The sequence below is a fragment of the Aulostomus chinensis genome, chromosome 7 (assembly GCF_037954235.1).
Source record: "Aulostomus chinensis isolate RoL2024-O1b breed Wild chromosome 7, RoL_Achi_v1.0, whole genome shotgun sequence".
NCBI classification, from domain to species: Eukaryota; Metazoa; Chordata; class Actinopteri; order Syngnathiformes; family Aulostomidae; genus Aulostomus; species Aulostomus chinensis.
Genome location: NC_141326.1, coordinates 2,250,875 through 2,322,963, shown reverse-complemented (window position 1 = coordinate 2,322,963; position 72,089 = coordinate 2,250,875). Strand labels below are relative to the sequence as shown.

At 47.2% G+C, this 72,089-nt stretch overlaps 1 protein-coding gene and 1 long non-coding RNA gene across 4 annotated transcripts; one reads left to right on the top strand and one right to left on the bottom strand.

The window, feature by feature from the left end:
- Positions 1 to 25,490: 25,490 nt before the first annotated feature.
- Positions 25,491 to 43,815, bottom strand: tshz3a (teashirt zinc finger homeobox 3a). Of its 3 annotated transcripts, none has more exons than XM_086208117.1 (2): positions 43,426 to 43,815; positions 25,491 to 29,942 (listed from the first exon to the last, which is right to left on the bottom strand). In XM_086208117.1, exons 1-2 carry the CDS (start codon positions 43,463 to 43,465, stop codon positions 26,629 to 26,631), a joined length of 3,354 nt encoding a protein of 1,117 aa, XP_086064243.1. In that variant the 5' UTR covers positions 43,466 to 43,815; the 3' UTR covers positions 25,491 to 26,628. The 3 variants fall into 3 exon arrangements, with proteins under 3 accessions (XP_086064243.1, XP_086064245.1, XP_086064244.1); XM_086208119.1 differs by lacking the exon at positions 43,426 to 43,815 and adding an exon at positions 40,404 to 40,460; XM_086208118.1 differs by lacking the exon at positions 43,426 to 43,815 and adding an exon at positions 35,154 to 35,265.
- On the top strand, positions 43,095 to 51,707 carry LOC147258183 (uncharacterized). Its single transcript, XR_015116916.1, has 3 exons — positions 43,095 to 43,661; positions 51,055 to 51,073; positions 51,196 to 51,707. It is a non-coding gene; the product is annotated as an uncharacterized LOC147258183 (long non-coding RNA).
- Positions 51,708 to 72,089: the final 20,382 nt, after the last annotated feature.

Here is a 72,089-nt window from a genome sequence, read left to right as displayed (position 1 = left end):
CAATAATCTTCGGCACATTCATCGGCTATCAGCCAGAGATGGAACGAAGGTCGCACATGAGTCGCACACGTGTGACTCGAGAGCTGACGAAGACTCATTTGTCAAAACCTCTGGTGATGAAAACTTGATGAAAAGTGCAAACAAAAGAACTACATGCAATGTTTTCTAACTTTAGAGGCATCAGCTACATGTTAGCATGCTGATAGCTTTGGGAGACATAAAGGGATATGTCGCCCAAAGGGTTTTGCCTCAAAGGTACTTACACGTTGGTGTCTTGACTCAGTCACTCTCTTGTGATTCAAGCATATAGGAAGAGGAAGTGATGCAGCAGGGGAAGAAAAAGAGATCAAGACATGTATTTGTGAGCGCTTGAAAAGGTAAAATACACTCTTGGGGTCAAGTATCACTTTAACTCAATTAGATTTGTGTTTGAGGACTATTTTTTTTCGTGTTTTCAAAGGTTGGCCCTTCCACGATGATCACAAGCCCTCCACCTGCTCCCACCTGCTGGCTAACGGTTGAGTAAAAGACACAATTGCTGCCGTAGATTTGGAGAAAGTTGGGGAAAAGTGTGAGAGACTTGAGACTGGACTTGGACTTGCAAGGAAAGGCTGCTATCAACACGCGTGTTAATCCTACACGTCTTCCTGTCTGTTTTAACTTTCCCCTCATCTTCATCACTATTTGCTTACCCGCAGACCGCGTTTGAGGTCCTCATCGAGAAAGGCGGGCCATGTTGGGCTAATCAGCCTGAATAAGGAAAGGAAACACTTTGACAGGCCAGGTAATGAGAAGTAATGAATCACTAATCACACTCTCTTACAATCCTCGGAGCACAGATGAAAAATTAAAGGTAATTAGCTCACACGGTTGTGAAAACAATATTTAAGACTGCTGGCATCACATGGCGCCGACTTAACAGATTTTCTGTGGCGACAACATACATCAACACGGTGCTGAAGTCTGAATATCAAGCTGTTATTGGAACATTTTCTCCGTGAAGCTTCAGTGACTGATCTGATCAGGGGGTGCAAGTTTCTGATGGGCAATTTTGCCAAAACATATCGTTTTTTTTCCTCCTAGGACTTAGAATACAAAAAAAAAACCATGCCAGCAACGTGCTTTTAAAACTCATTTGACAGTCACACAGAGGAACAGCAGATTGTAAGATCCATTCATCCCTTCGCACACACACACACACACACACACACACACACACTGGTGTGGAAGGTGATTCAGAGTCGGGTGGTCTGCTGACCGGCGTGGTTCCTGCTCAACAGCAGAGTGAAGGATGCTTTGACAGAGCCTGTGTTTGACAAGTCCGCGTGAGGCTCAAAGTACAGGATCCAGACATGGGCTGTCAGTCAAAGCCAGCACATCTCCCAGCTGAGACGTGCCAGTTTAGTCACAGTTACAATGGAACTAATATGCGTTAACTGGAGCAAGGCACACATATGGGCCTGCTAGAGCCCTGTGTCCCGAGGCTGGGATTGAATGAATGCCAAAGAACATAAGCCCAAGATATAAAAAGAATTACAAGGGGACAAATAAAACATGGGGATTATGTCAGTGTGAGAAATGGAGGCATTGTAATTCTGCATGTGTGCTGGCTTGCCTCTCCTGTTTCAGCTTCCAGGGCCTGTAGGCTGCAGCCCCGCAGTCCTGCACCTGTGCTCCGAGGATCCAGGAGCTTTAGCGACAGAATGGAGGCGAGCTGTTACACCACTCGTATCAGTATCAGGGAGGAGCAAAAGAGAGCGAGAGGGACTCAGAGGAGAAATTGGGACAGGACGGACTGATTGGGCCCAGAATGATGTATCTGCTAAATCACACGCCCCACCCCCACCCCACGACTCCGTGTTTGAGTTTCAGGCATACATGCACGAGAGCAACCCTCGTCCTCCCGCCTCTCCGCTCGTATCGTACTATACACATGTTCAGCTAAATACCAGTGACAGGATGTGACAGAATTTAAGCTCCTGCTCAGCCGTTCGTGTCGTGTTATCGCCCAAAGTTCATTTGAGTCTCGAGTCTTCTCTCTTTCTACTGGAAAGACCTGTCTCGCATAACAAACAATTGCACCAAAGTCCATTAAAATCGCTTCATGGGGATGTGATAGTGCCTCGAGTTAAAGGCTATAATTGAAAAGCATTTGACAAACCACGAGGCGCAGAGCGACAGTAGACAAGCTGTGATTCTCACTTGAGTTATTCAGTGGAAATGATTATCATCGTTTATACCCTCAGCCTCATAGTTGAATATCTAAAACAGTGACTCCCACGCTGCTAACACGCCCTGATACTCATTTTCATCACCGCACGGGTCAGCGTAGGGTGACCCCCGGAGCGTGTCCACATGACCGATCCCATTAAATGAAAGCCAAAATGAGCTACTTTAGATTTTTTGGGATCTGGTGACACCTCAGCAGCATCCATCCAGCACTGAAGAGTCTCCCCGGGAAGAAGCTCGCGTCCATTGATTTGAAGTGACAGCCGCATCCCTGACAAACACACCTGTCACTGTTCAAGTCACATCACATTTACACTTTCATACACACGACACAATGGAGGTGTGCAGGTGTGTGTCTTTGCGTGTTTATGCGCACGCAAGCACGAGCGCCCGTAAGAAACTTTCTCCCCCGCACTCCCTCCATTTTTTTTTTCAGCAACACCCACTCTGCTCCAGATGTTGGGCAGCCACCGCTGGATTCTTTCACCGGCTTCTTCAGCCGACGTTTATGAAACAAGACATCTGGGCGTTTATTCTCAAACACGAGTCAAAAATGGATTTAATGTGCCAGAACCTGCTGACCATCACCCCGGATGGATAAGTTAGCATCGCTGGGCTGGTCAGAGTGTGTGTGTGTGTGTGTGTGTGTGTGTGTGTGTGTGTGTGTGTGTGTGTCCTGCAGTTGTTGGCCAAGTTGGGTGGTGGTGTGTTGGAGAGGGTGTGTGTGTGTGTGTGTGTGTGTGGAGGGGGGTTGCAGGGACAGAGGGAGGGGGAGGGTGATGAGCTGCTGCAATAATAAGCAGATTTTAATGATTTACTATAAATCAGCAGCCGAGGCCTCAGCTTGGGGAGACTGAGGGGGATGACAGCTCCTGACTCACACACCTCACAAATGCCTCGCTGATGATGTGTGTGCACTTTAGATCGTCAATCACTGACGCGCGCACGCACACACACACACACACACACTTTTACAAAAACATGCTTTCAACACACGTACGCAGGTGCACGCACGCGCACGCACGCACACGCACACACACACACACACGCGCAGCAGCCACACATGTTTCTCGTCTCTAATGTCTCCTCTGCTGTGGCAGGGGACAAATCAATCACGGGTACAGAAGTTCAAGGGGGTAAGAGATTGTCTGGTCCGTTTTTCCCTATGCTATTGATCCCATTTTACTGGCATCATCGCCAAGCTGTCTCGCAAACCCCGGGACGGCGATGGATTGAAAGTGGATGATTGAGAGAGGAGGTAGGGTGACATTCACTGTAATCTCAGCCCCCACCCACCCACACCTCCACCCCGCCCTTCTCCTATCACACCCAATGACATTGAAAGTTACTATGATAGTTTGAGGAGCGCGTCGAACCAGGCTTAAATCAAGGAAGGACATTTGATCAGAGATTAAAAAGAGTAATTTTTTTGTTTTCCAGTCTCCCCTGCCGTAACTGTCTGAAGGTGATGAGGCGTCGCGTCTTCCCCGGTTTTGATGAGGGAGACGACGGAGGGAAAACCTCCTGACAGCACGTCTCAGAGAGCAGAGAACCAGAGCAGTGACACAGAAGATTTCTCGGGAATTTCAAAGCGAGGCTCTCAAAAGATCCTGACGATTTTCCTCAGATGTACTCACCATGTTTCCTTATCTCTCGTTTGTGTGTACAAATACGAGGAATTTTTCCCAGCAACGATGTCGCTCGGTGAAACAAATGTTGGCATCTGGTGGATCGTGAGCCTCACACATTGCAAACAGACTTTCCCAGAACCGTCTGTTTCTGTTGAGTCCCACTGGACGTCCATTTAAAAACTGAATAAACTTTATAGATCGGATCGTTTTATTTGTTTACTCTAATGGATGCTGTACTCTTTCATTTTATTTTACAATGAAAATTAGAATCCAAACACTGCATTGGACTTGAGCAAAGATGTACAGTCATTTATATCATTCAGCAAGTTTTATAACATAAAACCCGTAGCGACAATATCGTTCAAATTATTTACCCTCACCATTACAAAGCAAGCTTCAAGCAGCCATGTAGCTGAAATCATTCACGGCACTATTAGTCTCAGTAAATCTGCGGCTGCCTGTCAGGCTGTTTATCACATTACATCCACATTATGATGATGCACACATTTAATTACAGGTAGATGGATGCTTCATTCATCTTTCTCCGTTGCTGATGTTTTGATTAAAATCTTTAAATGATTACACATGGGGATCCTATTCGTGTCCTTGTGTTTGTCTTTTCAACTTTCATCTACTCATCTGATTTATTCCCCTTGTCTATAAATAAGTAGACGGGGTCCGTGTGATGGATTGGTCTGTTGACATTGTACCAACTGCAGGTAAACAATTACTATTCATGCTTCATCGTCGCAGGATCTATACCAGGATGCTGCCACTTAGCGCCGGGACAAAAGGTTACACTGCATGCTATTGTTCTGGATTTGGTCAAAATATCATTGGATTCATACTCGAGTGCATTAAGAGGTGTTTTGGAATTGCAGGAGGTTTGCCACTTTCCTGGGATTGGTTGACTCTGATCAGCTGGGTAATCGAACGCAGGCCTGGTTGACATCTGCGAAGCATCTTAAGATGTTGTGAAACTCGTCCAGTCACCCCTCGTACGTCCTCCGCTGTTTATTTAGAACCCAGTGTTGCTCCAAACCCTGGGCCCCTGTGGGCTGGATCAGTCTGTGGTCATTATTCTGATATGAGCAATGAGTCATCAGGAAAAGAAAGAGGGGGTTAAATTTGTGTGTGTGTGTGTGTGTGTGTGTGTGTGCGCGCGCACGCGCGTTTTAGTGTGCGCGTGCGTGTGTGTAGCAGGCCTACATCTGTCAGAGTGTGATTACAGTGTTGGGGAGTTTATGAAACAGCCTCTGTAGCAACAATTATTCATGTCCCTCAGGCCACGAGAGTGAAAGGCCTTTCTCAGACAAGACAGTGGAAAAGAGGATTAGGGAGAATACTATGAAGATGTGTGGCACAGGCAAACATGCCGTACAATAGCCACATTCAACCGGTCTTTTCTCTCAAAGAATTAGGATAGCCCATAAAGGATAAATACAATTTGACTTTTTTTTTTCTCCATGTTTTCTGACAGATTTAGCTCGTCAATTAAGAGTATTACTTCAATCTGGACACATGGAAACAAGCTGTGACCGGATGAGTCGTCAGAAAAACAGCAGCATTTGAAGGTAACATGGAAACCAAGAAGCACATGATGTTAATAAGCAGTGTCAAGTACTCACGGAGGTATTTTGATCTCCAGGATGCAGCAAGAGGCAGCCACGCGTTTATTGAGCTGGAAGCTAATGGTGACTGACTGCTCACGACAGTAAAACTGACCAAATACATCTGTTTAGAATGGTCCAGTATAACCCACCTTCATCCAGACGTTTGATCAGGAATCACCAAACACCACCTCTGTGCTCATGTGAACAGGCTGCTTTGTCTGTCCGGCCACGCCCCTCTTAGGAAGCCTGACCGAACCCACAATTGCAAATGATTTCGTTTGGCTAAACCGGGGTTTTGGCTTCCAAAATCATTTCATCGTAAACTGAGTGATAAAAATAAGAATCGACATCCTGTAGCGCAGGAATGATCATTTGTCACGAATACTAATATTACTGACACCCAAAAGTATGATTTGTGATTCAACATAAGGGAGGAGAATCAGGTCTGAAATCAGAACCCAACGTGAGCTGAAGCAGTGCGAGCAGGTCACGTGACGGAGCGGCATTGACACAGCCGAGGCAGGTGTTGATGTGGAGCCACATTAGCCGATAGTGACAGCAGCAGGCAGCTGTTTGGACTCAGACGTGATGGAGGGACAAAGCTGCGGCCCGTGGTTCATCGGCTGAGACATTACTGGGACATTTCAGTCGGAGGCGGCGTGATTCCTTGTCACCTGACACTGGGCTGCGTTGACAAGCTGCAGCACCTTGTCAAAGTGTCCTGAAGACCTCGCGTCCACACACCATCAGCTTGTCTTACTCATGTGATCTCCTCGAATCGGGGAGTGTGTCACCGTTAAAATACATTTTTAAGTCACTGATTTGGAGCAGAGGGAGGGGAGCGTGCTCACGGCAGACTGTTTCAACTCTACAACGTGGCAAACACACATTCTGATATGTCACGGTGTTAGGAAAGCATGAGTGGACGTAGCGGTGACGTTCATGTAGGACGTCTTGAATAATAACATGAGTACTTTCATTGAAAATATCCTGTTTCCATTTGTGAGTGGGATACATTTTACATTGCCAGGTAACAAACGGACAGTTCTTGACCTGCACATACCCCCGTCATGCAGACGCTGTAGAACATCTAGCTTCAGTGTTACTTGCTCCGTCCACGCGTGAGTAGCTTCGTTGAGAATTCTGCAAATATGAAACTTTTACACGCTTGAAAAACCTGCCATATTAATAATATGCATGAATCTATATTTTCACGTTAAAAAAAAGACAAACACACAAAGCAAGAACTAAAAACAGCAGTTAGTTGTGAACTGCGACTGAAAGCTCGAGAGCACAGCAGGAATTTAGCGTTCGCTCTTCTTTTTCTCAGGCGATTTTTCTCGATTAGAATTCCTTTTTAGCACGTTTGCCGTTGATTCACGAGCTCTCCGCGTTCTGGGCAGCGTAGTTCTTCCACCGAGCTTCCTCCCGTTGCAGAATTCAACAAACAGACAAACAGGAGAGAACAGTTCCTTTCCAAAATGTTCAAGTGTTCGTTTGATGAGCTCCAACAGCAGTGTTGGGATACTCTGACTCCTTCGTACCTGGATTGCTGTTCCTCCTTCAAGATGTTGGTGTGGACTCAGGATAACGGGAATGTCTGAACCGGGATGTGGAGACGACTGCTTCGTAGTAAATATTGATTGGACTGTAGTGGGCCGTGGGGAAAACACTGAAATTGTTAAAGTGAGCAGTAAAGTGCGATGTTTGCTTAAACATTAACCTCTAACTGTCTGCTGAATATGTAGTGTTCGCCACTTCCTGGTATTGTGCATCTGTTTCCTGTCATTATTACAGATGAGCTACCAGATGCATGTACATTTATTGTCTCATTTGTCTCATTGTACATTTATTTTCTGCATGTTTTTGTGTGTCACAGGACAACGTGTGTGTATCGACACATGTCCAGGAAGTCTCAGAGGGGATCAGTTTCACCGCCCTCCCCTTCTTCCTCCTCTGACCCTCTGGACTGGAAGACATTTCTTATAGGAACAAACCTTTAATTATCTGCCCTGTTGACATGTAAAGGAAGTGATGCGTTATATTATGTCATCACTCACCCAGACGTCCCCTGAATGACCCCAGAATCAACCAGATAAATGGACCCATTGTTGCTCAATCTTAACCTTTCAGGCATCTGATAAAATATGTTTGACTTTAAAAATGTTCAGATCGCTGCCTGCGTCTATGTTAGCGACATCACCCATGAAGCGGATTGACGCGGGCGCCAGCAGCCATCTACTCCTGAGGGCCACGGTCGATGGACTTAAACTGTTACTGCTTTATCTCCTTTGTTCTTCCCTCTTTGCTGCAGCACCAGAGGGGAGAGCCGAGGCTGGGCTGCATCTGAGTGACGACAGTGACTGAATCAGCCCTCGCCCTGCGAGGGTGCAAGTTTGGGTCAGTTACTATTGACAAGCTTCCGTCGAGATGTGCAGTAGCTGGAGGGAAGAAGGGCGGTATTGGTTTTTGTTGTTGTTTTCTCTCTGCTGTTATTGGAGGAAATGTTTTGGACAAAACAGTCAAAACTTTTACTGAGTGGCAAAGAAAGTAAAGTGAGCATACAAATGTCCCCCCAACACAATGTCTGCATCGGCCATTTCCTCTGGTGGTGGTGGTGGGGGGGGGGGGGGGGGGTGCAACATTATTTCCAGTGACTGACAACTAAATCAGCTGTGGAATTACAGAGCTGCTTCTCCCTTTGTACATGTTGCCTTACACAAACCAGCTGCTATTGGATAACTAATTAGGCAAAGAAAGTAAAGTGTGAAATCCTGTACTGCTGATAGGTTTGAGAGGGGAAACGGCAATGCATTCTCAGACAAGAGACTGTTTGGTGGACGTTATTGATTCAGAGGCAGAGGCAGAGATCAATGAAAAGAAACAGACTGAGACAAAGAGTGGCATTTAAGGGTGGAAAAAGCTGACATTTTCTCCATCACTGTCACAGCCGCGGCCATAAAGCAGCAGAAAATATTAAAACATTTCTCATCTGCACGGGAGTATTGGCAGCAGAAATTGTTTTCTCCGCGGTGTGATACTCAGGCTGAACTCCCAGTAGAATCCCTGGGGACTGCAGATTGGTGCCGGTGACATATTGGCACCAGCATTTACACACACCTGCCACTCATTCCCAAACAGCCCAGGAGCAGGGCTGGAGAGGCCAGATAGCAGCCGAGGAGACTGACGCTTGGACTGCTGTCAAGGTGGGTAGGTGTGGTGGAATTCATCACTGATAACGTGCTTATATGTTTGCACAGACTGCTTCTATTAGTCAGCATTGCCCTCAATGCCACACGGCGCTTATGCATATGTAATGTGCAAGTGTGGGATTCCTATCCGTGTCTGTGTGTCCATGCGGAGCGCAGGCATGTGTGTGTTTGTGCGAGTGCACCAACCGCACTGTGTGTAATTATGAGTGTGCGCCGTGTCCTTTGAGTGCACTCGGCGAGTCTTGAACTCTAAGTGACACGGTTATTGCAGGGTCATATGTCTATTTGTTGGATAAATGACATTATGCTACACTAAGAGAATTACACAGAGGATGTCCCTCGGAGACACCGGCCTCCTCCATCACTCATAGTTACTTTGTGTGTCTCTGAAGCCGCTGTATCTGTACCCATCCACCCGTCTGGAACCGGTGTTGAATGGCTCCTCCACCACATCCCGTCATGACGACATCATTATGTGAGCCTGATAACTGAGAGCGGAGGAGAAGTTAAAAAAAATCCTTGATACAGCACATTTAATTTTGCAGTGCTCCTTTTTCTTTTACATCGCCTGCGTGTGCAGAATCTCATCTCTCTGTTTCCACCTTTTCTTTATCCATCTCTCCGATGTGTCCCTCTGCCTCTGAAATCCTCCACCCTCTCCCGTCGCTGCATCTGCACCTATTCGTTCCCTCCCTCCCTCCCTCGCTCCCTCGCTCGCTCTCCCTGGGTGGTATTTGATAGCAGTAAAGCAAGAAGCAGGAGAGCAAACAGCAGGTGAACCCACTCTGATACTCAGCTGTGCCATCTGCTGCAGTCACATGACTTGTGCTGCAAACCTGCCGGAGCGCCATGATGCCCCATCATACCTGACACATCAATCAATCACCAGCAAAGAGCGCCGGCGAGAGGCAAAGACGGGAGTCCTAGTCAGTAATGAGCCGATACGTTACAGCGCTTTGACTTGCAGTTTGGCGATAACAAGATATTTTCACGCTGCAACACAACGTTCTTGTAGCAAGATACTTTTTTTGTTGCGAGAAAAGTTTCAAATTGCAAAAAGATCTTGTCACATGATGACATGACATTTTCACATTGTATGAGGCCGTTTTCAAGTTTTAACAAAATCTGTTCATAAGACAACAAGATGGGTTTCACGTGATGGCAGGATGGTGAACATGACAACAAGGTATGGTTGCATGACAGACGTTTGCCCCATCACAACAGGATACTTTCACAGTACAACCAGACATGTGACATCACAACCAGGCGTTTTCATGTTGTAACAACTTAAAGAAGTCTTGTTGTGAGGCAACTGTCACATCACTGCAAGACTTCTTGACATTACAAAAATATATTTGACAAGATTCACGTTCAAACTCCATATTTTCACATAATTTTATAGAAACATATTTTCATGTAAAAACAAGGCTTTTTTTTTTTTTACCTCACATCAAGATGGTTTAGTGTTAAAACAGAAAAGTTCTTTGTTGTTATTTATTGTGATAATGTGAAAATATTGTAGCTGTCATGAAAACCACCTCATTACAATGATAAACCTTTCATGTTATAATGCGATGCTCACCAGTTTTTCCTTTTCTGGCAGCAGTTTGCCTCTGGTTTTCAGAGTTTCCTCCGCAGCACTCGGTTCAGTTCCAGATGTTTCTGGACGGCACGGATTTACGTGGTTTCCCTAAATTCGGTCGGATGAATGAATTTCACAAGGACAAACGAAACATGGGAAATTGATGAAACAGTGATTTGAGTATGTCACATCACCCGAACATCTATTAAGGTCTGATTGCAGCGCGTGAATGTGACAACGAAAAGATAAATGGAAAGTGAAACCACACGACCTCTTAGTTCACACAAACACAGAAGCGCAACACGGAGCAGTGAAGGTCTGCGGGAACCCAAGGGTCCTGACTGGGTGTGAAATACACACATTCAGCTGTGGCTACAGGAAATGATTTCACTCAAAACTGTCTCTAGCACAATTAAGCTGTGTTAATTATGTATTTCATTAACTAAGTGGATTAGAAGCAGTGCTGATGAAATCACAGCGGGGTTCGCCGGCGGCCAGGCTGCAGAGAACAGACAGGAAGCGACTGATATCTCTCCCTCTTACTTACACTTCTCTGTTATACCCTGAAATAACCCTATAAATACTTAACACCTTCACGGGCCTATCGAGCCCGCCTCCATTCCCCCACAATCACCTGCTACCTCTGTATCTGCATACGGCTCCGGTGTAGGATCATATCGTGTAATTGTGCCATAGATACTGTTGACATCCACATGCTGTTTGTGGGTCTTCAGTCTCTCCATTTCATCTCAGTCACTTCATTACCATTCAGGTGCAAAAAGAAGATAAAGCAAAATGCAGATCACTCTTCCCGTCTCCCCCTCTTTCAAACCCCTACTCACTCACATGCATTCTTTCGCTCTATCTCTTTCTCCCATTCTCTGTGTTCTCTGATGTTTTATTTGATATCCCACAATAAAGCCTCTCTTTGAACCGCCATCAATTGTGTATGGATTTTTCCTCTGAGGAGAAACAGAGAGCTGTCTGAAAGGGCTCCAGTCCCGCAGGCTGCCTTCATATTGATGCAGAGGAGTATTGCCATCTTCATTGCTGGATCAATCACTCACGTCACTGTTGTTTTATGGCTGGGGCCACTTCAGAGAAAGAAGCCTGACAACATCACCGCAGAGGTTTGTGAAACGATACAGCTCTGATAGTTGAGGAGGGTGGAAGGGCTGCGGGAGGGTTTGGGAGGCAAATGGGGGTGAATTTAGATTCTGTAACTGTCACACACATGCTCTGCTCTCCACAGCTGTGGGTTGTCGGTTTACAGCTTGCCGAGGCTGAACAGAAAGCTTTCGGAGGACTGCTGCTAGAGTTTGATCTGTTCTGAGTCACCCTGCTGGCCCTGATGGACTGATGTCGATCCACCTCCACCCTCTGGCCAGGTCAGGTCATTCTGTGTGCCGCAGACCTCAAAAACGAGCCTGTCACTAAAAATACAGTCCAGCTCTTGTGTGTAGAGAGCACATTTTGGAAACGGAGGTGTTTTCCTCGTGTTCTTCATCAATGTTTCCAAGTGTTGTAAAAAGAACTCTAACTGGCGCGATCGAGAACCACGGGCTTCCTAACGTTTCCTGAAACACTTCAACAGAAATAGAAATCATCTCAAAAGTGTGAGTCCAACCCGCCAATACCAGAGTAGCCTCATGCCCACATTGACAGCCGCATCTTCAGGTATCAGGTAGAGGTGTTCTGATCTGACCGGGGTCAGAGGTCATCAACTGTTCAGCTACTCCTCCTGGAGGTTAGCATCTCCAAGTGTTCCCTGACCAGATGCCGATGGGAGATTATCGTCAAAAAGAAGTTATGTGGCTAAAAATGAGAGGTTACGTAGATGCAATCGATTCAAGTACAACTCCAATGTCGCGCGATGCACAAACTAACTTCCTGTTTCTTTCGTTGTCAGAGCGACAGCGTTAGCCACTTGTTAGCAACCGGCTGTCTGGAGACACATAAACTCATCAGAATTCATGAGAGGGATAATATCTATTCTGAAGAGGAAAAAACGGTTCAAACGTCTCTTGCTAGTTTGAACCACTGCCCTTAATTCATGCATTTCATCACAAACCCGTTCAAAATAGATGTCGCTAAAAAAAAAAGAGAGAAAAAAAAAGAGTAGCCTGTCACATTTTTTTCACCACTTGGAAGCACAAACTTGTTCCCATATGACTGCACTGGTCGGGTCCAGAGATACAGGGATGAGTTACGGCCCACAGGCGGCCCAGATCTGGTTGTCAGATGTGTCCCTCCTTGTTGTGCATATGTGTCTTTGTTTATTTCTCTCTTACTTCACCTCTCATCCACCCCCACCCTCCATCCTCACCCTCCATCCCCCTTTTTAACTCCATCACACAACGCACCTCGAACGGTTCGGCTCATCGTACCGGTTCCATTGTAACTTAACGTACACACACGTTTGCGTGCCAGAGGGACACATCTGGCTAGCAGATCTGAACCACCTGTGGACTGTAATTCATTTGCTGTATTTGTGCTGATTGTGCATTTGTGTCATCTTTCCAGCCACCAGCCAGCATCCAATCACAGTCGCGCAACTGTGCTATTAATAATTGATCCTACAAACAAATCACGTTGTAGATTAGAATCACATTTCGTTCAGCTCACTTCCAAGATCCATCGTCACTGTTGGTGTGCACTCGTGTCAGTGAGTGAAGGCACCAGTGACCACGTCACCAGTGTCCATGCTCACCGACCGTCTCCGGTCAAAGCTACATTCTGGGGCTTTTTCTGACCTGGGCTCTGTTTTCTGATGATTTTGGGTCAAAATGATTCAAAGGGACATAAATAATTTATTGTCTGTCTTGAAGTGTTGGGGGCAGCACGGTGGAGCAGTGGTCCTCACTGTGGCCTCCCAGCAAGAAGGTTCCAGGTTTGAGCCCCGGCTGCAGCACGGGGTCTTTCTGGGTGAGTCTCCATGTTCTCCCTGTTCCTGCTGGGTTCTCTCTGGTACTCCAGCTTCCTCCACAGTCCAAAGACATCAAGAGGGACCAGGTTAATCCAGACTCTAAATTGACCGTAGGCGTGGCTGGGAGAGCCAATGGTTGTCTGTCTCTATGTGTTGGCCCTGCCATGGACTGGTGACCTGTCCAGGGGGAAGGCTGCTGGGATAGGCTCCACCCCCACCACCCTCAACAGGAGAAGAGGGAGAACATGGATGGATGGATAAATTATTCGAAGGGTTCCAATATTTAGTCAAAGCAATTATTAATTTCCTTCAGATTGTTGATTATTTTTGAAATGAGTTTAGCGTTCACTTTCCGTAACAGCGAGAAGATGAAACCTGCAGAGTGGCAGCATGGAGGAGCTGTTACAAAGCATTTTCCAAAGTCAGTGAAGAATATTTAGCCGATCTTGCGGCTGTTGTATTGAATGGGATGGCCATGAGCCAGAGCTGTGACAGGGGCAGGGGGAGGAGCTTCTGATACCAGGGATGAAGAAGATTATCTGTTATTATTAACAGTGGGGATCTGCTCAAGTCCAGCAGGGACACAAAGTTTCACTACGGCGATGCATTTCGCACCTCTGATTGACGTCCATGTGCTTGAGACGCTTTGTCATGTTGAGACCAGAGGCATGATGGGAAACGATCCACTCTAGCAGTGAGATTTCAGACTTCACTTATGTTAAACACACATCTGTCACTGCAGGATCCTCTCAGCGATGTCAGACACTGATGACAACAATCTGAGCCCGTCAGAGTCAGAGACAAGCTCATTTAGAGGACTGACGTCCAACTGCTCGTCGCTATGCTACAAACGCCATCCACCACCATTCCTTGTGCTAAGCTAGTTAGCTGGTTGCTGTGGGTGTCAGGCCCAATGTGCACTCACAGAGGAGAGCAGGGCGTCTGTCTGCAGGTCTATTACTCTGTTCCAGGGCAGGAGAGTCTGAGTCCAAACAGCCTATTTTGCTTTTCAAGACATCACCAATCTGGCTGTCTTGAGTTCACAAAGTCATTTTTCCCCTCCTGCATTTGTGACAGCAGAACAGTGGAAGGGCCGGCCACCTGTATTGATCATGCAGCTAATGTAGACTGATGGCTAACATCAGCTGAACTGTCCATCTAGACACGCTAAAGTGCGGTCTTATTCACGTCGTATTTATGCAGACGTATGTTCAGTAATCCACAAGCATTTGAAATGAGCTGAAAACAAAGCTAAATAGTTCTGCTCCTAATGAAGGAGAATGAACCGGACCGAGTTGGTTCAGTGGAGCGTGCCATTTGGTCGCCATGATAAACTACGACTGCATGTGGTGTAGTTTGTTTGTTTGTAGTTCCGTCTCCATTGAGGTCAAACCGCAGTAAAGATACGTGGCTGTCTCTTTCTGCTGTCAAGAGTCCCACAGAAGCGATGCAGGAGGGAAAAAAGAACATCCTCACGAGCTCCAGAAACCTGTTAGTGAGAACTTGAAAGTAAACTTTTAAGCTGAAATATCACTGTAACCCTGAGCCATGCAAGCTCAATTCCTGGAATAGTTGGAGTGGGCTAGTTACGCTACGCAGCTCACTACAAAAGGTGAGATTTCTATTTTTTCTTGTCAGCTTTTCACATCTGACAAGCTAACTGCTAGCTACAACATCAGGCTGACGTCTGAGCAGAGAAACAACAACTTAATGGCCGTCTGAATGCACGATGGCTTAGGTTTGGCCTGGTCTATTCACAACCAGGGACGCCTGGTCTTTGAGAGGTGCCCTCTAAAGTCATCAGTCATCGCTTTCACTCTGAACTCTACATGACCTTCCCCTCTGCTCTGGAAGACTGTGCACATTCTGGCATCGTCGTAATAACCTTAAAGAAACAGCAACGGCGTACTTCTGAACGAACCGCAATGGGACAGTTCCTGTTTGAGCATCTATCAGACGTAAAGAGGGGCTCTAAAGGGAGTGCCAGCAGTGTAAGAGGGATCGCAGGAGAGGTGCGAGAGAGGAGAAAGTCCTCCCGTCTGGTGAATGGCCCTTTAAGTTCCTCTCCTGACAGAAGGCAATGGCAGCCCGGAGGAGGGTCAGGACACCAGTTGGCATGAATAGACACATTTTTGTCTCGTCTCCAACTTTCTCTGCTCTGTGCCTCCACTGACTGTAACATCTCATTTTTTCCCCCAAGCTGGAAGTCTCTACAGCCATTCTCTTGTCATTGGAAGGCGGGCGGGCAGCTCTCTGTCTCCTCGCTCACAGATGAATAGAAAACATTGTGCCAAAAGCCTCAGAAATATCAAGCTGTTTTCGATTGCATATAAAACACTGAATTTGAGAACATGTTGGAAAATGACAGCCTGATTGGCTGTGGTCATTTCAGGCTGTGTGGGCCTCATTTCTGCCTGTGTTTCATCAGTGGATGCATTCATCCATTCAGGATAGACTGAAGCAGTAGCCTTTAATAAAGTCACTAGGCTTGAAAATATATGGATAAAATGACATCCACTGCCTTGGATGGATCAAATTGACTTATCCTGGTAATAGCCCAAGGATAATGTGTGCGTGTGTGCACGTGCATGGGTGAGAGAGGATGTCTGTGTGTGGAGAGAGGCAGGACATTTTTTTAAAAAGAGCAGAAAGAGAGATGGCTAGAGTGGTAAGACAGAGGCTGGAAAGACAAGAATATCAGAGGAATAAAACAAACTTGACCTAAGGCGACAGAATTCAATGAAAACCTGGAGCTGGACACATGACTTTGAATCTTATTTGTATCGGTGAAAGTGACCCGTCTCAGGCGCAAGCATTATTAGGGATGGTGGGAGGGAGACAAACAAAGCCATTAAAGAGGAGGGAGCAGAAGAGGAAGAGTGACAAACTTGATCCTAACAAAGTTAAAGGGCTGCTCAACACAAAACATCAAAATTATGAGTCCAATTTCTCCAATTCTACGGCAATTTAATGGCACTGAGCCACCGAGGACTCCCAAATCCAATGATACACCAGAGAAGATGACAAAGAGAGTTTCATATTTGAGTCAATTACAAACAAACAAACAAACAAACACACGCACACACGCACACACGCACGCACGCACGCACGCACACACGCACGCACACACACACGCACACACACACACACGCACGCACACACGCACACACGCACACCCCATCTCATATCCTGGCCAATCATGCTGCTTTCCTCCCATTTCCCCTCTTTTTCCGTCCTTGTTTGCCAGATGGGTGTTGGAGCGTGATGTTGACGGAGTGGCCGCGAACCACAATAATGACAGTCAGAAGCGATGGCTGTACAAGGAGACACATGTCTGTTCTCTGCTCTTCAAACGTCTTGCTTAAACTCCTGCTATGTGTGAATAAAGAGGACAGGAAGTGGCAGTTTGGCAGCTCCAACCAGGAGTGTCACTCTCAATTGCGTCCCCTGCCAGCTCCAGACACATCGCACGGCCGAAGAGGTCACGGGTCTGACTCCTCTTTTTCCTCTCTCCTTCTCTCTCCTCTTTCATCTGTTTCACAGGACATTCCATTTCGACGCCACCTACGCGAAGCACAACAGTCAAAGAGAAGACAGAATGATGTACGGAAGACACGAGCTGGAGCGACGGCGGCGCATTTTGTGAACGCTCAGATAAAACATGAGGCTTGTCTTGTCAGATTACTCTGACACCCTGTGTCAAAATCCCTGCCACGTCTCCGTGAAGCAGAGAAGCAGATGTCCTGAGTTTGCCTTCCTTCTCTGGACAGATCTGTCAAGATTTCCTGGTGAAGGACACTGACGACAGTGCAGATGGAAAGAATGAGTAGACCGAGGGTGAGCTTGTTTCTCTGTCAGGAGTTTTAGCATGAAAACACATTGAAAATGGCGTTTGATTTTTTTCCTGATGGCTAAATGTTGAAGTCTATCCATCATAACAAATCTCTCAGAGGCTTCAACTCATTCAGAGCATTGGCACAAATCAGCTTCTCCTGATACTCCTGTTGTAGTTGGTGTCCCTCACCTTGATAATGACATCTGCTTTTTTATTATTCATTTCAACAAAAATCTTTAAATATTTAGTGAGGAAGTTAAAATTACGACATGCAACATCAAAATTTCCCTCATTGATCATCGTCAAACCACAACCAGACCTTCCCAGCGGTGTGATCTGAGGAACCTCCCTGCAGCCTGAGTCAGAACTCCCTCCTCTGCTCACAGAACCCTGCTGCGGTTCGGTGCCGTCCCATCAGAGCAGGGCTGAAACGAGTCCTTGAGGAATTCAATTACCAAAATTCCTCGAGCCAAAATTTTTGCCTGGAGGCCTCATTTAAATCGGAACTGTACTTTGTTTGAACGTAGGGGTGGACACTGAAATTCGGTATTAAACAGCTGAATGATTCAAGACCAGAGCACTGATAAGTTTAAGTTTTGATATCATTTGTTATCACACGGCTGCTGCGTCTCTCCTCCCTGCGTCAGTGCAGGGGACACACACACACACACACACACGCACACACACACACACGCACACACACACACACACACACACACACACACACACACACACACACACACACACACACACGCATGCAGTCCACACACACACAGGAGGTCAGTGTGCTCCTCTCACCCGTCTGTCTGATCTGGTGACTTCCTCCTTCAGCAGGAGGTTTTATAAAGTCGCCCCAAAACCCAGCTGGTCTTTCTTAGTGTTCCGTGTGTGGATTCACCCGTGCTTCAGTTTTCACAGCAGAGAGCTGCAGGTGGAGGAGACCTGTTGTTGATGACGGAGTTTATCAAAACTGTGGAAACTACCCTGATAGTGAATGACATCATCGACACCTCCTCCTCAGAGCAGAGCCAACAGGTGAGGGAGGAGAGGAGGGCCGACTGATCGCTCGTCAATCCTCCCAGACTGATTAAAAAAATAAAAATGCCAAAACCTGAGTGTCCGCACAAATAACGTCTGTGTGCGTGGAACCCAGCAGTGTCACATCCTGCCGTCCACAGACAGTCTGCTATCGTTAGTTTGACAGAGACAGAGAGCGCAGTGTCCAGAAAGGATCGTGCGAGTTTGATTATTTTAGTAGAAACGACCGACACAAATCTCACAAGAGTTGTGCAAATAAAGAGTTTCCTTCTAGACGGACGGAGGGAGGTGCGCATCTCCAGAAATAGAAACTCGTGTGGCGGTGCCGGTGTTTTAATGAGGCAGGCCGCCATAATAGAACACATCTACATCTACTGAGCCACAGAGTCACTGGAACGCTGATCCCTGACCTGCTGAGATGGAAACAAACTCACATCCTTTCCTAGAGTAAAAGCATGAATACCACAAAGAAAAAACACGTAATTACAATTCATTGTTCCCTCTTTTTGTTTCTCTTATTGGTGTTTTTTTATTACTAAACACAGACACACAAACTCATAAGAGGAGAAAAAGGTGGCGTGTTGGTGAACCGACCCCAGCAGGACCCTGTTTGTACTTCAGTCAAAAGTAAAGTAAAAACAGTAAAAGTAAAGTCAAAGTAAAGTTACATTACTAAGTATTTTTACTTCAGGATTTCATTCTCATCCATTTGAGAGACTTGTCTTATTTTCTTTTGTATAGTGCCACTGGTGTGAAATAAAGCAAAAGTCATGTGGTCAAAAAAATCTCAGGCTGCACAATACCTCTAATCTGATTACTCGATTAATCGCCAGAATAATCAATGGGTTACTCGATTGCTAAAGGAATCGACAGCTGCAGCCGTACATCAGAGCGCCGTCAGCATCGTCCGGCCATTTCGCATGGGAATCGGTGTAAAATGGCTTGTTCAGAGGTACATGTTCATCCTGTCACACACCCTGAAAAGGATTCTGCAACACAAACACACACACACACACACACACACACACACACACACACACACACACACACACACACACACAGATAACCCATTCTCCTGCAAATCCATCACGTATGATTGGACATATCTCCCCCCCCATTATAAATATGCTGCATATTTAAGACAAAATGAAAGGATTTGTAAACTGGCTGTCACTTTGTCACTGACTATCCACTCCCCATCGTCAACTCTATTTCTCTTACATCGTCTCAGGTAAGACGTCTGACCGCCGCAGGCTAAACAGGTTGCATCTTTCTGTCACTTGCATCCAAAAACAAATGCAAATGCAGGCTGAGCACAAAATCCCTGACCAGCAGCAGAGTCCAGAAGGGTCGCCAAAATATACAAAAACCGTCAGGTCAAAGGAAATGCTTGAATGAAATAAAACAGGATCCGATCCCAAAATGTTGCGGGTTCTACTTCGGCCCTCTTCATGAAAGTTGGCCTGCAGGTTCTTGGATAATCCAGCTGACAACATCATTTACCTGTCAGGTGTAATTCAGCTGCGTCTGGTTTTGTTTCTGTGACTTCTTTTAAAGAATATTTGTGCTGTTTGTGAAATGTCTTTGTGGCCTTTTTGGTCTTAAATCTTAAGATTTGTCCCTGCAAGTGTCCCTGCCGTACATTTTTCAGCAACACAACATTAAATAACTGTAACAAATATTTCCTCGCTGCTGTTTGACCTCGTCTAGTTGAACAATGTTCTAGTTCAAGTTCTTTTGGAGGGGAAGCTTTGACCTTTGCTAAAGAACTTAAACTGGGTCGCATGCGTGGACATCAGTACCATGTAAGCATGCTGAGGTTAGCTAACAGCACTTTTGCCTGTAGCAGTCAGTGACGGTGTCATCCCTGGACCTCCCATGATCCTCTGCTGCCTTACATCATTAAACTACAGACCTGGGTGTTATTCTGACTGACAAATTACAAACTGTGAGTCACAACACAAGACGTACAGGCAGTGAATGTAAATAAATCACCTTCACACAACTACTTACACACACACACACACACACACACACACACACACACACACACACACGTGTCTCAGTCCCACTTTACTTAATTTCTCCATAATTAAGAGAAAATATTTTTTATCGTTTAAACTTGAAGCACATTTCCCCCAGAGTGATTATTCACAAATGACTTTTGGCTAATTTTTAAACAATATTTTCCAATGAAGTTATTAACTTCAATATTTAGAATTTTTTTTGTCTTTATTTTGCAAAATTCTGAAGTCTGTGGATTAAATAATTACCACATTGTGAAGAGCATAAGCACATCTGCTGCAGTTACTGTACGGCCTTAATGACCTTACATTTGTAGCGACGGGGTTCTTACATATTTTTACCAAAACATTTCCAAGACTTGTCCAAATTGCTGAGGATCATTTTTGGAGCCATTCATTCATAAAAGATTCATTCATTCATTCGTTCATTCATTCATTCATTCTCTTCTGGAGTCATTCCATGACTTTTACGGTTATATTTATTTTCCGAAACCCTGGAATTCGCCGTTTCATTTGACTTTTTCAGGGTTGTTTTTTTCCTGATTTACGCAGCTCCTCTTTGACATTGAACACATTTTGCTGGAAGTGAATCTAAATCCTCCCTTTTGATGGAGCTGCTGCTTCACTGACAGTACTTTTGCATGTCCTGCCGTGTACTCAGCTCTTACACGAAGCTGCTGGTGAAACAAAGCTTCACCATGTTTGCCTTAAAAGTATTAAAGTTGCACCGCCCTCAGAAATGTTCCGTGATGATAATAAGCCAAACAGAAGAGAAGTCAAAAGTACTTTGATTCCACTCCAAATCGTCCAGCAGCCTCCCGCTAATGCGGCTCGATCAGAGAGCTCCCACCAACTCAATCTCCGTGAGATGACAGTTGAGATTAATTTTGTCAGCCTTGTAATCGCGCCTTATTGATGTGTTTCCTGTGAGATGGCACGTCGGAAAGAGCAGCGCCAGCCACGGGGCAACTGTGTTTCATATAGCAGCCATGGATGGACATCAGACGTTGACCTCCTGATCGCACACCTTCAAACCACTGGGCAGACACACACACACACACTCCTTCTCTCTCTCTCTCTCTCTCTCTCTCTCTCTCTCAGGTAATGCTCTATTATGCTGATTTATTGAAGGTTAATTTAATCACTCTTGTAATACCTGACCAGAGGGTGTTCTTAACCGTGAAAAACCCAAGTAGTGGGAAAAAGGGAGGAAAAACATGACAACAAATCAAAAAGCGATTTCATGAAGGTGGCACCACAGACAGGCCAATCCATCAGGAGGGCGGCAGAGTGTGGACGTGTTGCCACGCGTGGTGCCAGGCGAGGTGCCAGGCGGTCCGAGGCACATCTTCCATGCCAGCTCCCTGAGGCTGTGTGTCCTCATCACAAGGACAGAGGGGTCGTTAGGACCAAATGCACTAAATCACACACCTCCTCCCACCTACTGTCATGGCCGACGAAGCAGGTTGATGCAGAAATACTGGGCGAAGCAGAGCAGCTACTGGTGGACTCCACTGGTTTGTTCCGAGCAATCACATGCTCTTATTGATACGGTGATATACGAGGTTGTTATGACACTTCCCCTGCTTTTGAGATGTCAGCGAGGCTTTACACGGAGTGAGTGATTCCTCCTAAATGCATTTTAGAGTTTTGCACAAATACATTTTCAGAGCTAAGTAAACAATGCAGGCCATTATCTAGATGTATTGTTTATGCATTTTGTGCTCTGAGGCCGGATGAGCAAGTGAGCAGCACAGAAGCAAAAAAGGAGAGACAGAAAAACAAAGACGGAGAGAGAAGACATCAGCTCAGTGCACAGACTTTCCATTCTGTCAGCATTTTTCTTTACGTGCCAAACAGATCGCAATAGGTACCACTTAATGTGATGGGAGACAGGATCTAATGGATTGATACACAGGTTTTGACATGCTATTTGAGCATGAAGCTCACTATAATTGGTCATGTCATTGTGCATTAAACTAATGATATATAGAGAAGTGCCCTGAGATGAGTGTCTTTAGCAAATCTGTCAGATATCACAGCAAAACACCTCTGACAGCTAGCTCAGGCGGCGGCGGCACGCGGCAGCATGAAAACCTGCACCCACTGGTGACGGCACACGTGGAAATCAGACCACCTGGAACTCTTAATCCCCCCGTAGCTTCACCTCCGTGTCTTCATTTCCTGCTCTCTCGCTCATCTCGGGGTCTCGTTGTAGTCTTAGATTCTAGGTTCTCACGTGCACGAGGATATTATTCTGATGGCTGTTTCCTGCTCTCCGCACCACGCCAACAAAAGGGCTTGCAAATTCTGTTTAGATTCATATTTTTCACATTTAATCCATAAACACACAAACCAGATGTCAACATTGGCCATTTTAAGGACTCGGGATGTCAGAGAACAAACACAAACATGTAGCGAAGAGCCCCAGAAGGTAGAAACAGCCGCACGCACTCAGTTTGTTCTGGCTGTAAACACAGTACACGTGTGTCTATGGTTCCACGGCACAACCAGTGCTGTGGATGCTCCTTCATTCTAATACATCAATCAATGAATAGATAAAATGAAAAATAAAAAAGATTGAGATTGGGGGGAAGGCTGTGGAGGCCTGATGGAGCATCATGTGCTGTGGATGGCCTGAGTATTAAAAATGGTGCTGGTGCATGTCACCAATACAAACAGCCCATTGGTGACTCTTCCCTGTCGGCTCGCTGTCGCTGGCTGTCTTGGTTTTCTTGTCAATCTTCCATCACTTTTCACACTCAAGGATTTGATATCCGGCGGCCAGATTATGCCTGTAATCTCCTCCTCGCTTCAGGTTGCCACCAGCCCTGATTCGGCAACCAAAACTGGCCTGATTATCTTCCAGCCTGCACGGGAGGCGTGGTGACACTAAGGGGGGATCATGCTGGGAAGTGGAAGAACACCTTTTCCTGCAAAAGGAAGCTGTTTGGTTTGGTCCTCCATGGTTTATGTTGGAGCTAAAATTAGAGCCATCAACAACATCTGGAAATATCCAATCCCAAAGAGCAGTGACATGAATGTTATGAAGGATCATTTTCTTTACTGTAAGATTGGGCGTTATTTCCTCTCCTGCAGAAACATCGAGGGAGGGCAATGAGCTTCGTATTAGTTGTCATGGAAACGTGTAACTCCTCCCATACAGGAGTGAGACAGAGGTCAGAGGTCCAAGACGAAGCTAACTAGGCGTTGCCCACAACCCCTTTGCTGCTGTCAGGAGACATCTTGTCACCGTTGGTATGGACGCTGCGTGACTGGACAACACTTCTTACACCGTCTGCCATCTTGATCCAGTTGTTTATCAAATGATGATGTCAGGCTCAAAACACTTGAGGACGCATTTGATTTGTTGCTCCTCTTTAATAGCAGTTAAGCCGTTTTATCCCCTTAACCTGTTGATTTTTTTAAGGCTTCCTCTGATTAACGCGAGGCTTTAAAACACGAGCTGCCGTCGATAAATCGCATACTTGTGTGTGACAAAGCAGCCTGTATCAGTTAAGGCGACTGTGCAAGCATACTGAGACAGGAGCAATATATTTCCCTGTGCCCTAAAGACATCCACCACTGTTTTGGCAGCCATTTTGTTTTCTTAAATACATAGCCTCTCCTCCTCAACTGTCTGTCTGTTGGTGCTGTCAGCCACTCTTGTGTGATTGGTCTGATGGGCTTGATGCTCATCACTCTGTCAGGCTAGACTCGCCTTTCATTAGTCTGGGCCCCTCCATCCACCACACTCGCACAAATCACATTGACATCCAAACTCCTCAGATCCACAGAGCAATTTAACTGATATTCATTAGAGGGATGACAAGAGCTGATGGGAGATCTGTGGAGTGGTAGTGTGTGTGTGGGGGGGGGGGGGACTCATTCTCCTCCTATCTTATCCCTGTCCTGTCCGCCTCCTTTCTTCCCCCTTCACTGCTGACTTTGTTTTAGAAGCATTGAGGCGCATCGGCGTCTGTAACTACCCAGCGCTCAAGGATAGTCAAGACAAAAGAACAATGGATAATACATCTAATCTCTTTATTATCACAGAAAAATACAATTGAGAGGAGTTTGTGTTTTTCATGCTCAATAACTGGTGACATCAGATCCACAGCTTCTCTTCCTGCAGCCACGATAATGCTCATCCAAGCAGAGGTCCAATCATTTAGCCCTCTCCCTCCAGCCCCTCATTAACCCCCAAAGTGTCAACTATCTCATTAACGCCCCCGACCATCTCCACCTCAAGTCCATCACTTTGCCTAAAGTGTTCATCAACACGTACAGTGCTCCACAAAAAGGTGCATAATGTCCGAGATGCGATTGTGTGTCTGCAAAGACCGAAGAACTCAAAGGATATTCAATAAGACAACTCGGCCTTTTTATTTGCATTATCAATGACTAGCGATCTGAATCCCATCTTTCAATTATCATCCTTTGTTAAGGGCTTTATTCTGCTTGTCAGATGTGAGTCATCACTGGGTTCTCCCACAACATTAGACCAATGTATCCTAAACGTCGGAGGGCCGGGAGCAAGTCTGAGGCAGTAATGAGTTTGTGAGAGAAGACGAGGTCAGGACACAGTGTGTGTGTGTTAATTAATCTGTTCCCGGGTGGGAGGAACTGAAGCGAGATGATGAGATTTAAGAGAGTAAATGGGTGTGCTGCACTCGAGCTGTCCTCTGTTGAGTGAGCGAGCAGGGTTAGAGGCTGGGCAAATGGCCGTCGCCATAGTAACCAGATAACTTCCCTGGCCCAAGTCACTCAGTCAGTCAGTCATGACAAGCAAAGCCTGGGAACATCCAACAGAAAGAACATGCTGTCCCCAGGCATCTTCAAATAAGACAAAGGTGGATGGTAGGGGAGCAGATGTGTGTGTGTGTGTGTGTGTGTGTGTGTGTGTGTGTGTGTGTGTGTGTGTGTGTGAGGGTGTGCGTGCGTGTGTGTGTGCGTGTGCACCATCATCATGCTGACTGAAAAACATTTAAAAAAAAACTTTCTCATTATATGGCACTGAGCCTGAATTGTGACTATCCTGATAGCATCAACACCTGCCAGTAATATTGTTAGATCCAAAAGCCTGCTTTGAGGGAATAGCACCTGTCTGTGCATTCTGCACCACTGTCAGCTTGTCTCAACGCGCGTATATAGGATCCACTTTATTTTTTCCAAGGGACAGTCTTGGAGTCCAGGTGTGTGCCAGATCTGCTGTCTGTGCCCAGGGCTCCTGATGGCATCCAAGCCCCCGTGGTAATCAGCCCACTCTGCCTGCTGTTGCAGCCCGCCTGCCTCCTCCTCCTCCAGTGGCTCGTTTCAGAAACATCTGGTGGTTTACATGCAGCACACAGCACCTGCCAGACGCCTCGCAGGCAGCGGCACCGCTCGAGTCCGCCCCACAACAACGCGACGGCACAGAAATCACCAGGAATATCTGGTTGTCAGTGCACAGGAAGAACGCTGCTTTTAAGTTCTCTGCTGTATAGACAGGCTTGCGCCAGCTGATTTGTAAATACTCTGCTGGCACGACAATTCTTATTATTTCCTAAGTTGCATAACTCTTCTATAAACCCGATGAACCTTTACGTAACACTTGGAAATTTTGGGCAACAACATGATCTGTCACTCATCTCTCTTCAGTTATTTTGACATGTCGCTTGTAGAAAAATGTGTTTGAGTGAGAAATATGAAAGAAAACAAAGCTTTTACGCAGCAGTTAATTCAATTTAATTATAGAAGCACAAGGCATTAACATATTTTTTTTATCAAATAACATTTATAAAACTATTGTGCAAAACAATGTCCTTTTATTCTTCTTCAAAGACTCTGCACCAGTGGATAGTCATAGTCCTCTTAAATTAGGAAATATAACAAGTATGCATAATTTAAACAGCAAGTTGTAAGCATATACACTATATGTACATTTTTACACAGACCTGGATTCCACATGCCTCTCACTCAATGATAAAGAACAAGGCAGCTTTTACAATCAGCAAGAAAACCGTTGGGTGGAAAACTATAAAAATCAAGCGATGAGCGTGGAGGGGCGTTCCCAGGCATTTGGCTGTTTCGAGGGGTTTTTTTTGTTTTTTTTTAAATGACCAGTTTGAAAGGGCATTTTAAAATTTGGGCAGGACAGGACAGAACTGTACAAATGCAAAACATGCAGTCTACCAGCAAAATCAAAACCAGACTCACAAAAATATAAAATAAATACAATAAAGTTAATATCTTTCAAGTTATTAGCTGACCTTCTCGTCAAGAGATTCACCAGGACCATGTCTGTCTTTGCCAAAGCTTTGAGAGGACAAACTGGGCTGGAAATCTTTGACATACTGTGTATTTTGAAATAAATGTCCTTTTTTTTTAAATACAGATAAATCAGAAATGTTTTTTAGGCCATACAGATGTAAACTCTTTGTGCTGACAGTTTTAACAGTAGTTCATGGCATCTTTGTGCATTACAACAGAAGCTGTTTGTTGTTTTCAACAGTTATTCTCAGTAATGTCATACAATTGTTCTACTGCTGTGAGTACTTTAGTGTTTCTCTAGTTCGCACACATACAGCAAATGGTCCTCCGGAGACTTCCCGTGGCTCTTGCTTAGGTGGAGCTTGATGGCATGCTTAGTGGCAAATTTACGGACACAGAGCTGACAGCGGTACACTGCCCCATTACTACTGCAGTCTTCCTGGGACTGCGGAGGAAGGTAGGCCTCCAGGGGTGCCAGTTTCTCAGTGAGGGCGTGGGAGTCCCTGACAGTCTGTTTTGGGGAAAGCTTAGCCAGGTCCCTGATTCGGAACCCCAGGTGGGCTTCCAGGTGGCACACATATGCTGCCGGGGTTCGGATCTGCGAGGCGCAGTCACTACAGAAGAATACAGGCTGACCAGAGTCCAAGTTCTTGAGAAACTTGGTTCTGCCTGTTCTTCTTAGCTGGTACTTGACATTGGCCAGCCAGTGGCTGATGGTGGTCATAGAGAGACCTGTGAACCGAGATACATGCATTCTTTCCTGTGGGCTGAGGTCATTGATGATGTACTTCCCCTCTGATGTCTGCCTCAGGGTGGAGGCAAACTGGGCCTGCAGGAGGAGGAGGTGCTGCGGGTTCCAGCTAGAGTGACGACCCTTGCGTTTGTGGCCGTGCAGGGATGCCTCATCATCGTCACATGTGGAGACCACAACCTCAACTTTGTCTGTGACGCGGGACCGCGAGGGAGGTTTCGGGACATGGTGGGACTGTGTCAGGTTCCTCAGCATGTCTGAGATATCAGACAGAGCATTTTCATGCAGGGGGCTGCTGGACGTGTAGGGAGAGACCACCGTTAGCTTTCCAGGAGTAACAAGAGAGGGGGGGGAGATGGAGGAGCCTGTGGATGATGGCGTTAGAGGGGCTGAGCCAACAGAGCCTCCTCTCTCACTTTTCCCTTTTGTGAGGTCCATAGGCTGGTCGTCACTGGGCTGGCAAAAACTATTGTCAACTACACTTTCTGGCTTTTTGGTCTGTGAGGGAGGAGCAGCCACAGCAGCCCTCTCAGCCATGCTCTGGCTGAGCCTCGAGAGCAGACTCAGAGGATCTTGGTTTGGCAAGGAGGGCTTGGCTGCTTTCCCCAAATGAATGTTCATTACTGACTGAAGAGCACTTAGAGGATTGACAAAGGGCTGCTCTGGAGGAGTATGGCCAGTGATAATGGCTGTGCTGCATGTCAGGGTAGAAGCACGCAGGGATTTGACTGCTGTCTCCCTCTTGGGTTCTGTTGCTGGGGACGCTCTGTCGCTATGGCTCCCCCGGTCACTATTGGCCGGGGTTACTGCCCTCCATTCCCCAGGTGAGTCAGCCTCACCCTTGTGCGATTCTCCTGCCTCACTCCTGCAGGGGGAAAGATGGTTCTCCCTCTTAGGGGATAACTGCTTCACCCTTTGCTCTACTTTTGCTACTTTCTCCGTCACTTTTTTTACTAAATCCTCCATCGCCTGGAAGTTGTTGCTGGGGAAGGGGGAGGACTGGGTAAGCGGAGGGGAAATGAGGGGCTGGTTCTTGGTGAGCACTGACAGCGCTCCATCCCCTCCATTGAACAAGAACTTCATTGGGCAATTCTTTTCCATGCTGCCCTGTTGAAGCTTGAGGGCGCTGGGGAACTGGTAGGCTGCATGGATGCTGGGATAGCCCCCCCAGCTTGGATTCCCACTCTGGGCCTTGTTGATGGCTGATGTCACAGTGTTTTCCAGAGATTTAAGAATATCCAAACCCCCTTTGGGACTCTCCTTCAGGTCCTCTTCAGTAAGGTAGCTGTACTTAGAGATGTCATATTTCTCCTCCTTCTCAGCGTCCTCCTCCTTCCCCACTGACACCGGAGGTTGTTTCTCGTCTCCAATGGCCTCTTGGGTAGTGCACTCCTCCTCCACCTCCTCCCTTTTGATCTCTTTGAGAGGAGGAGAAGTAGCAGGGGGAGTCGGGGTAGTTTGAAGAGGTGGAGGAGAGAAGGTGGAGGGTGCCAGAGGGACTGACTGGACCCTCTGTTCAGTGGGTGTGGTCACTCTGCCAGGGTTGGGGGAGGTGGCCTCAGGGAGTGTTTTGACTCTCTTCCCCACAGAGCTCGTCACCCTCAGGAAGTGTCCTGTCACCATCATGTGGGTTCTCAGCTCTTGCAGTGTATTGTGGGAACTCCCACACTCCATGCACTTGAGGATCTGGAATTTGTTGGATTCGAACTGCCAAGCATAGCTAGCACCATTCTGGTGAGCGTAGCGGTTATTGGAGGTGGTGTAGGGGCTGGAGGAAGGTTTCTGCGAGGGTTCGTTCAGGTCTGCATGAGAGTGCTTAGTTTTGGGGGTTCCTTCTCTAGAACGTGGTGAAGCTGTGAGGTCTAAACCCACAGGTCCCCTTCTTTTAGAGGACATGATTTTGGCTGCCACAGGGGCCATGGGCTCCTTCAGAGGCACTTTCTGGTAGTGTTTGGTCTTGATCATGTGAACACTGAGATCCTGGAGGGATTCAAAGGAGTGGCCACAGTACATGCACTTCAATACCTTCTGGGCATCCTCCTTCCCCTCCATCTCCAACAGAGACCGCTTGCGTGGTTTGGACCAGCGCTTTGCTCCGCTGCCTGTCCTGTCCTGGTTGTCATCGCGGTAGTGGCCTGTATCGTTCATATGAACTGTCAGCTCTACCAGGGTATCATAAGCTGCACTGCAGCCCTTACAGCGGAATTTACTGGCCCCAGTAAAGATTGAGCCAAACAGCTTTGGGTTTTGCCTGTGGAGCTGCACTGTGCTAAAGAGGCTCGGCTCAGTCTGAGTTGGGTGACGACTCTGGGGAGGATTCTGCTGAAGTGTCTTTGCCACTGCAGACTGATGCCAGTCATAGCTGCTGCTGCTGCAGCTACTACTGCTGCTTGTGCTGTTGCTGCGAGTCTGCTTCTCTGTGGAGGCAGATGACTGGGCCTGGGGTGGGGTGGAATTAAGGTTGAGCGGTGACCAGAGGGGACTGGTCAGAAAGCTCGAGTAGATAGCCTTCATATGTTCCAAGGTGTCCATACCTATGGGGGGTGTCTTCGTGCCACCATTCAGAGGTGCTGTGACCATGTTGCCCTCAGATTTTCTAGAGGGGCTGTCAAAGTCTGAGAGACAGTCACTCGTCTCGCTCACATGTGACTCACTGTCCATCTCTTGCCCTGACAGCTCTGTGGCCCCTGCTGATTCCTGGTCACATGCCTGGTCCTTGGCAGGCCCAATGCTTTTCTCCACAAAGTCATCTTTCATGGGAAGGTCATCCTGAGGGGCTGAGGGCAGGTCGTCTGCTTCCGCCTCTTCATCCTCCACAGGGTGCTCCGTCAGCTCCTCGGGAGAATAGGCTGCAAGGAAAATGGAGACAAAGAGACACAGAAAGAGATGAGTAAAATTGCAGGGAGTGAACACGCTATGTTAGAATAACTGGAGAAAAAGTTTCCCTGCTATGTGTGCCCGAGGACTCCCAGGGATAAATGAGCCATCTGTGTGGGAGCCTTTAAAGCTGAGCTGAGAAATTACAGTCATCCCATTTCACCTCATCAACCGTTGAGGTGTTATTTTCCTCTAGGCGAGCCTGTATTTATATACTACCCCAGCCACATGGAACTTATGCCTCCCCTCTTTTCACTCCTTCTATTGGAGGAAAACAAAAAAGAAATATCTTGGCAAAAACATAATGCGCCATTTTATTTATCTCAGGGCGCAACAGCTTGAAATGAAAACTAAATCTGAAATTAATGAAGCCCAATCTCACTGTGGCATTCTCCTCTGGGGTAATAAATGAGTTGGATCAACCTCCATCTGTCAGTTAATATGTCTGACGCCTCTTCATCTGCCTCTTCTCTGATTACACACATACAGGCACTCACACATGCGCACACAGACACACTGCACATCTTGAAGAGTTTCCAGAAACGGATGTCAGAGAGTTGTTGATGAAAGGTTGACATGTTAGATAGACGTCTCGTTGTGTCATGTGGACTGAATTGAGTTTCATTAGGTGTACAATGTGTGGAAATGGTTTCATGCTGCATTCTTTAAAGCAAATCTCCAAACAGGTGTTACACGCAGACGTAATATACAGCATTTCATTAAAAACCACTATAAAAGGTAGAAAAGAACTAAATAAAGGGAGGAGGCGCGAGAGGGATTACGAGAACGTGGTCGACATGCTGGTGATGTAGACAAGCGACCTGCCACCTCGCATGCTGGCGCCCACTGCTGACATACGAAAGGATAGTCAGTGTGTTTGACTGCTCTAGAACACACTGCAGGGCTGCACACTCAAAATTCCACATCTGAAGGCCGACCCAGCCAACACTACCTCACGCACCACTCCCCCTGTCGTCAACGGTGTGCCTGACCGACTCGCTTAATAAATCGTTCAACTTAAAGAAAAGCAAATAATGTCTCAAAGTTGGGAATACGCTGTGGAGCGGTCAAAATGCCACAAAAGGAAGCTGAACGTGCGGGCTGTAATGGTTTGGCTGCTCAGTCAAAACTGTGCACATGGACACAACACACACACACGCGCGCACACACACACACACACACAAACCCACATGCTGTGACTAAATCCTTCATTCCCCCACCACCCTACACACACACACGTCCAGTCTAAACAAAAATGTCATAGCAGAAATAACTCTCATTTCCAGTGCTAACAGCCAATCTCTAGGCAGCCATGCGGCTGGCGCTGGTCTGATTTGGGCCCTGGGGGCACAGTCAGTAGGCAGCCCCACTGTGAGGCCGGCCTAATGGAGACCTGGCAGGTGCGGCCCACTCTCTGTCCTCCCAGAGATTTGGTTTGTCACTGGGTATCCATTACCTGCCATTCTCCGCTGATAGGCCCCGACAGCCCTGATCAAAAGATGTCGTCGGGCCCCAATCCGTTTGGCAGTCAGTGGCATGTCGTTTGTAAAAAGGGCCAAGCAGGGTGTAAATAAAATGACATGATCACTTCCCCGGCCTCTCATGTTCTGGACACAATTATGATAATGTGGAAGTGGAGGGGAGGGAGGGGTCTGTGAGAATGGCGAAGGGGACGAGGAGGTAAACGGCTCACGCTCGGGAACACTGCTACCAACTGCCCACACCCTCTTTCCTTTGGCTTTACTTTCTCCCCCGCCTCCGTCTGGAAGGTATTGGTGTCACATTCTCATTTGAAAGAGGAAATCCAGCCAGGATGAGGTGGTTAATGTGTTTGTGCTCTGACTAGCTAGTCAAAGATGTCAGCTTGCATCAGGCGAGCCTGGCACATCATTGGACCAAGTTGTCAGGTCACCTTTTCCTTCCTCAACAAGAAAATACGCCACATATTTCCCAGTGTTGTCTGGCTATTTCATCCATCTATTTCTATAACCATTTTCATGTCATGCAATCCCATTCGTAAGCCTTCCAAGGCCTCTCTGTTTAGTGGTAAATGTTTTACATTTCATACTAATAGAGCTGCAGCTCTGTTATTGTTCATTTGTCATTAAGCCTCAATAGTGCAGAGTAGGGGAGAGAAGTCCGAAAGGACCGGCTATAAAAACCTAGAGAATCTAGCTGTGCTCCCGAGCAATTTAAAATGCAAAACAAAAACCATTATGTCTGAGCTCTATCTGTTAATTTAATCCCCAATGACTGATAATCCATCACACAGGGCGACAACCACATCCAATTATTCTCCCTGGCTTGACTGACAACAGAGGTGATTTATCAAGCTAATAAAAGGTGATGGGAATATAGAAGCTCCCTTCCAATAAAAAAAAGCAGAAAATGATTATGAAAATAACAATACTCCTGGATGCAGTCTTAACTAATATCTAACCATATGGTGCAGGGCCGCTGTGTCGGAGTGTATCCTGATGCTGGGGGAAGCCAGAGTTTGTGTTGTAAGGATAATGACATGAACGCTTCCTCTGGGGTGGGGAGGGAAAGGAGGGTTGGAGGGGCGCATACACACAATCAACAGCACAGTCATGTAGAAACAGCAACAACACGCACAAAACACACCTTACACCTGAAGATGCACAGCCTCAAATACACCCCGACGTAATTATAAATAAAGTTATCAGTCAGTTATGACACCGCCCTCGCACACACTCGCACGCCCACAGAAAGGCAAGTGATGAGGAAAGACAGTGACATCTTGGCATGCAGGAGGCATTCCTGTGGAGTATCATTTTCATAAACATAAGGGCCGCAGACCAGGAGGGAGAGATCATCTGATAGAAATACTGCAGTGCTGCTCTGACGATCAGGAACAACAGACAAGGCAGGGACGGGGTGATTAAGCTGGAAGGTGCCTGTAAACCAAAGCCTCACTATCCCTGCCTCCTCGCCTCCGTCCCCACGGGTTAGCTCTTCTCAGGCTCTGCTGAAAGGACTGTCTGTTTTAATGCTGTTTTAAATAGGCCTCATGTGCATGAGTGCTTACACAGAGCCCTAAAAAAATCAATCAAGCAGAAATCTTTGCACTACAGCATCTTGAAAAGATTCTAATAGCATTTAGGACATATGAATTCAAGGCGTCTTCATCAGGCTAACGTCCTGACCCCGTTCCTTCAGTCTTGATGAGCAGAGGGCATGTTCCCGGTCTGGCCTTCACAGCTGGGGAAGCAGTCTAGGGCCGGATCACACCCAGCAGCAATGCAGTAAACAGGATGTGTCATTAAAAACTCTACCTGACTCTCAAACTGCAATGGCTGCTTAAAATAACGTTTAAAAAAAAAAAACCTTGCCGCAGGCATTGCGACATAAAAAGGTGACTGCTTTGTGCAGCCATCAAGACAACAATATTTCATCTGCGCATATTGTTTCTTTTTCTGAAAGTACAAAAATCTGGAGGGAACGCACAGATCATTCTAATCATCCCTAAAAAAGGATGATTAACTGATGTGCAATGTCTAAATTAAAGATGGAAGCGAGGGAGAATAAGGCTTGATTACAGCCTTCTGAGGATTTTTAAGATGATAAAAACAAATACATGCTATTGTAAAAGTAACGCAGCTTGTAGGCTTTAATCACTGTTTGCTCAGAGAACTGTACTTTGTACAAAGGCGCAGCTGGGGTCCAAGGAGGGGAGAGGAAGTCGTCTGCATGGGTGGTCCCTGATAGTGTACTGTAAAGATGATCAAAAACACTCTTGTAAAAAGGCAACGTAAGTCAAACATGAGGAAAGTGTTACTGGTTGAATAAATGCCACAGCTATGTATGATTGTGGGGTTTTAAAGAACGGACAAAAGCGGAGCTGCATTTCTCGTGTCAGGAAAATGCTGCTAAGTTTTTAACGTGTTATTATAATCCAGCCGAACAACAGAGGAGAGGAAGTTGGATGTAGCAGCAAAGGCCTTTGATCACATGTTGGCTGGGATATGCAGTCCGTCGGTGATTGGGGCGCAGCGCTCTAATCGGAGAGAGTTCAGCTTTGTCACAACATGACACGTGTTTCTTGACATTTGCACAGTATTTTAACTGGACCTCGGCGTCCTTAAACCAACACGGCCCCTCGGCGGGGGGCTCTCACCGACAGGAAACAGCTCCACAACGCTACAGGACAGGAAGTCACCTCAGTCACAATCAAAAAAACCACAAACCACCGATTTCCCCTCACTCTCTCAAGTTTCCCAGCAGCCTAAAACTCTTTAAATAGATTAGAATAATTTTGTCCAAAACAGCCCCATTCTGTCAAAATAGCAGCAGATCAGTAACATACCTAAAATGCCTTTCTGTTGTACACGTTTGTCAAAGTAACACACTCAGTCGAACTTTGCGTCCTCTCTCTTTTCTCTTTGATCTTGAAGGGCTGGCTCACAGTCCCACGAGGAAATATGTAACAAGTGATCAGTAGTCATTTGAAAAATTAAGAAGTCCTGACATAAGCCATTTTTCCAGATATGACAGAGAAGGTTCTCCGGGGCAGAAGGCTGCCCACAGTCTGGGTTATGAACAATGTCCACTTAGGAAGACGAAGCAGCAGCAGCTTGGTGAAAAATTCACTGAAGAGAGGAACCGCATGCTAACTGTCTGTAACGTTCAGAGGATCTGATAAATCACATCGTTGAGAACCACAACACAGTTAGCAGAGCTTACACATCCAAACAAAGGCGGGAAGGACTCGGCCGAGGCGGAGGGCACACGTCCTTGTGACACGGCAAAAGTCTTATGGCCACAGAAATGGAACAACTCCTACTACTGAACTTGTACTTGTTACAAATACACAAAGTACTAAGTGGGCTCAAATTTGGGGCCTCAATCACAGGTTTGATCACAATGAGATCTTACAAAAGCTGATATAGCAAACAAGTCAGTGATTCCTGGTTGAATGAAAATGGCATAATGACATTTTACACAATGTAACGTATTTCCATGAACCCAACCCAGCTTCTCAGCACGTGGAAAATGGAACAGCTGTACTGGTAAGTGAACACTTGCAGGTTAGCAGGGCTTTAAGCCTAAGCTTAAAGCTACGTGAGAAACATCCAGTAAACACAAGTCCTTCAATATTTACGCATCATATCGACGCATCAAGATCATTCAAATTACAAATACAAATTAGCTGTTACACTCACAGCGAAATGTGCCTGCACTTCCTGTCTGAAAGTATCGTTGATGACCTAAAATTAGCAAAAACACTCAAAAAGCAAATCCCAACCCAACGATCGGGCGAGTTGTATATTCAGGGCCGTCGTTATCCGAGCGTTGAGGAATGAGTGCCGTGTAGGTGTGAAACGTGAGTCTGTTGCATGAGGTTGGGAGTTGAAATTTGAAATAAAACTGAGGGTTGCCATGGAAACATGAATTTTGAATCCTTGCAACAGCTGCGGAGCACACTACCGTTCGCATCAACCCGGCGGTAGGCGGCCTGCAGAAGCTGTCTGACTACATCGACCCCTCAGCGCGTGATTTGTGTACGCTTGTGTGTCGTACCACAACAGTGCGACGATGGACTGTGAAAATGTGGCTTCACGTCACTCCAGACAATGACGAGGCAAAGTGCAACAACTATGGGAGGCTAACCAACTTCCCCACTGGTTGCACAACAAACGTAAGGCAAATATAACACAACACTGGTCTAACATTGCACCCACAAATCAGCCATCAATATATCCTGAAGTATCCGAGCCTGAATGTGACAGCACAGCCAGTGGAGCCAGAGATGCTAAGTGCCTCGCGCGGACCAGCTGTAACCACGGAGCTGCTCCCACCGTTGACGCACCTGGGTACGCCAGCTAGCTGCTGAAGGCACTGCAGCTTCAGCAGGCCCCACCGCTTCCTGCTCTGACACAGCCTGGTATTATTTGTGTCATAGTTTTACTGAGTGAACACTTGTGATCATTTGTTACCTTGTTTGTGAAATGCTCAATTTTCCACACTTGCAAGGATCGAAATAGTTTGGGATATTTTTGTGTACTATTTTGGCCTGGACTTGGGGAATGGACAAGCACCAAAACCAATCTCCCAGCTCCCAGTTAGACAGATTTTATTCAATTTTAGTCGAATGTGCCCCTCTAATATTCTCCTCAGCTATTTGATGAGGTACCAGGAAGTGTATTGCTTGGGTTCAGTGCAGCAACCTCCAGTCATCATTTTCAGGCACCAGCTCTCAAACATTTATTATTTATTTATTTATTTTTTATTATTATCAACCAGACAGCGGCGTGGCTCAGAGGCAGCGAAGGGTCGCTGGTTTGATCCCCACTTCCCCTGGTGACCCTGTCCAAGTGTCCTTGAGCAAGATACTGAACCCCTGATTGGTCCTGATGGCCCTGTGACGGACCGGTAACCTGTCCAGGGTGAACCCCGCCTCTCACCCAATGTCAGCTGGGATAGGCTCCACCCCCTTCGCGACCCTTAATGGATAAGCGGCATAGAAAATGGATGGATTGATGGAGGGATGGATATTAACCAGGCATCACCTCATTTTTCTTCATTTCCTTCCTTTCTTGTATGTTTCTCACTGTTGCTGCTGCTGCTTTTACAGCAAAACTTTTGCTGTGGAGCTGCGCTCAGACAGGCCGTTACGTTCAAAGCTGCTGTGGAGGTCTTTGTCTCTCTTTATTTGTGTGAGTGTTCTTTACCCCCTGATGGTACAGTGAATACATTGTGTCCGCCGATTGTAGGACAGGATGTGTGATATGGGAGATGAGAAAAACAGAGCGATCATTCTGGCCTGGAGCAGAGCTCACGGCTGAACCGTGTCAAGGTACGAGGACGGAGGGAGAGATGAAGGAAAAGACTGACGCAACTCTCTGTGTGATGGCTGGACCTCAAACCCGCGAGCTAAGTTGAGACGTGAAACAGCATCTAGCCTCCTAACCACCTAATGAGTCACAAACATATGAATTCCTCCCGACGCTCATCAAGTCCCTCTTTCTACAGTACATTGAAACAAACAGCTTCCACAGGTGCTGCATCAAGGGCAGCAACATGGATGCAGCAGGCGGCGTTCCAGCACGTGATAGCGAGCCAAACAATCCCACATCTCTGCATCATCCTCCCTTCACCTTCCTGGAGCAGCTGTCAGCTCACTTCAGCTATTGTCTTTGTGTTTAATCGTCAAGAAAATTACAAGCGAACTGTGGAAATGTTGCAAACAGGGAAAGGTGCGTTTGTTGTGATAAAAAGTCCATAGAGTGCAACCAGAAGATGGCGGTAGAGGGACCTTTACATATAGACCTGGCAAACTGAGCAGAAGAAGAAGCGGGCTGAGAGGATTACCCAGACGAGTTGTAATTGTGCGGGTGAGTATCGGACATGTTGCTGTCGAGGACAAAGCTTGTGAATATCTGTCAGATTCACTCCATCAGCATCAGAAAACAGCGGTTCCTCCCCTTTTCCCTAAACCACATCAGGCCAGCAAGGAAAAGTTTAGAGAGAAATTTATTTGATATTTTTCAAATTTTGCAATTTGATACTTCAAACTGTGCATCAAAACAGGTGAAGCTGTTATTTCCATATCCTTTGCACCCTTTAGCTTGCAGATATCTTGAGGTTGTGTGGAGGAGACAGCACCTAATCGAAGTGTTCTGTCAGCCACAGGGTCAGACCATGAGCAACATCTTAATTATTTCTTTTTTTAATCATATTCCTGGGATCTGTCTTATACCTGTCCAGACTGATCATGCTTTCCTGCCCGTGTGAACTTTATTGTCAGCCTGTCTCAGTTACATCACGCCTGGATCAGGACAGGCAGTACTGACTCCAACTCCGAGGCTTCTGCTCACACCTCAGTGTTGCTCTCCATGCATCTGGCAGTTTTAGGCATAGATGGGAGTAACAACAGCTCAAGCTGGAGTTGAAGTTGAACCTAAGGGCAGGACGCACTGCGGTTGGGACTAAACAGAAGACCAAAGTTGAATCTTGGGTTAAGTGTGTGTGTGTGAGTGTGTGTGTGTGTGTGTTGCGGGGGGGGGGGGGGTTGCTGGGAACAAAGTCAGGACTGGGAATGGGACGACCAAACCCCTCTCACAACACACAGCTGCTACCGTGATCGCCTAGCAACGAGGAGGTGATGGACACAGCCTGAAGATGGATGGCTACCATAAATCTTCAGGCATAGGAGAAGGAGGAGGAGACAGAGGGAGAGAGGAGGACAAAAAAACCAAACAGCAACAGTTTTTGTGCAGCAGCAGAACCGGCCTCGCCTTGACCTCTCACTGTACTCTCTTACTTCATGCTAGTTGGGGGATGACGGGGGGCTGGACTGGACTCATCTGGGTGAATCTAAATGGAGACTTCCTGGTAATCATTAACCAGGAGATCACTCCGGCATTATGCTCCCCTCTGAGTCTTTCATGAAGCCACAAACTTTTTGAAGATATGACTGACTATAACTTCCATTGAGCAACTCTCCAGGCAAAGCAATCTGGGTAGTGTAGTTGTACTTGCGGGATAAACATCCCCGGGCTATCTGATTATGGCCCACTGCTGCGGCGCTGGTGTCTAGTAACACTCTGAGAGAGCGCTCAGCCATCCATCACACAGTGAGTGTCTGTCTAAGGCTTTCCACCCTGCTTCTTCTCGTCCTGGCTCTCCAGTTACAGCCATACACGGCCGGCCTAAATAATATTCTTCATGATAAATGGCACCATAAGCCTGGTATCCATCATTAATCTGATTTTTAAAGAAGCATCCATCTTGGAGAGAGCCAGTTAGGGCCACGGGAGAGCAGAGCAGCTCGGGTTCATTTAAAGGCCAGGCAGCTGCATGAGTGATACCTGTCAGCCCTGCTCATCAGGGATCTGCACACACACACGCACATACACACACACACACACACACACACACACACACACACACGTTCACATTAAACATTGACAACATATGGCCGCACATGCACACGCTCCTCTACAGTGCCTTTCAGCGTGTTCGGCGTGCATATATTATGAGTACACAACAACACACTTGTTGGGCTCTCTCCCTCTCACACACAGACATCTAGAGATGTGTCATGGCGGAACATTTTGTCACTCATCAAAACACAGCTCAGTGTAACTCAATCCTCTCCTGTCATCTCGAAAAAATCTCCCCTCCTTAACACGTCTCCTCAAGGGTTTCAGGAACACTCACTCTTCCCTGGAAAAACTCACACAAACGACAGTCTCTTCTCCTCGCTCGCCATTTCTCTGTCTCTCTCCACTGACTCTGCACCTCATTCCCATTCCTCTCCTTCTCTTTGTTTCTCCCAGTCCACTCTCTGTCGTGTTTTCTCCTCTTTCACTCTCTCTTTCCCTCTGCCCCCTATCCACCTCCCTTCTGTGTGTGTGTGTGTGTGTGTGTGTGTGTGTGTGTGTGTGTGTGTGTGGGTGTGTGTGTCTGGTAAAGCCTGTTTGATAAATGACACACGTCACCGTGTCAGAAGCGAAGGGTGGGTCAGTGATAAATGACTCTGTTGAAAAGGAAATCGGCTCTCTGGCATGGCCGGGCTATTCTCCTCCTGGATTGGGTTTCAGGACCCCTGAAGACTGGAGCAGCTCAGTTTCCCCTGAAAAGAGCACACATCTCACCAGGCTGTGACGCTCTCTACCTCTGGGAGGGGCGGGAGGTGGGATCCAGCCTGTCCCAATTGTCGCCACAGTGCAGCTGCATCTATCACAACAGCAGTGGGCCTATTTTTACAAAGCCTCCGAGTCAGTGCCCAGACAGCAGTCCCCGCTGAAAACCTCGGCTGAAAGCTGAAAGGCTGGAATGGATGGCTAACAGTTTTCTATTTGTGACACTACTACAGCACTTACACTTTGCTTTCTATCCCCGAGCCCAACCCTGTGGCCTGACATCTGCCAAGTGTGTGTTAAAAAGGACTGTCTGGCTCTTCTCCTCCTCATCCTCCCAATACCACCAGCATCTCCTCTTCCTCCCCCCTTCTGCCCTCTTTCTCTTACGCTCTCTTTCACTCACTTCCTGGCAGGGTGGCGCTGTTATCATTACATCGGCAGGATTTATGGATTCAAGGCCTATGGCAAAAACAAAAAGGCATCTGTCAATACCAGTGGGAAACACTCTGTCAGCCTTCCTCCTGCTCCAGCGCTGGTGCTCACAGCCTCATTAGGTATGCACTTATCAGACACATAGATCACAGACGTGACTCAACCTCGCCGGAATCCAGCCAAAAGACTTTCATTAGCAACGAGGCCTGCAAGGCCAAAACATTCCCTGCACTTACACCTGCAAATAAACGCCAGCGAAGGCGTATTGTTGTTAAAGCTCGCTAGCGCTGTCAGACCATATGCCGGTCCGACAATTAAGCCCCAACTCCCCTGCTGCTTCCGAAAGAGCATGTTCCTCACACAGGAAGGCAGACAGATAGAAAAACAGCTTACCTCATTTCACTTGCTGCTTTTACAGCCCCGTCACAACATGTGTCTGCAACGTGTGCAACAAACGCTCGTGTGCTCCTAGCGACGCTTCACTTTGGTGATTCCAGCTTGGCGTGTACTCTACGTGTGAGAGAGGATGTGACCACACAGAGGGGGTTTGGGGGGGCACCACCCGACCCAGCCGCTGGACCACGCTTCTGTACTTCCTATCATCGCTACTGCCGGATAAAATGTACACACGACCTGACCCAATACAAACACACACACACACACATACTTGCTCACCTGTTCACACCTGAACTTTGACCTCAACCACAACCTCAGTTTCATTTGCTACATTTGGATGGTCTTTGGTCCCCATGAGGACCAGAGGTCCTGATAAGGTAGTGAGTATACCAGAAAAGCTCTCTAATAGGTAACAAAAACCATCTCTCTCTCTCTCTCTCTCTCTCTCTCTCTCAAACTCGCTCACCCTCTCTCTCACTCACTCACTAACTCACTCAAACACACACACACACAGACAAACATGAGTGATGGCTGCCAGTCTGGCAGCATTTATCCTGACCCTGCAGAAACAAGAGACTGTTGCTGTGGCGCCGGGTTCCAAACTAGACCAACAGCCCCTCCCCTCTCCTTCTGTCTCAGACTGTCTCAAACACACACACACACAAACACACACGCACAAACACACACACACACACACACACACACACACACACACACACACACACACACACACACACACAAATGACCAGGTAAATAAAGGCAGAGAAAAGAACTACACGCAAAACCCTCTGTGCTGTAACTGTTAGAAAAACGGATGTGAACTTCCGGTCAAGTCCGTATCAACCTGCTGGCCCTGGGGGTTGCCAGCCACAAAGGAAGTGTGTGTCCGTACCACCACACACTCGCATTTGCTCGGCTGTTTACGTGGCCGGCTACCCTCGGTTGTTGAGAGCACTCAGACCTGACCCAGGTATGCGGGCCCATTTGTCACCTGCAGCGGAAAATTGAGTTACAGCACAACCAAAGGCGAGCGGCTCTGTGTAATATCAAGTTGATTACATCAAAGTGGTGGCAAACCTCATTGGGCCGGGCACCCCGAGCTTGTCATCTCCAATCACAGGGCCTGTCAGGACTCCATCAGCCTCTCGGCTAATTGGACCGATGCTAATGAAGCAGGCAAAACAAGTTTTCTAGCGAGGAGAGAGAACCCCCCCCCCACCTCTCTCTCTCTCTCTCTTTCTCTCTCTTGGAGAGCGGAAGGAAGGAGAGAGAGAGAGAAGCTGAGAGACAATGAGGGAGCAGGGTGTGTGTGTGTGTGTGTGTGTATGGGGGGGGTAGATTTTTCATGCAAGTCTCAAGGTTGCAGTGGGCTGACTCTCCCCCTAAGTCCCTAATCAAGGCCCATCATCTGTCATCCTTTTCTTTGCTCTCTCTATCACCGTGCTCTGTGCTGCAATCAATTCATCATCACCCTTTGTGTGCCACTGAACAGTTGACAACTTTATAACTTGCAGCTGCACAGGCTGACTGACAGGGGTGGAAGGGGAGCATGAAAAAATGAAGAAATGAATAGATGAATGAATGAACAAAGACGCGTGGTTTCAGGGAGAGAGAAAGAGAAAAAAAGTTGTTTTCTACAAACACAAAACGATCTATATTACAGCCTTTTATTCCCTTTCATCAACAGGCAAACAGCAGTGTAGTGGGGAGGAGAGGAGGAGGAGGAGGAGGAGGAAAAAAAGCATCTCTCTCTCTTTCTCTCTCTCTCACTGATCTGAAATCAGAAAGCTTTCAGTCATTCTTTATGTGCTCCCCGCGGCCACTCTGAGCCAGTGAGCATGTACATTAGGCCGGGGCATTTTGATGAAATAAAAGCCCAGGCCAGCTTATGGCTAAACAGAATGGGAGCACTCACTCAGCCTGTCTCTGATTGACCATTAAAGCCATTGATGAATGGGCCTGTCAGGGTGGAGACAATTAAATCAAACATGAAACAAAGCCGTTGTGACGGCCCGGTCTGACAGAGCAAACCCATTCCTCCCCTCCATTACATAGCACACGGCTCCTTTTACAACCCTGAACCCACTCCCACCGCCTCCTCTGTGTGTGTGTGTGTGTGTGTGTGTGTGTGTGTTCAAAGTGAACAAGTGAGCATGTGGACATGGGAGTATGATGTTCCCTGCTGGAAGTGTGTGCGTGTGTGTGTGTGTGCGCGTGTGTGTGTGTTTGTGTCTCAATGTGAAACCACTTTGTCACCCCCCCTTCAACTCCCTCTTCTTTCACTTTAAAGTGAGTCACTTGACCATCAGTGTGTGTGTGTGTGAGTGTGTGTGTGTGTGTGTATGTGTAAGAGAGAGAGGCAGAGAAGAGGGTAAAAAGTACACAGAGCCTTTCAAAGTGGTTTAAACGTGACGTCAGGGGCCTGCAGCACATGGTGGGAAGTGATTTTCTGATGCAAATCGGGAAGGATCAGATCAAAGCCGCGTGACAGCCAATCAATCAACCGTCAAATCAGACATGGCAACTGTCGATTATGGCTCCTTCCAGCCCACGAACCCTCATTGTCTGCTCCCAAATTGTTTATCTTATCCCAAGAAAAGACAGAAGCTCACATGTAGTGTTTTTTTCCCTCTTTTCTCTCGCGCTTGTGCTGAGAAGTTATGCGCTCGGATCACATGCGCACAAAGCCCCTCATGTCCACCTCGTTATCTCGCCCCGGGCGCTCGAGCCACCGGCCAAAAAAACACGGAGATCCAACCTGAGATGGAGCTGTTTGGATCGAGGACTCAAGTTGGGGAACAATAGGAAGTTTACAGCTGCCAAACTCATCCGATTGGACCGGAGCCGCCGCACCGCGCGGAGCCACAAACGCACATTTGCCATTTAAAACAGTTTCGATGAGGTTTCACAAGAGCCAGACACCAGCGAGCAGGAGCTGCGGACGGAAGCGTCGGGGAGGCAGAACCGCAGCCCGCCTCAAAGCCGGGCTTTTACGCACATTACAGTTGGATCTACGTACCTGCCGCGCGCTTGGGCGCCTCTTGTTTCCTCCGTGGCATTTCTGATTTGCGGGGATTTCCGGTGAAACTCCTCCTTGTATATACAATAAACCCCTCGCCGTATCCGGGAAGATCCACCTCCACTCACAGGAAAAGACTCACGCCTTCGTGTAGTAGCCTGCTGCACAGCACCGGGGAGTCCGATGAGGAGGGAAACTAACCATCATCGTCATGGAATCGCTGCCTGACACGCGAGGTGTGGTTCCGTCTAAATGCTAGTGTGTGTGTGTGTGTGTGTGTGTGTGTGTGAGAGAGAGAGAGAGAGAGAGAGAGAGAGAGAGAGAGGGAGAGAGAGAGAGAGAGAGAGAGAGAGAGAGGGAGAGAGAGAGCCAGCGTCCACCTCGGCTGCCTGGTCTGGCAACAAGCAAAGTTGGGGGATAAGAGAGATGATCGCGTCACTCACAGCGGGAGAATGGGCAAGCCCACCGCTCCGTTAACTCTTTACCTCTCAGTCAGAGAGGGGCGGACACACACACACACACACACACACACACACACACACACACACACACACACACACACACACGCACTGTCCTGCTTCTCAAAAGTCCTACTGCTCAAGTGTGATTAGTGGATTATTACACATATTAGCCAGATAACCAACCACAAAAGCACAAATAGTCTAAATATCCGATAAATATAATATAATATAATATAATATAATATAATATAATATAATATAATATAATATAATATACTCAGATTCAGACAAGGAGCGTAGAATTATTTTCATTATAATTGTTGTTGCTTCTATTATAGACTCACACTGATTATCAAATACCTGTTTTTTTCTGTTGATTTTCCAAAACACATTCACTGATTCATTTTACACAATAACATTTTTATACCAGGGTTATGTGAAAGACCACCCCCCCCCCCCCCCCCACACACACACACACACACACAAATGAAAATAAGGTAAACGGCTGCAGCCCACATCAACAGCCTGGGAAGGTGGTCTGCTCCAGAGTACAGGAGGACTGATGCAAGACAGAGGAGGAGCCGCCGCTCACTGAGGTTCCTGGAGGCTTCAAGCTCTCACATCACCCTGGTATTAAACCACCACCGGCTTCCAAGATATTTATGATGTCACAAATCCCTCTTGTGGGCCCGCCTCCTGAACTCCTGTTTGCAGTCAGCACAGAGACACAAGGAATATTTTCATCAGCGGTCGTTGGACAAGCGGGTGAAACGTTCAGCAACAAGAACCAACATGCACCTTTAATTTGATGGTAAAGTTCCGTTTGTTTTGGAAATCAAAGGTGGAGCAATAATTTCCTTAGAAATTTAGAGGAAAAAAAGGTCACCAGTGTAGAATCTTATCATGTAAAGCATTATTAGTCTGGGCCATTATTTTTGTAGGGTCATGTATAACAGGAAGTATTTGGTGCTGCGCGCCTGCACGTCAACCCTGACGTGGCTCTTTAGCACAAATGTAACCTTCAGAACACGACATCATTATTACATTTCCTTTTATGGTCAAAGCCAAATCTTTTACAGTCGTTGAGCTGCTTGAATACTTCAGTAACTGTTATGAATTCTACTGGTTTTAGTGTTCCTGGTACTGTGGAAAGTATTTGTCTGATAATAAATCTGATAGTAAAGGGCCACATGGCTCAGAGGTAGAGAGCTGGTCTAGTAATAGAGGGGTCGCTGGTTCCATCCCCACTTCCCCTGGTGACCATGTCCAAGTGTCCTTGAGCAAGACACTGAACCCCTGACTGCTCCTGATGGCCCTGTGATGGACTGGTGACCCATCCAGGGTGAACCCCGCCTCTCACCCCATTTCAGCTGGGATAGGCTCCACCCCCTCTAACCCTGCACAGGATAAGAGGTAGAAAACGGATGGATGGATGAGTGGATGGATTAGAAACACTGCAGTAGTTGATGAGGCGATAAATGGAGATGCCAAAGACAGTCGGGTGGCAAAAGAAACGAATCACCGTCAAACATTCATGATGGAGGTTTAAAATGTCAGTAATACGACCTGAATATGATTTATGTCAGCAGACGAGCAAAAGACACACAACAATCATGAAAATGACCTCATCGAGGCAAAGAAGAGCTTCTTAGGGGCTTGAGACAGTTTTGCAAATGTCATTTTTACAGTGAAAATGGATAAAGTTTCACTTTTGACTGGCGCAAGGATTATTTACGTCTGTGTGAAAAGACCCCGCCCCTAAATGAATGTGAGCGGTTCAGTGCTGCCTCTCATCTCAGCAAGCATCAGCCTTCCTGTTTGTCCATGTTAGGTCACAATCAAAGCCAGTTCAAGTAGCGAGTTCCTGCTTCACACTTCTCCTTTCTCTTATATATCTTTGCGAGAGTGTGATGGTCTCGAACCCCGGCCACAAAAAAGACACACACACACACACACACACACACACACACACACACACATACACACACACACACTGGAGGAAGAATTAAGAGTGTTTCTGATCAAGACTGGCCCCTGCCTCGCCGTCCCTAGGAGCACAAAGGCTCGGTCCCTGTCACTTTAACAACATGAAATTACAACCCAAATGGGATGTCAGGGGTTAGCCGTGTTTCTAAGAGAACTATGCGAATATATTTCCTCCTATGGACTCGCCCCCATCATGACCTCCCCCAGGAACAAGAAGTAACCCAGTGATTGGCGTTTTTACAGCCAAATTAAAGCATCTCGGAGCCGTCTGAAGGCAGGAGGAGAAAGCAGCCTTTCCAAAATTAGTGAGCCATCATCATGACAGAAAGTAGCAGGGACATGGTGTCATCCAGCGACCGTATCGATTAACCCATAAATAGTATATGGCCTCTGCAGTGAGGCTCTCCCCGGTTACTCTGTAAGTGGAGGCTATCGCAGCTACATCAGTCGGCTTTACTCGGTCTCGATAGCATCATGGAGTAAAAGAGGAAGCCTGCAATGAGTGAGATGTTCATAGTGTTTCTGTGCTTGTGGGGCTTTGCTTTCAAAGAGAAGTATTCAATCGAAGTTATACAAAACACCAAGATGCAGTTTTGCACATTTTGAGTTGACTTGCTCCAGCGTCAGGTCGCCCTGCTGCCTCACTCTCCGCTCTGCCTCGCCACTCCAGAATTATCATAAAAGAGGGACGTCTGTCAAGCCGGCGTTGATCCTCACACAGGTTCGCCCAGTCACACTCAAAGTTGCAATTAAAAAGCACCAGCTGCTTATACTTTTATTGAAACCTTTTTGTCAAAAAAGGAAGAGGCCTTTCAATTCCATAGCCTCCAGAACATTCAAGTATTCATTGTGTTCTGCTTTTTCACTTTCAAGCTCCCCGCAGGAGGGTAATACTTTTTAGCCATCCACTGTGTGCTGCAAGTGATCCCTCAATACCAGCTGATCGTTCGTCTTGGCACGCACTCGGCTACGTGCCTGAGAAAAGCGACGGCGCTCTCCACTTAGGTGTCCAAATGAAGCACCAATCATCTTCTTTTGGACCTTTTGAAGGCCACAAAATGACCCGGGACCTCCCCTGCAAACAGATGTGTGTTTGTGTGCGCGCTTGCTGTCTGGGCTGATCTGTGTATTCATGTGGGTACGCGCATGTGTGGGTGTGGGTGCGTAATGCATTGCCCTGCTGAGAAGAGTGATTGCTTTATTCCTGCCTTGTAGGTGCTGTGGGGACGGGGGCCGTGTCTCCGGGCAGCTGTATGGATGGCTTGAGGAGGCCTCCATCATTCATAAAGCGCACTCTTACATGTAGAATTGATCTCGCAAAGAAACAGGGTGGCAATAGCAGTTCATCAGTCTTCCCCGACCACAAATCACTCGGAGGTGTCCCCCCAGGGGAGCGGTGACACCATTGTCAGTGCGGCGGCCCCCTCGGACAACAGAAGGGGCAGGGCAGGAACTCTCACTTATGCGGTGGCCCCTAAAGTGTTCGGTGAAATATGAAGAGCGTCCTGCAGACACCAACCAGTGGCAAGAGCTCTGGATTTAATGACTTGAACAAAAGACTTTTGATACAAGCACATCTGTGACATCAAAACTTGAGTTCTGCTGAGTGAAAATAATCTCAGCTGTAATCCGTAAACTGTGATTGTCCCTCAGGAAGCTCCAGGAGCACTGAGGAGTCAGCAAAGTTAAACTGTGCGGATGTCACATGTGGGACGTCGCAGCCACACGCGTCCTCATCAGAGTCAGAGTGAAGAAAGGTTTTATTCAAACTATTCAAACTGATATGGGCATGTAAAATGAAGACGTTTTTATTTTGCACGAACTCGAAAGTGTGCAGACTTCTGAGGTTCCTATTTTTGATTGCGACTGTTCTCGCTCATGCGCCCGCGGTGGCCCGTATGTGAGGGATCTCTTCTTCTTCTGTTATAGTAAATCTGGAGCCTCACTGACTATCACTGAAAAGTCAAACAGGTTTTATAAAGGATGCATAATTAAAGCTACCTTTACTCATAGTGTTTAATATGCATCTCTGCCTATTAATAACCGCACTCATTCATTTGTATAAATCAGCTATGTATGGCACAGAGTAATTTCCACTCCTGAAAAGTGAATCGGTGAGATGAAGCTCTTGCCTTTGGCCTTGGCTTGTGCATTACGCTCTTCTCACCTCTCCTCCTCCTCCTCCTCCTCCTCCTGCCGTTCCTTCTTACACCGTTTGGACTTTTGTCATTGATCTTCATTCTAAAATAATCTCTTATCATTTCTCACTGTAGGCCTGCAGAGAAACCTTTTCCATATCCCAATTCATTAGCTTCGCCCTGAAAATAGAACAGCTCAGGGAGAGGTGGACATGTGATGAAGACGACCAGTAAGCACCTGAAAAACGTGCCCACCGATCTGCCTTAAACACTCGTGGTTTCTCTTTAAGCCTTTGCTGCACTCTTCCCCTTTGGCCACTTGTGTCCAAGAGCACGTTTCAGCTTGTCACCCTCCTGTTGCCCCCCCCCCCCTTTATCAAGCTGTATAGTTCAGTTTTCTGTCCATGTCTTCATTAGAAAACATTAACATTCACAAACAGAGCGGCTCCGACATTGAAAAGGTCTTCTTAACATTTCCCAGAGCTTCTCCCCAGACAGCCAACACGCAACCGTTTCTCAGTCTGGTCGGAGGAGGAGGCACATGTGAGACAAAGGGAATCTGTATTATTTTGGTGGTGAATTATTATGAAACATCTGATAAGGCCGGTCCTCTAGGCGGCGGCTCGATGGCTCCACGGCGTTTCAATTAGTGCACCTCTGATTGTGGAGGCAGAACTCAGACGATTGATCAAATCTCTCACTCGTCTTTTCTTCCCCTCATTGCCTAAAAGACCCTCTTAAAATATTCAGGTAGATTATGGATGGTTACACCCAATCTATTTATACCTACTTTATTGACATTATTACATTTATATGGAGTCAAGGTGAGGGGTTTAATTTAAGACCCTTCAGGACAGAACTGTTCCAGACTGATTACGGAACGTGATGAAGAGGAAGAAAGGCTTCCTTGGATTAGCTCTATGGACAGTTTCTCGACATATTCAATAATATTTCAATAAGGATGCCTGCTTTCAGTGACTAATATGCGGCGTACCTTGCTTGAGATGTTCTAAGCTCCGGCTGGCTCATCGCTCCTCTGATGCCACGTCAGTCTGCTTCACTGTCAGCTCCAGTTTGAGAGAGGCTTGATTCCTCTCTTCCCCCTTCCCTCTCAGGCGGGGAACATAAAAGGGAGGATGTTTGTGATGGACGGGCAGCTTTTTAAAGAGAGGCGTCACAGGGTGTTGGATGGGAGGGATCCGAATCAGGAGGGCTGTGATGTGACGAGACAGACAGGAACATCCTTCTCCTCGTGTCAAGATGTCAAACAGAGGGAGTCTTAGCGGAGTAGACAGTATCATCACTCTCGTGAGTGAAGCACTAACTCGCAGGGGAGGGGAGGAGTGGAAGGACAGCGGTGCAGAGCCGGAGCTGTCTAAGCCATGTTGGCCTGACTTGCGTGTTCTCTGACGCTTTCCACGCATACGCTGCACACGTAGAGGTGAAGCACAGTGTTATGGGCCTCACACACGAGTAATTGGGGCCCCTGACTCTCCACTACACCCCTCCTCCAGGCCCTCAATGTGTGTTTTTACGATTAATTAAGAAACAGATGCACAAATCAGGCGGTGTTGTATGTTTTCTGTTGAGAGAGGAAGCATTGCTCCGAAGTAGAACTGTCTGCAAGGTTCGCATTGTCAACTTTCAGGGCGGCACCATGGAAACACTGCGAACGTGCATGAATCGCTGTTTCTTGGTGGGCATCATGTGACGTGAGGTTACAGTCAAAACACCGGCGTGACCAGACAGGTGTTGGAGGCTTGCTTGCAGCAGCGCTTAATCCCAGCAACCATGCGGTCATGTTTTCCTAATCTTAATGATGACCCCGTCATGAAACACGATGCTCCGACAACGAGACGAAGGTCGTTTCAAGAAGACGATGATGAAATCAAGTTTCAGGTCCAGAGCGTTACACTGCGAAGCCGCTCAGGTCCGTGGCCTTGTGAACACGTGAGGCAGCTGCTGCGGCTCCGCTCTCCGTGGCCGTGTGTGTGTTTTCACCTTATTTATTATTCATCTCCTCTTTGCTCCAAAAAGGTTTCCACCCAGTAACAATTAATGATGTCATGCAGCTCTGATGCGTGCACTAAATAAGATTTAGTTTTCTCTTCCTGTTGTCTCTTCTTTTATGGTATTATATGGCATTTCTCGTTGGATGGCATGACTGTGTCCTGACACCCAGAGTGTGATGAGGTGCGTGAGAGACGATCCTCCTTTGGCGGCAGACTGGACCACTCAGCCACTATTGTAGGAGTTATAAGGAACCTCGGAACCTCCTTTATGACACAAACTTTAGTCTCTCAACCAATTTATGATCAAAACCAATTGCTTCATTGCAGGCCTTTATAACCTCCGTGATTATAAATGAGGCACCGTTGCCTACCACTGACGTTCTGTTAAAGTAGAGTCCGTAGCATGGTTCGCTGCGGCTCGTAAACGCAACATTCATTCAGACTGGGCCCCTCCTCCTGAACTCAACAGCACCAGAAGTGTAAGACCCCCCCCCCCCCCCGGACATCATGAACACCTCCACCCAGGCCGGCTAGCACAAGCTAACCAATGGCTAGCACATGCTAAACACCGGCTAGCACAAGCTAACCAATGGCTAGCACATGCTAAACACCGGCTAGCACAAGCTAACCAATGGCTAGCACATGCTAAACACCGGCTAGCACAAGCTAACCAATGGCTAGCACATGCTAAACACCGGCTAGCACAAGCTAACCAATGGCTAGCACATACTAAACACCGGCTAGCACAAGCTAACCAATGGCTAGCACACACTAAACAGCAGCTACGACAAGCTAAACACCAGCTAGTGTTAATCTGCTGTAGCTAATGGATGAATCCGCTCTGCTACTTCAAGAACAGTCCCAACAGCAGATACAATCAGACCCCCAGTGTAAGAGTGGCATGTGTTGTTGTCTCCAGCTGATAATCACCTGTAGACATTTGTTTGTAAAAGGAAAAAATAAAAATTGACAAAAATAAGAATGATCACTTTATTACTTTGCTTTTTAACCAACATTTATTTCCCTCCTCAGCGTCAGTGTTCCAGAGTCGGTGAGTCACTCATACGACAGTTCTTAACCCCTCTTGATTCTGACTTTTTCATAAAAAAATATCATCTGGTCTGATGAAGTTTGCTCCCAGTAATTTAATTAACTGACAATTTGCCTTTGCAGAAAACCCAACTGAAGAGTGGCCTTGGAGGCTGGACATGCTGCATTTTAAACAGTAAAACAAGTCCATTTTTGGGAGCAGCGTGGAGTTGTGCAAGTCCTCTGTTTGCAATTATCAGACTCTGCACCTGGAAAAAAGATGTGCTCTCTTTGACTCCTCTGGACCTTTAAAGAGGGAAGAAAACCCGTTGCATGGACTCCAAATAGGTCAGCTTCCCTTCTGCGTGTGTGTAAGGTGTGTTAAGGTTTTGTTTTTTTCATTTTTTTTGAAGATTTTAACAGGTATTTACCAGAGCGGCGAGGGGAGGAACTTGTGTCCACGGATGAACTTGTGAGGTGCCTCCGCTGCTTGAATTGAAAGGCATTCCAGAAATAATCTGCATAAATTTACACCTTTTGAAAAAGTGAGTGTGAATGTCTTTCCTCTCCTTATTCTGTTTGGTAATTAGCCTGCGACCCCCCTGGGCTCACACCGGCGTGAAGACGGAAGGGCCGCAGTAGTTTTAGCGATTGATTTGTCATAGAAATTTCTCATCAGTTGGAAATCTTGAGGGCAGAGCTCCCAATTTCTGACATTATACAGCACATCTTGCAGCACTCTCACTTAGGAGGGAAGTGTCAAGCCGAATCTGGCGGACTGTCTTGCCAGCTCCATTTGCCTGGCTATTGCAGCGTGCCCCTTGACATTGCCATGTGTTGAGAAGCACTAGACGCTGGTGATAGGCAGTAATTCCCTTGCCTATATAGCAAGTGAAGTGAGTGATCAGAATTCATATTAGCATCTTTACACCCTGATGGCAGCCTGTCACTCCAGGTGCCAAGTGGTCTCCTTGGAATGCAGTCATTCACTCTGGGCGAGGAGGAATTTCTCGGCAGAAAACAACATGCTTCGTTCTGTTCGAGCCATCTGGAACTCAGAAAATGATTTACAGCAGGAATACACGTCTGAGTTGACATGAATATTACTACAGTATTTGATAGAAAATGTCTCTGTTCTTGTGACATTCACTGCACATCCACACAGGAAACAGTGGCTCTTTATATGTACATTTTCTGTCACCAGCTGGTCATTCTGTTGTAGTGGTTTCTCTGCAATTTCACGAGATTAATGACACTGTCACACACTTGTGAGGCGTCCTTAACTAAGATTCAGCAGCATAATGTCCACTCCATCTTTGTTTCATTTTCCCCATTCAAAAGGCATTCCAATCAGCATTAGGCCATCTTGAATCCCTCCTCATTCTGGCGACTGCACAGCCATGATGTCGCTGTTGGAAGGGGGGCAATGTTTTCGCCAAACAGATGGAAAAGAATCACTGTGTTGCACACACACAGACACACTTACTTCCCCTCGTGATAATTTCACGGCCCACATTGACACCCAGTCATTCATTACAAACCGAATTAATGTGCCAGAGTTGCAGTTTCCCCTTAAAAGCAGATGTCGCCCGAACATCTAATTAAGCAACCCACCAAATCATTGCCTCTCGGCATCTCCAGCCAGCTCTGCAGGAGTGGACCCGGGTCTCGTGCGGAGCGGGATAGGTGTGTTGTGGCTGTGACCTCAGCGCCCAATAACCTAAATCACCATTTAAATTATTCACACAATAACGACATCGGAGCACTCCATTATGAACATTATTGCTGAGAAATGGCTCGGCCGAGGTGAAGGATGAGTCTTATCTTTCGCTGTCAGTCGGGGCATTAGTCATGGTAACGGGTCCCTCAGACCTGTGTTCGGGGTTTTCATTGAGCTTTATATCGCAGATTTATCACCAGCTGATGTCAACCAACAAGGAGATGAGATGACTGTCTAAAGGTGTTTGCCTTCAGTGTGGTAATTTAAGGTCCGGGTGATACGGTGGGCACAGGATATGTGAATAGTGTCCGTTTGTGATGTGAAAGTGCTGACAAAAATTACAGGTGATTACGCAAGTGTCACGGATCGTACCGCGATCCGCCACGGCAGCACTTTGACATTAACATCTACATTCACCGCGGCGCAGGAGGAAGCAAAATTTAACGGGGAGAAAAACTTTACATTTCAACCAAACAAGACAGAAGAACTTAAAGCGTTTTCTCTGTCATTGCTCTTTTTTTCCTGCCAAGAAGCCAAACTCAATTTATGTCAAACAAGGTTTAAAGGACCTTGGGATTAAAGCCATAAACTGGCTGCTGTCAGACCTGAAGCCCTGCTAACAATTTAGTGCCAAACCGGCGTTGTTCAATATCATTTCATATTATATCATGTCAGGACTCGGTGACAGCTACACATCAGCCCAGTCACAGCTGGTTTGCCCTGAAGTACTCCTCGGATGTCGGCTCCAATCGAAGCTGACTCCACTTTGCTCTGATCTGAAATGGGAAATCTATCTGAAGTACTCTGCGGGGAGCAGGCCCAGCTTTTGGTAACGAATGCTAACAGGTTGATTAGGTAATGAGAGGAGATATTTGGGTGGGTGGGTGATGTGATGGGCCTGCCAAAAGCCTTTACTGCATCCATTATAACAGCTACCGACGGCACTAACGATGCAGTTACCTGTGCAGAGGTACACACAGCAACAGTGGCAAATCCACCTTTTTTGCAGAGAAAATGAGAAAAATCTTTAACGACGTCAAAGGTCGCGTCCAAAATCATGAGGACGCTTCTAAAAACACTCGTAAAAAGTGTGATATTTTCTTTCCGTGGTTTTGGATTTTCATATTGCTCTCGTATTAAACTGCCACCGCACGAGACAAATGTTTTAATCTCTTGACACACACACAGGCCGCCTGAATCCGAGGGTTTTTCTAGAGCTCAAAGCAGCTCTCCACCTTTTATAAAAGCTGTTCTGTAATGAGAGTGAGGAGGAGAGCGTACCAGCAGGATTTCCAACAACAGATCACAAGGCAATCAAATGTCTAACACCACATGACAGTCTTTTTTTATTTCAGGATCCACACAGCAGCAGACCCCCCCCCCCCCCCACGTACAGACACGTATCTGTTCAACAGTAAATGTATCGCAAATAGTTGAAGATGTGAGGATTCATTCAAAGCAGCCCAATCGTCCATCGATCTCATTCGAAGCTTCTGACTGGCTTCAAATCAACAGGAATGTTGCATGTGATGCAGGTCAGGGTGGGTACGAGGTATGGGAGGGGGCGGGGCTTGTCGTGTGTGAGTTGATGTCACCTGACTACAGAGCACCTCACCGCCTGTTCTGCTGCTGCTCGTTATCGTTGTGTTGAGTAAAATGAGATGGCCGTACACTTTCCACCTCATGCATCAAGTGTTACGCTGGGGTCAGAGGTGGAGTTACCGCCCTGAGAGGCCATGCGAGCGCCAGCCAAGGGCTAGCTTAGCATTAGCTTCAGTTTGCTAGCAAGAGATGGAGCACCCAAGAGTGAAGGGGGAGGAGAAGGAGGGAGACAGTGGCGGCGCATGAGGATGAATGTGACCTAAGAGCTCTTGAGAGTTTGTCTTGAGGCCAAAGGTCGTGTGAGGGAGGTTGTTGAGACACTACCTGCTAAAGGAGGCATGTCTGGTCTCCGTCGTTGGCGTGATGAGGCTCCAGATGTAAACAACCGTGGCGACGCCGTGTCCTGACTTATCAGGCTGACTTGCGACTACATGTGCTGTACATTGTGGAGCTGTACAGGTGGAGAGTTTCAGATACCTTGGTGTTCATCTCTCCAAGGACCTGACGTGGGGAGTGAAGACCAGGGAGCAGGTGAAGAAGGCCCAGCTGAGACTCTTCTTTCTGCAGACCCTCAGGAAAACCGGCCTACCACAGAAACTCCTCCCAAGCTTCTACCAGTGCAGCATAGGACTGTCCTGAGCTATGGATGCGGATGTGGTTCTCCAGCTGCACCTCAGAGGAGAGGAAAGACCTGCAGCGGATCATCAAGACCGCCCAAAAGATCATCGGCACCCCCCCCCCCCACACACACCCCTGCATCAGATCGACTTGGAAAACAGAGCTGGAAAAAGGTCTGACCAGACACACCCTGGACAAGGTCTTTTTGACCCCCTTCCCTCTGGCAGGCTCGGGGTCACGAGGGCACAGACAGAAAGACTGAGCAACAGCTTCTTCCCCGGGGCTGTGGAAGCTCTGAGGACAGCCTGAACTGGACTGTTGCTGCACCTTCAGTCCTGCACTTTACTGGTGACAGACATTCAATTCACAAGCCTGCATCACCACTGGACTCACCGCGCTCTCCTTTTTCTATCCTGTTATTATTTTCTGTTCATATTTATCTGTTTATGCTGCTGTGTGACGGACTGTCCAACCACATTTCATTGTGGAGAAATGTTCAACGGCAATAAAGAAACCTTTAAACCTTTGTTTTCTTTTAACTTTATATTTAAAAGCAGGATTCAGAAAATCCAACTGAAGCCACAATTTTTGGGGGGGAAAGCAAATGTAATGCCATTTTTTTTAAATTCTGAAGAATTGCAACACCTTCTGAATGTGTCGTGTCATGTGTTCGTCTTCATAGTGGCGGTTTTACCAGCAGTGTTTATTCAGCTTTTTAATTTTCTTCTGTCCAGCCTCCCAGTCGAGGGTCACAGATGTGCTCTGGTCAGTGGAAGGAGCAGATCAAAGGCACAGACCTGAGTCTTGCACCTCATCATATCATAAGTCTCTGTTTGTGTATCTGTTGCTACGTGTGAGTGCCTCAAATTAAAAGCTCTTGAGCGGCGAACGAGAGGGGAAGTGGGAGACTGCGGGAGCGGGACAATGGGACAGTTTGTTCGATGGGAGGAGAAGGCAGACGAGGAGGGTGACAGAGGGAGGGTGAAACCTCCACGTGTTTGATGGTGATTGGAGACATCACTTACACAAACAATGAGGCGGAGGATGACAACATCTTCTGTATGACGAGTGTGTTTGTGAAGGCTGTCCTCACACAACGAGATGGCACTTTGAATCATCCTCAAGCCCCAGACGTGTACGCACGATGACACATACAAACACATCTAAACACACATGCACGCACAAAGAGATTTCACTTCACATTTTCCAGCCTGATGTCCAAGTATGCAGCGACTGGGGAGGCGGGGAGGAGACTCGGGGTCACTTTGGAAGAGGAATGGATATGCCTTGTTTGTCAGGGAATATATATACGCCAGAGAGGAGGAGAAATAAAAAGTAGGTGCAGGGCAACACGCAGCATTTGAAAGAACTGAGTTTGTCTCCCTCAAACTGTCTTTCTCACCCAAACATAAACGGCTTTGACAACTCACTGGTCTATGGCCACTCCACAGCACCATCCTTTCATTTGCCTCTCCCTTTCAGCTAATGTGATTTTACACAGTGGAAGTGGACTCAGGGATCAGTGAGCTGTGGACAGGCCAGCATGCTCCAGTGGGGTCCAGTTATGTTGCTGCTTTAGACGTGGTTAACACTCTGAGAGGAACACAAGAAATGAAACAGAACGTCCAGGTCCAGACAGTCCAGGCTCCTGACAGGAGGCAGAGGAACAAAGGGGGGAGGGGGGTGTTTGAAAGCTCTGAGGTGGGTTCCCTCCCTTAAATATAACAGTCTGATGATCCCTCGTCTCATAGTGGGACGTAAGACGCATTCTGAGGCGTGCAGGTGGACACACGTGCAGGAATCAGGAAGCTGTCTCCAAAGGCTTCATTAATGACTGAACCAAGAAATGCAAACAGCATCAGGACAGAGATGGACAGGCAGACCAAGCAGAGTTCTCACGGGGGACGATGGTCAGAACCTTCTGCTACGTTGACTGGAGGCAGGTGGGGGAGCAGAGACGGGCTGGGCAGCGTTCTAATGCTCCCATTGAAAACTGACACTCATCCAGAGCTGTTCGACTGCACAGGTGTGCAGGCAGGCTGACGTGAGACTGAGTGACAGAGACATAAAACAGCCCTGGATCAGACAGACAGAACTCAAGTCAGCTGGGGCTCAGCTGGGAGCATTTGAGACACTTGAGTCGCTTTGCTACGGAATATCAGCGGAGGTAAAGGTGTTGACTCCGGGTAGAGAACTTCCTCCGCTCTTTGCTCTGGAGTAAATAAAAACTGAAGCACACTCAGGGAACAGGGACTGTGGGCCTGAGCCGGTTCATGAGAGTTTGTGGTCGAGGACACCGCCCCAGAACAATCACTCCGTCAGCGCTCGTAGGATGTGATGGCCGCTGTTGTGGTGGGGTTGGTCCCGCCCCTCCTCAGCTGTGATTGGATGACTTCAAGAAGAGTGACAGGGACCGGCACGCTGTTTTACCAAAAGGTGAACACTTTGTTTCTTGCCACCGGTGACACAGCCGGACATGAAACATGAAACCAGACATCAAAACACAAAATAAAGCAGGAAATGATTTGAGAGCAGAGTCATGACCCACAGTTTAATTTATCGTTGAAGACGCGGGCAATAAAGCTTTTAAAACCTTTTATGTTCATGTTATATTGTATTGTTCGTATATATTGTTCTTTTTTCTTTTGTCAGTGAATAAAATAAACTCGTTAATAAATAATAAATACAAGTCAATTGGGTCTTTCTAAAGACAAAATTTAAAATACAAATATGCACGTTGTCTTTTTTCAGTTTCACATTACGAAGAATTACTCATAGAAGTGAATTACAAGTACTTGCTAAAACAGGTTTTCATACCAGACGTGAATCCAGAGTTGATCCCTTACGATCACCTCTGGTAACTTGTGGTTCTTGGGATTCGTTGGTATGTTTCCCTCCATGCAGAATCACTCTTAAATGGATGAGGTCACTGGAGAAAACCTTGCTTTTTTATTTCCACTGAGGGGTCAAAGTGCAGAGTCGCACGGAAGAGAGTCATTTTTCAGTGCTCAGCGGAGCAGATGATGCAAACATGAGCACGGTCGTTGGAGTCAGTGCCACTGATGCTGAGAAATATGGATTTTTTAGTAAATCTCAACTGCTGTATTTTTCCTCCATGAACTATCATATGTACAGTGTGTCAGTACGGACAATTACACTCTTCTTTTTTTTTACCGCCAACACAGTCCAGCAGCACCACCCAGCTGCCCTCTGCCACTCGCCCCCCCATGTGTGGTCCTGCTAGATTCAGACCATCAGCTGTGCAATCCACCATATTCTGCTGCCAGGCTAATAAATGGCTTGTGTCAGGGACGGTGTCAGTCTATTGGTTGCTCATTTTGAGTTTGTCTGGGGCTCGGAGTGGAACTTTGCATTCACCGCTGCTCTGGCTCAGTGACTGGCAAAGTCCTGACTTCATTGATTTCTTTCTTCAGTGCTCTTTGTCAAAATATCCAACTGCAGACCTTAAAGACCTCCGCCATCGCCCGACATCTGCAGCCACACACGACTCCTCTTCTAATGGTTGACTCCAGCACTTTGTTTTTGAAGGGGGATGAAGGGATGATCGGCTGTGTGAGTGGAAGATGATTGGAGAACACAATCGAACCCCCCCCTCCCCTCCCCCTCCCTTTTTTCTCCATATCTTTCTCTCTTTCCATTCTGACACAGAGAAAATATTGTACGCTGACTGGATCCACGTTGTGATTCATCGCCCAATTTCAAACTGCCAAGCAGCTAAATTGTACCAGGTCTGCCAAAATTCATCCCAGGAACATGCAGGAGATGTGAAAAATTAAATGTCATCGTGGCACAGTGGAAAACTTTCACCTCTCATCGAGCAGAATATGCTCGCTTCATTCTGCGCTGATGGATGACGGCCCGCGGCTATACTTAACCTACTTAGTAATGTCATGTACTGCAGAATGTGTTTACTTTTGAAAAATTGTGAGAAAACATAAACTCTATCAGAGCTTGACATCAACGCTTTCTTCCCCCAAATAAAGTGGCTTTTTATGTTGATGCAGGAATGAATTTTCCCCCTCATCAGACTTGTTTGCTGTATATCATGCGCTAACACTGGGGGTTTAAAATAATGTATGAAAGAACAAATGCTGTTTCTAAACACTGAAGAATGTCTGCAACACACCACTGCTGGGGAGGGATTCTGGGGGTTTTCTCATCGCTGTTCTCCAGGTGCCAATTTGGAGGTTTATGAAGGAAAGCTACATGGAGACATTTGAAGAGATAAAGGTACATTATTGAGCGTGAACGAGAGAGAGGGTGAGAGACAATGGGCTGAGAGGCAGAGGAGGGATGAGGTTGGGAGGCAGGGAGAGGGTAGGAGGGCTGAGCGATGACTGGCTACTTTAGCAATTAAAATGTGGGGCAAAGACACAGAGGCTTGGTTTGACCGAGAGACTGCACCATTCATCATCCCAGCTGCCATAAAGCAGCAGTAGATGGAATCTTTGATTTGAGCTTCACAGGAACATAAATCAAAATCCAAACCATGGCCTGTCAGGGCCATCGCCAGAATAACCCATTTGAGAGAGGGAGAACGAGGAGGAGAGGGGAGCTAAGGTTGGAGAGAGTAAAGGTAGTTACTTTTCTGGATTTGCACTCCATCCAACCTGCACGCACACACACACACACACGCACACACACACACACACACACACACACACACACACACACACACAAAGACAGATACAGTTTACAGACACACATTTGTATTTGAAGTTCAGACACAGCTGCCTCACACCCCAGCACAATATCGAATCCAGGGATCATTGATCAAGTGGCTGGGTCCTGTCAGTGGCCAGTGGTGTGCCTGACCTACCCCGCCCCGCCAACATCTCCCGGCCCACCCCCCTCCTCTCGTCGTACCCTGGAATACAAGGCAGAGAACAAGGAAGTGAGGTCATGCCGCATGTACACCCATCCATCTAAATAGCATGACAACGACAGCTAATAAATCATTCATTCATTGTTTAATCTATTGTCTGCTTGGGCAAAAGTCATGTGGCTGATATGAAGACAGATTTACCACATGCAGGTGGGGCCCGATGGAGAGGATTTCTAGTGTTTCCTTATCAATTAGTAATGTGTTCATTATAGCTCGGAGCAATTAAAGCCTCAAATGATTGAAATAACACGGAGGGCATTTATCAAGTCAAAGTAATTTAAGACAATTTTATATTTGCCGGAGGCCCCGGGGTTTCAAACATTGTGATTTACTGGTGCATAGTTGACTGATTCCAACATCACACTCACCTGCAAAGCTGCAGGAGTGACTGGAATAATACATTCATGGGGGGGGGGCGACTCACAGCAAGGTCAGCAAAGGTTCACTTTAAATGCAACACACAATCCCAGAAGGATGAATATCATCATCTCCACTGTGATTCATGTTTAATTTATTATAATTACAGAAAGTCCGAGCGAAGGCAGCGTGTTATGAGCTGAGGAATCAACCCTAACATAACCCTATTATGGAGGGGTTACACCCTCCCACCGCTGCCGCCACCGCCAGTGCAGAATCAATGTACAACACGTGACCTGAACAGCTCAGGACAGGTTAATGAGGCTGCGTTTGGGATCTGCATCTCATTACAGCAGCCGGAGGGAAGGTTACTCAACAACACTGTTTACATTCACCTGCATCCTTGAAATCCAGGCTGAAATGTGCCAAAACACAGCACATCACCATCGCGTGACCTTTACGCGATGAAAAAGTGCCTCACATCGTACGTGGGAAAGATCACGGCGAACACAGCCGCCACGTCTGACCTGTTGTTAAAGCGACAATTTACGCCGGACAAGTCTGATACACAATATGATTTAGCAGCCAGAAAGCAGTGAGGTAGTGATGGCCCAGACAGCTGCCCTGATGGATGATTGAGTCGGGGATGGGCTCCGCGGCGGGGGGCCACGAGAAGGCGTGTGTTCGTTTATGTGGCGGCGTTCAGCAGCCAAAAGCGGTGTGTGGCGCTCCCGTCTGTGCCCGCATGCGGAGCGTGGCATTAGTCAGAGTGTGTAAAGCCCTACCAGTCAGACGGGAGATGGGTTGAGGGAGATGAATGGGAGGCAGGTTCACTTTATTACTGTCACTCCGCTCTCTCCCAGGCTGCTTCAACCTCCCCACTACCACCCATCCATTAATCACATGTTACCGCCTCCTCTCCCTCCCTCCCTCACTGTCTATCCCTCCTCCCTCCACCTTGCTACTCCTCTACATCTATCCATCCCTCCATCATCCACAATTGCAACACTTTTTTTCGAAACTCTCTGTACTTTCTCTTCCTCACACGCCGCCTCCCTACTCCTCAGCCGAGCTTCACGTCAACATTAAGTAAGAAAACTTCACCTCACTTCTGTCACGTGTCACGAATGAGAGCTTCCTCTCCTCTTTTGTCCATAAACAAGCGGCGTGTTAGAGTTGAGACGGTGTGAAGCAGCACCCCTGCAGTGATGCCACCAGCGCTCCCTGTGTCCCAGCAGCTATCAGCCGCTCTGCAGCTCCCAGGGGCCACACATCACACAGGAGAGCTGTGTTGATGCTTTCGCTACACTCTGTGTGTGCATATATATGCACAGTGGACAGTGGTGTATATATATATATATATATATATATATATATATATATATATATATATATGCACACACACACACACACACACACACACACACACACACACACACACTCTCACACACACAACCAGCTAGCTTTGCCTCTCTGGGGTACCGGGATGAGCTGTTTGCTACGAGGATACCAGGCCGGAGGGGAAGAGGGAGGAGGGAGGGAGGCAGGCCCCCATAGGCTGCCCGTGCTGCCTCTCCCCGGTTCCTATCAGCTAATGGGTCGGCGGGGATTTGGGGAGACGGGTGGAGGTGGACAGAGACGGATGACTCCTGACAAACTCACACTGACAGCCAGTGAATACAGGGCAGCCTAGCAGAAAGGTCAGAGCAGGGATGGATAAAGGACCGCTTGACTTTCAAAGTTCCACCCTGCTCGGTGCCACCGCACTGTCAGCGTGGAGCGGGAAGTGTTTACGGCTCGTCAGTTGGTTTTCTGTCAGGTCGTGTCACACCGTCTCTTCTTAACACTTAAACTTTTCGATCCCTCCAAGCATTTGCATCCTATGCAGCACGCATTTGGACTAACAAGCGAGAAATGACTCTGCCTTTTAATGTCCAGTTCTAAGTGCAGCATATGCAACGGCGCAGACATTCCCATTAAGTCCTCAGTAAGCTGTGTACCTCTGAGAAGAAACAATCAAACCCTTTCTAAATGAACTAATCTGGCGTTCACCCTAGAGGCTCACTAGCTGTGTGTGTGTGTTTGTGTGTAGGTGATGTGTTTATTGACTCCAGTGGAGGAGTGGATAAGAGGAGAGCCTCTGACTGAAGAACACTGATCCAGTCAGATGTCACAGGCTCTCAGAACTGCCTCTAATGGGGCCCCAGGGACTCTCTATCTCTCTTTCACCCTCTTCCTCTTCCCCTCCCTGCCTCACTAGCTCACTATACCATCCCTCTGTCTGTCGGGCCCCTGGCACTCTGCTCCTGTTATACTCTCAGTCTGTAAGATGTCTACATCTACAATGCAACGCAGAGCCCAGCACCAAAGATGCCATCTTGCTGGTGACTTGGAGCAAACGTTTGGAGAGCCAGGTTCATGAACCAGGTCTCTGCGTGTTAGAGGAGGTGTCACCGCAGACGCGGAGGCCCGCCACCGACATTTGTCTGATTCTGGTAAAAGGAAAAAGAAAAAAGGGACTTGATCACAAGCAGCATCTCAGTAAAACGAAGAGACTTTATAACAGCAAAGAGGGTACAGTCTTATTCCAGGATGTCGGTGTTGCTCTTTTACACCAAAAAAAAAAAAAAAAAAAAATCTCAGCGGTGTTTTGCCTCTTTCAGACCAGCATTTGCTGAGCAGTTCCACCAGGTCACTGACCGCCTTCCGCTCTCATGGGCATCCAAGCTAAACCACTCACTGCTAGCTTCCTTAGCTTAGCACAAAGGCTGAAAAGTCTTGGCAGTATCACTGTCAATCTTAGGTCCGTGACTCTCAAGCTGAGGTAGGTGTTCCCCCAGGGGTGCGCACGTTACATCAGGGGGTGCACCAGTCCAACCTGAAGTCTTCTCTCAAAATCCTCCATTAAAAATAAATCAGCGTTTAATGTTGTTCCATCTGAACTCTTCTTCTGAGACCACGTCCTGCCCTCGGACCGGCCTGGCCTGGTCTGGTGGTGCTGGCGCCATCTGTGGCGCTGAACATGTTGCTGGATGAGCCTTCATGGTGTTTATTGGTTTCCTTCAAAGATTATGAAAAATGTAACATGTCAAAAATAGCTCATCATCACGCCTTTGTCTGATTCTTCTCCTTTAACCAGCACACACACACACACACACACACACACACACACACACACACACACACAGTGGTAAAATGGTTGTCAGGGAAATACATTTGCTTGAGCCGCCACAGTCGAAGCAACTTAATAATTCTGTGGTGACTTGGAAAATTAACCTTCGTTTCAGATGAAACGATGTGAGTATCTCGTCGGCGTCTGGGTGCTCTTGATAACCGCCACGCCCGCTCTGATCACATGAGAAACTGTCCACACTTATCCACGTTTGATTTGCCTACTTAGCGTGATCCTCATCATGTGAGATCAGCGAGGACACCACTCATCAGCAGTCCCGAGAAACGGGAAGGGACAGTTCCCGGCAGGACATCCACTCCTCCCACCGCTCCCAGAAGGCCATGCTTCAGCCAAGTGTCCATCAACACTGTCGGGAGGCGTCCATTTTTGAGTCCTCATGTTCCGCATCTGAAGCACCCCTGTCTCTTTGACGAATTGCGTGACCTTTTCCCCACGTCAGGTGTCGTGCTTGGTTACGTCAGGATGGCGACTGAGTGTCAAAATGTGGTCCTGTTTGTGTCTGTAGACTCTGTTAATGGTCTTAGCCAAAGAGCACCACTTGGGAGTGAAACACCATCTGATATGAGATGACAGGGGCGACGCCGACGGGCGACGCCGACGGGCGCCACAGACGGCGTGACACGGACGGGGCTGGGCCGGCTGCGTCCGGTGAGTCACGCTGCCGAGGCGGGAGGCCTGCTTTTTTACATGAGATCCCAGGATGATACACAAGAAACTCAGCTGTCCCGCATTTGTGCCTAGAGAGCAACAAGGAGACCCGAGCATCGTCGCACGGCAGCAGACGCGTGCACACACGCAGCATCCAAGGGCCGGAGTTCATGTTTCACTGAGAAAATGCTTCTAAAAGGTCGGTGCTTTTACCTGCCGCCAAGGTCATGTAAGAGATTTTAAAGCACCTTCATCGCTCAAATAGAAGCTCAGACGGTCACAAACAAGACAGAAAAAGTAGACGTAATAATTTCTATTTACTCTGGTAAATTTGAAGGAGTGCAGGCTCCTGAATGCCCACAGAAGTAAAAAGTATAAAATTTCTTAACTGAGTTTTTCAAAAAAGAGACAGCAATAGACCAAACCAATAAAATTCACGTTACAAAACGGTATATGATCTCGGGTCCGATGTGTGACGACATGCTGGCTGCTCAGTGAGGCGCACCAGCAGGGTTGCTGTCTCCTCGCATCCAGACTTCGGTGACGATCCTGATTTCAGGATGTTGAGGAGTAGAAATTATTGGAGTTAAATGAGACCAATAAATAGTCAAGTGAAGAACAAGTCCTTGGGAAAAAAAAGTCTACTTAAGTTCAGTAATACTACTGTAGTACATCAGATTCTTGTGTTTGTAAAAGTAGAATCTTACGCTCTGACACCTACAACCCGACAGAAAGTCGTCGAGTCAGAACCCCTTTTCTTCTCCTTCATTAAATTTCTTACAGTGGAGGAAATACATGCTGCTCACACACCATTGCCTCATCATGTGAGCGGGACACTAGCGATGCCCCCCCAGGCTGCGACTTCGCCCCCCCCTTGCTGCGGTGCCATCACTGGAACAAGGGTCGCTCAGACTGACCCTCTGATTCCATCAAGCGCGCCGTGTTTACATGCTGTAGCATTTCCCTGCAGTCCGCAGCAAAGTGAGTAATATTATCATCTCTATGTCACAGCACGTGCTTGTAAAGAGGGTGTAAAGCATCAGTACACATCTGACCTTTTGTTTGGTGTAGCTGGACACATTTTTGCTCCGGTGACGCCCGTCTTAAATGATGGTTTTGTTCCAGTGTTTGAACCGGTTTGACAGACCTGTTTGAAGCCTGGAACATTTGTTGTTAATAGGGCAGAACGGCGGGGTGTATTTGATAACCACAGCGGCTACAGTATGACATCCACAGCCAAACGATGGTTACCAGCTCTGCAAACAACCACCACACCCTCGATCCATTTTTATTGTATTTGAGCAGCAGTGTTATATTTCCTGGCCTCCCCTTAGCACCACACACACAGGGCACTCCAAACAAAAAATCCATACTATCGACCCGCCAGTGTCACCACAATTACTCTTCCCAAACAGCCATTGAGGACAAATTACATCTGCACTGCCTTTTCACCCGGTCACTATGGCTGAGGAGTAGCCCCCTCACACCTCCTCCCCCTCCTCTTCCTCTTCCTCCTCCTCCTCCTCAGCCTTCCATCTCCGTCTCTCCATTTGCCCCCTAACTGGAGTCTGGACAGAGAGGGGTCACAACAGGGGACGGGGCGACGAAAGGGCCAGCAGCTAAGCATAGCAGAGGCACTCCATGAAAGGCAGCTTTCCTCTATCACACAATTTCAAGCCTTCTAGGCAGCTGCTGCTAAATGTGCGACGGTTATTCTGCTCGAGCACTCCGTTATCAAAGCTGAGATTGTCCCCTGCATCGACACGACGCCCGCAACCAGGAAAAATTGCTTGCTATTTGCATGTGTTGTGTAGAATAGGCGATATCCAAATATCATCTTGCTGCTGGTGGCAGAGTCAAGCAGAGAGCTGCCTCTTCCTCTGCACGCGGGCAGGCCTCCAGCAGCGAGAGGTAATCTCGCTCTGAGGTGTGAAGAAAACCACTTCCCATGTTTACATGAATATAGAAGCCCAACGCCACAGAAAACCCTCTGGTATTGATTTTGCTGTCTGTACACACTGCCAAAATCATTTATTCACTATTGGCAGTGGTGCTAGCAACAACCGGCATTTAATGCTCTTAGCTATTAAGTTTCTTTGCAAGTAATCTCCAAGAGCGTTGTCCCTCCTCCACCGGCAGACAAGCTGATTGAATTTTGCCGATGTTACGACGGCCCAGGAGGACATTTAAATGACTTCTGGTGCAGGTGGCGTATACCTGGGTGTCGGCGTCTGATTCTGTTTCAGACTGCATGTAGGTCCCCTTTCTGAATCAAGATCATCAGTCACCAGCCAACCGCCCACCCACACACCCACCCACACACACACACACACACACACACACACACACACACACACACTCCGCCTTTCATCTTGAACAATGAAAGCTTCGACACTGTTTTAACTGTAATAGCTCCGGTGCCACTTACTCAGTATTTCTCCTCCCATCCTCGAAGGCAAATCAGGGGCTTCGGTGAAATGTTGCTGCAACAGAGAGTGAAGCTGGAATCACACCCAGTTTTTCATGAATTTTCATGCACGGAAAGGAAAACTTACAGACGTGTAAAATGTGCATGTTTTTGCGCTGCGTCCTCAGCATGCTGGAGGGTAACCTCAGTGAAGACAACATACAATTAACCCACTGATTTCAAAGAGTTGAATGACTCAAGCACCAGTTTTGAATGACAGATATTCAAAACCCATTAACTATCAGAATAGACGTGGAGACACATGAAACAACAATGACACAAAATCAAACTCAAATTTTCATCAGTCAGAAAAGTCATGAGCACATTTCATATCTCATGTTTCACTGAGAAAAGACCAGATTTGATCCGCCCGCCTCACCTGCCGTGTTCAGGGTTTTGTTTTTTTTTTTCAAACCAGATTTTAAACTATTTTCTAAAGCAATAAAAATGTGTCCAAATAAATCTAAGTGCCTCCAATTCTCATGACAACCTATTACGCTCCCTCTCTAGATCCGGCATTAATGCACAAATCTGCATTATAACACTAAAGCCCCACCTATCAAGACTGTGTGTGTGTGTGTGTGTGTGTGTGTGTGTGTGTGTGTGTGTGTGTGTGTGTGCGTGCGTGAATCATTCATGCGTCTGTGAGTGTGTGTGATATACGGTGATCAGTCACAGGAGGAGTTTTTACTGCGTGATTATTTCTGCTATGACACTAACGAGCTTCGGCTGCAGAGCCACTGCAGACCAATTACACCGGAGAAGAGGCTGCTTGCTTATTACAGTCGGATAATCAGCCGGTTTTATCCTCCATGTTGCAGCTCCTGCTACACACATGAACGTTTGGTTTCCGCAGGATGTGCATGGCTGAATGTTTGCTTCAGTTTTACATCTGTTTGCATATCGCAGCTCTGCTGCTCAGGTGGACAACAGGCTATTGTGCAGTGCTGTGCTGTCTATATTGAGGGGCTCCAGCTCGTTGATTTATCACTCCTGCATTGTCTTGCTAGCTCCCGCCACTCGATTGTTTCTTTGGTGCACCAATATGCCACCTCTGCATGTGTCAGATTGCGGCCGGGCTCAGTATGAGGGATTTGTGACTGCAGGGGAACCTGCAAACAAGGAGGAGGAAGATGAGGGAGGAAAGAGGGATCAGATTCTCTCTGTATTCAGTATTTGGGTTATTCCAGACAGCACTGTCAGCACTTTAGAGATGCAGAGGAAGGCAGGAGGGGAGATCTTTTGATGTACTGTACATGTGCATGTGCGTGTGTGTGTGTGTGTGCGTGTGTGTTTGCACATGACATACTCTAATCACCTTAATTATTTCCTCTAATTACCTGCAAACAGCTAATGAATTCCTCAGGAATGCTATCATGTTGTGTATGTGCTCACATCGGCGTCCGTTTTGCACGGCTGCCATTAATTTGCTCATAAACAAATACAATTAGCATAAATGTTTCATTCCAGGCTCATATATCTGAGTTGGTGAGACGTGAAACATGAAAAACACGCACCAAAAGCACTATTCTCTTGTTTTTCCTCTGTCGCTTTTTAAACGGCAATGAAATTCTTACTTTGTTGTCCTTGGGGATGCGTGCATGCGCACCAGTGCAGCTGCTGGCACACGTCCGTGTTTGTATTTGTGTGAGGAAGTTATTTTTTTAATACATTTTCCATCCAAGGTCGTCTGCAGTGGGGGGACAATGGACTCGGTCCTGGGTGGACTGATGATGAATGCGTACATTTCATGACAACAAAAGCATAATGACCTTATTCTATAATGAATGGATTCATCATTAAAAATCTGTGGCCTGCGGCAAAGTCTTTTTTGCATATTCTGATGTCACCTCCTCCATGAACATCACATGCATTTGTAGACTACGCCTCTAGTGTACTTGTGTGTGTGTGTGTGTGTGTGTGTGTGTGTGTGTGTGTGTGTGTGTGTGTGTGTGTGTGTGTCCAGACGAAGCTAAAAACACCAGCCATTAACCCAGCCAGACACACTCGGTGTTCAATCATGTCACAGATGTGTTTCTGCAAATGCTTCAAGTTTTTGTGACGAACAAGTTGACGTTTGTGTTGTGTCAGGAATCAGGAAGCATCAGGAAACTGTGCTGTCACAAGAAGAACGGTCAGAATCAGTGCATGGGTTTGTTCACGCTTCCCTGTAGATCCTGCTGCTTGTAATAAGCATTATTAATATGTAATAATGTGCTGAAACAGGCTTTAAAATGAGGTGTTATTCAAGTGGTGTTTATGTATTTTAATCTCATCAGGAATCTTTTATGACTCTGTTCTTTCTGTCACACTTGCACAGCCTCATTGACACGTAGGAAACCTCTTAAAAGGACTCATTGGCTACCAGTTCAGATGACTTCAAGTGCCTCCGTACATCACATTACCTCAGGAATGATCGTTATGATATTTGTTGGTAACATGTTCAAACAAGGGTACTTAGTTAAGGCTTAGTTCATGCTTAGCTGAGTGTGAGTTGACTAGTGTAACTAGTAATCCTGTACTAATGGTGTTCATGCAGTAGCAGAGGTGGCTGGAGCCATCTTGGCATTGGCGGGGGGGTGGGGGGGTGGAGTGAAGGCGTTCTGCAGGAACACACACGTCTCCTTTCTTTGCAATAACAAACACAAAGACAATTAATAAATGGACAATTATGCTAAAGTAGTACTTTGTTACCAATTTATCAAAACAGTCAAAGTGAAAGTTACTTCAACTTTATTTGAAGAGCCACATTTCCAACGGCTGCACAAACACAGCGCTGATTGATTGGCAGTGGTCAATTATCGGTGCCTCTTTGCGCCGCATCGATCCCCAGACAAGAAGAGTGTCTGTGACTGGCTGGCTGTCCTGCAGGTCATGTAACAGGCTCTAACCCTGCCATGGATACAAATGGCACATACATCTCCTCAACTGCTCCAAATGTCACCCGTCAGCCAGGAACACAGAGAACAGGGGTCAGAGAGCGGCTCGGGGTAAACACACACTCATACATGCACACGCAGCACCAGGGAGCAGCAGCTAGATGCCTCTCTTTTATTCAGACAATGGCGATTATCTCATTTGACATTATGTTGCATTCTGGTAGGAAAACAGATTCGATTCACCCGGCAGGTATGAAAGAACTCGGATCCTCCCAAAGTAAACATTCATTTGAGGTATCTAATAGAGAGCAACGCGCTCGCCGAGCCGGCCGCCGCACCGATGCATTCATAGATAAAGAAGCCTTCTGAATTTTCAAGCCACAATGGATGCACTGTACAGCAGCGGTGGGGGAGGAAGCGGTGGGTGCCAAGTTGAGAATTCAGAGCTGCCCCTCTGTCTGTAGTCAGGTGGGATGACAGGGGCCAGAGCTGGCTGGCTGCTTGGTGGCTCTCCGGCAGCTCTGACAGCCCGTCACAGGAAGATCACTGCCACATGCCTGTCTGTCCACAACGCTGACGGCTGACCCGTCCAACACGGCCCGGCCCGCTGGTCATGCCATCCCTGTCTGCTGTCAGACGTCTCTGACAGCTGACAAGACACCTGGGACACGGGAGGCAGGGGCCAGAGCGCTGCTACCTGTATAGACATCAGGATTTACTGCTGCCAGGGAGACAAGTGTGAGGAGAGTGGGTGAGCAGTGTGTGTGTGTGTGTGTGTGTGTGTGTGTGTGTATGTGCTCCTTCAGCCAAGGTTCACTGATAAATTCTAACATTTCATACCAGTAGGCCACAAATTAAATTTACCATCAGGTGTTGTTTAAACTGACACACTCACGTATTCTTAGAGGAACCGTGAGTGTGTCAGTGTGTTTGCGTTGGTCTTATTGTTCAGAGCATAACTCCCCTTAGATGTGGAGACAAAAGGAGGCTGGCGGCGAGAGTCCCGGCTGCTGAAGCATATGGCCCATGTCATTTATCACGTCTGCTGGTGAAGGAATGAGAGCCCATCAGTGGCCTGGCATTGATCCGTGCATGGGCCAGCCATTGTTCCCAGCAGCACCTGGTGGAGCTCCGTCTGCAGCAACGGGAGCAGGAGGAGGCGGCGGCGGCGAGGAAGGGCGTTATCATGAGCTGGGCTGCAGAGAACATGGAAGCAAAATAAAAGTTTTTAAAGAACTCAGAGAGCAGAGACATAATAAACCCAAAGGCTGCTGTGGAAATCAAGTCCCAACATGCACAGAGAGAGGGTGGAGTGCGTGATGGAGCCGAGCGCCGTGATATGAAAATGAATCCCACATGGACACAAGTTCTATCTTATTGTCTGGCACCATGAAAAGAAGCTGTGATATTTCCACCTGGCTTTGTTAAAAACACATTTGCTTAGTCAGCATTGTTTGTCTGCAGTAATTCATCACACAAGCTTTGAGCTATTGATGGAGCCGGCATCCGTTAGCAGGCCCCTGTCAATGATTCACTCACTAAGCCCATCTGTCAGAGGCTCTCCGCTTCTCCTCTCCTCCCCGCCGCCGCTATTCTCCTCAACCCTCCTCTTCCTCAGTGATGGATGGATCGAGTCCTTGACAGTCGGAAAATGGCCACATTCGACAGAAAAAACCCTCCCAGATTCAGCTAAGGTTCTATCACCCACGCAAATAATCGATCGATTATTCTCTGGAAGTCCAAAAAGAAACCGTTTACAAGTTGGGAGAAGAGAAGCTGTGCAGGAAGGTGATTTCTGGAGGTGATACTTTGAGTATTCACAGCTCGGCCGAGCAGGGTGATCAATAGATCAACAGCTCACGGAATCCATCACCATTGTGCCATTAAATGCTTCCAATACAGTCAATGATAAAGTGCGGCCTGCTGCTCCCCGGCCGAGGCCAGAGAGGCGACTCAGGAGCTGAGCTGCTGGCGACCTGTGAGCACAGATCAGTGGAGGGAGTCACGGTGGCCAAGAGTGCCACCTGTGGGTGGATGGGAAGAAAGGCATGATGGGAGTCGGGCTTGAAACAGAAACAGACCTCTGATTGTGTTTTTATTAACCCTACACACACACACACACACACACACACACACACATCAGATATTTCTGAGTGTTTATTCATCACCACATGAAAGAAAATGAAGGATCAACACTTTTGCTAAAAATGAAGAAGTATTATCAAGCAGTTTTCTGGGGATGTTTTAGACGGGAAGTTGTTTTTTGTTTGTTTGTTTGTTTTTCTCTAAAAATACCTTGTTGACAACCCCCTGAAAATATGAAATATGTCTTTAAATTTTACTCCGACTACATGATAAACAGTGATAACAGGAAACAGGAAGGCGCGTGGCCCAGCTCATCTTGTCGGCTGCACATTCAAGTTGCCAGAACGTCCTGACTCTGGCTCCTCTCTTTACAAACGCTTTGCAGAGGTGTGGATGTGCCTCTTTACCCCAGAAGTGTGTAAACATGACGGGGAGCGTTGGTCCTGGAAGCCTGACGCCTAGCATGGTGGCTAACACCTGCAGGCTGTAATGGAGCCTTGACGTCAAACCCTAATCTTTACGAATAACATCTTCAAATGTATCTACTGTATATTACAGCTTTG

Excerpts from the sequence above, each read along its gene's own strand:
- tshz3a (XM_086208117.1), bottom strand. The coding sequence starts at position 43,465 with ATGCCACGGAGGAAACAAGAGGCGCCCAAGCGCGCGGCAG. Across the intron at positions 29,943-43,425 it reads GGCGCCCAAGCGCGCGGCAG|CCTATTCTCCCGAGGAGCTG; the intron begins GTACGTAGATCC and ends TTTTCCTTGCAG.